Source organism: Lactuca sativa, chromosome 5 (assembly GCF_002870075.4).
Source record: "Lactuca sativa cultivar Salinas chromosome 5, Lsat_Salinas_v11, whole genome shotgun sequence".
In the NCBI taxonomy this organism is placed as follows: Eukaryota; Viridiplantae; Streptophyta; class Magnoliopsida; order Asterales; family Asteraceae; genus Lactuca; species Lactuca sativa.
Genome location: NC_056627.2, coordinates 71,353,446 through 71,425,534, shown reverse-complemented (window position 1 = coordinate 71,425,534; position 72,089 = coordinate 71,353,446). Strand labels below are relative to the sequence as shown.

The following is a 72,089-nucleotide window of genomic DNA, read 5'->3' as shown; positions in this document are numbered from 1 at the left end:
CCCTTAAACCCTTCCAAATCACTAGTATGGCTTAGATATGAATTATAGAACCTTGGTTTTAGCATTTGGACACTTGAAACATGATTTTTGAGGGACTTATGTGAGTTTACGGCCAAGGCATGTGCTTGGGCTGTAAACTCCTCAAAACTTGGCATAAATTCAATTCTAAGGTGTTAGAAAGCCATCCAACACCACCAAAAGCCTTGGAATAAATCAAAGGACCAACCAAAAATAGTTTGAGGGCCTTAAACACATTAATTGAGGGATTTCTATGATTTTACGGCCAAGACTTGTTCATAGGCCGTAAACTCCTTGATTTTTGGTGTTAGAATGCAAACTAAACACCCCTAAGGCCCTTAGATGAATTTTAGAAGTCCTTCCATGCAAGTTTTAGACCTTGAAACATCTTGTAGCACCCTATAGATGAGTTTATGGCCATGAGGGGGTCTCATGGGCCGTAAACTCCATAAACTCCTCAAATGTCCCTTGCAAACTCATAATAGGCCTTGAAATAATTCTATTAATCACATGTGATTTGTTCTAGCTCCATTTAACATCATTTTCTTGGAAAAATAGGAGTTTACGGCCATGGAGCCATGCTAGGCCGTAAACTCCCATAAGTGGGTCTATTTTATGTTTTAAAATCCTTTCAAGTCCTTAAACCAAGTCTAGAAATTATTCCCTAAGTGTATGAAGTCATTTAGCACCTTAAACCACACCCACCATGAGTTTACGGCCATAAACTCATGGGGAATGGGTGTTTTAGACCAAAACTCTTCTATTAGTTTACTCATGGGGAGTAAACTCAAGTCCCAAGTCCCTAGTGTCATTTCACGTCCTTAAACGCCACCCGGGTCCCTCCAAACACTTGTATCGGAGTGTTTTCGCGACTTGAAGCAAGTGTCCCTATCATATGAATAAACTAAGTCCTAATTAGATACAAATGTGTATCTTTACATTATAATTAGGAACCTCGTGTATTTACCAGCCCCGGATCAACTCTTAGCATCCAAATCGTCACATTTCTCGTCCGGTGAGTTCATACCCCTACGCCTTTTTCACTGTTTTTAACTGTTTTCAGGGGGGAATACAAGCAAACCATAACTGTTTTCAAACCATAACATTTATGTGTTTCAAATAATATCTGGCAAACTTATAAACTTTTTTACTCCTTATGTATTATGTTGAGCATAAGGAATGATTTATCGATTACAACTAAATGGATTTTAGTTAAGAAAATAATCAAACTAATCAAATTATTATGGGAATAATTTGGGGTTCTATGTTTCTCTTTATATCATGTACCGATATCTGTATTAAGTTATTAGATAAACTAAGTCTGATTCAGTTTATCTCCGTATCATTGAATGTTTTGCCAAATAATTTCATAGTATGTAACCATTTTCACTGTATCATGTCTTGAAATCTTTGTATGTTCGATATCGTATGAGAATTCTGTGAATAGTTTAATACTAGCTTGTGAGATAGTCACTACCCTTTATGGATGATCAAGTAAATCCTCTCCGGAAGTGTAACCAGAGTCTCCTGCAGGGAGAGCGAGGAATTTGTGAATAGATCTATTCGGGACTGACAATCCCACACCTTAACTGCTAGCTACAGTTAGGCGGGCACGCCTGGGGTGACAAATTCTGTCTATCATTCGACGTCTGACTAACGTCAAGGAGGTCTCGTTGTCATATCAGCATGGTTACCCGACTCACAATACGTGTTAATATAAACTTATTCACAGCTAGGATTTGTTTAGAATCTATATCTTGTTCGGGATGATAATCCCATGGTTTTGTATCTATATCTCGTTCGGGATGGTAATCCCATGGTTTTATGTCTATATCTTATTCGGGATGATAATCCCATGATCTTGTGTCTATATCTCGTTCGGGATGGTAATCCCATGGTTTTGAAGCTAAATCTTATACGGGATGATAATCCCATGATTTTATCAATCTATCATATATCTAGTTTCGGGATAGTGATCCTATGGTTTATTAAGCTATCTTATATCTATTTTAGGGATAGTGATCCCATGGTCTTTATCGAATTATCTATAAACTGGTTTGGGATGTTAGTCCCAAGGTTTTCAAAATACTTTCTATATACAGTTCGTCTAAATTATAGTTTTGTATATTAAACTATACTATGTGTTATTTAATCAATCTTACATTTAGGAAAATATGGGATTTTCCTGGAGTTAACTTATAACTTGTAACAGAACTGTAACGAAAGATAACTTAACTACTTTACATAAGAAAATATGGGATTTTCTTGGATATCAAACCTTTTCAGAAAACTAAAGGAAACCGAAACATTTTCACAAAACAAAACCGCTTATGAACTCACCAGCTTTATGCTGATTTTCAAACTGCTTGTATTCTCAGGTCCAAGTTAGACAGGTACCCGGCGATATCTTTTGGTGAAGACGGAGTGCTCTAAAGACTCGTCTCTTTTGTTCATATGATATATGTATAACTTTTGTACAATTTACTTTTGAACCAAATGTAAACTTTCATATATATGTAATGTAATGGTTGTTTACTGTGATTACTATGTACATTGGATTTGATACTCAATGTGGAGTCAACCCCGGAAACGTTTCCGCCTTTGGTTTTCGGGGTGTGACAGGATGACAGTTGTGACTCTGCTGTTGGAGCGGATTCGGGAGGCCCAGCAGGAGGCCATGAAGGAGGAACACCGAAAGAGCGAGCGTATTGTGGGTCAGGTTTCCTCCTTCGACTGTGACAGTCGTGGATTGTTGACTCTTCACCGTAGGGTGTGGTTCCCATATCATGGAGGCGTGCACCAGGTATTGATGGAGGAGGCGCACAAATACAGGTTTTCTATCTATCCTGGGGCAACGAAGATGTACAGCGATCTTCGTCTTAACTATTGGTGGCCCTGTATGAAGAAGGATGTAGCTTGGTTTGTGGAGAGATGTATAACCTGTAGGAAGGTCAAGGCTGAGCATCAGAGGCCTCACAGCAAGGTACAACCGTTGGATATTCCGCTGTGGAAATGGGAGGATATTACTATGGACTTCATCACAAAGCTTCCCAGGATCGTGCGGGGAGCGGATTCGATTTGGGTCATCATTGATCGATTGACCAAGAGCACCCATTTTATCCCGATTCAGGAGAGCATTTCGGCCGAAAAGTTGGCCGACATCTATATCAGGGAGGTAGTGGCGCGGCATGGGGTTCCAGTTTCAGTGATTTCCGACTAGGATGTACGGTTTACTTCTAGGTTCTGGAAGAAGTTTCATGAAGAGCTGGGTACTTGCCTTCACTTTAGCACCGCCTTTCACCCGCAGATGGATGGTAAGAGCAAGTGGACCATCCAGACTCTGGAGGATATGTTGCGGGTGTGTGTTTTAGACTTCGGAGGTAGTTGGGATACTTACCTTCCTCTGGTGGAGTTCTCCTATAATAACAACTATCATGCGAGTATCGACCGTCCTCCTTTCGAGATGTTGTTGGGAGGAAGTGTAGGACCCCGATATGTTGTGTGAGGTGAGTCAGAGGGTCATGGGGAGTACCGAAGTGATACTCAAGACTACAGAGAGGATCCAGTAGGTTCGGAGCAGACTTCATACTGCTTAGAGTCGCCAGAAAAGTTATGCCGACAAGCGTCGATCGGACATGGAGTTCCGAGTCGGGGATATGGTTCTCCTGAAAGTGTCGCCTTGGAAGGGAGTCATTCGATTCAGGAAGCGGGGAAAGCTAGGCCCCATGTATATTGGACGCGTCAGGGTTGTAGCCTGGGTGGGCAAGGTAGCATATAGGCTGGATCTGCCAGCCAAACTTAGTCAGCTTCATAGCACTTTTCATGTCTCCCAGTTGCGGAAGTGTCTAGTGAACGATTCGACAGTGATACCATTAGAGGATATTCAGGTGGATAACAGCCTGAATTACATCGAGTGGCCAGTGGCAATCCTTCACAGGAAGTGGAAGGATCTGAGGAACAAGAGAGTGGAGCTGGTAAAGGTGCAGTGGCAGCACTACAAGGGCTCAGAATGGACATGGGAACCAGAGGACGAGATGACGGAGCATTACCCCAAGCTTTTTCAAGACCCGACAGCAGACTTCGAGGAAGAAGTCTAAAATAAGTGGGGGAGATTTGTAACACCTGATTTCTGGTATGCATTTAATTAAAGAAGCTTTATTTTTTTATGGGACTCGACGAGTTGGAGACCCAACTCGTCGAGTAGGATCATGACCCGCAGGGAGTTTAAGTGGCCTACTCGACGAGTCGAAAGACCGACTCGTCGAGTAGGTGTTGTTGAGTGAAACCCTAAATTAAGGGTTTGCACCCTATTTAAACATCTTATATCACCCCAACTCAGCCCCCATCATCCAGAGCCAACCCTAAATCGAAACCCTAGCCATTTATTGTGTGTTCTTGAGCCTTATGGTGTTATTTTGTGTGGTTGAAGCTTGGAGAGAAGAAAGAGGCTTGTGAGAACAAGGGGAAACAAGAAGATCTAGAGTTTTGAGCACATTTCCAGCTTTTTTGAGGTATAAAGCTGAAACCTTCGCTATTACTTGCTTAGATCTTTATTTTGGACCATTTTCTACATTTTTCTAAGCCTTAGTGAGGTGGTATTCGGGTTTGAGTGTGGAAGTGAGTTTTGTACTTCATATCTGGGGCCATTAGGAGTCTTTATTGCATAAAGATGCCAGCCTTGTTGCCATAAACACCCCATGCATCTTGTAGACCTTCTTTTATGGCTTTTTATGCCAAAGGCCCCATGCATGTACACCAAGCTTGAAGTTTTACTTGTAAAATGGATACTAGGAGGCTAGATCTATGGTTTTGATGTGTTAAGACCCATTCAAATCGACTGTATAGTAATGGTCAAGGATGGACTCGGCGAGTCATTCTTGGGACTCGGCGAGTCAGGGTGTAATGACCACCAAATCCTTTATGTTGTTGGGCCAGATGTTAGGATAGAAGGTCCCTCAGTTGTTTGGGATCATTAGGGACCTGGGAATCATAGGACTCGACGACTTGTTCTTGGGACTCGGCGAGTCCAAGGAAATCTCCTAAACCATGAAGTTGGACTCGACGGGTTGTTCATACAACTCGACGAGTCATAGACCAGACACATTCATATGTTGAAGATGAACTCGGCGAGTTCAAGGAAGAACTCGGCGAGTCGGTTGAAGATTGACTGAAGTGTTGTTGAAGGTGAACTCATCAAGCTCTTGCTAGCCTAGATGAGTGGGGACGGGTTTGTAGTATTCTCTAGACGAGGTGACTCGATGAGTTGGCGGACCAAGTCGGCGAGTCTGGTTAACCAAAGAGTTGACTTGACCAGAGTTTGACCTGGATTCGAGTTGACCCTTGTAGGGGTTGTGAGTACTAGTTGATAACTTAGAGGGGTTGTCATGTAGGGATTAAGGAGTCGAGGAGAGTCGACTTTCACACCGAGGATAGTGCAGACACTACACGGCTTGGAGGTGAGTTTCCTTCTAGTAGGGGTGGGTCTAAGGCCACAATGCCAACCCACCAGTAAGGGCGTTGAGTAGATGGTTGTCTTTGTGATAATCATCTAGGATTGATGTGCGATATGATTACTTTGCTTGATATGATCGTTGTATTTGATATGCTTGTCGTGCTTGATATGTATTAGTAGTAGTATGGGTGGAATAGTGCCCGGTTACCGGTTGAAAGATACTGAAGGGGAGGGTAGCTCCTGGTTACCGGTTGAAAGATACCGAAGGGGAGGGTAGTTCCCAGTTACCGGTTGAAAGATACCGAAGGGGAGGGTAGCTCCCATTTACTGGTTGAAAGATACCGAAGGGGAGCATAGCTCCCAGTTACCGGTTGGAAGATACCGAAGATTCTACATTATTTGGTATGGGTATGCTGGGGGAACACACTACTTTGTGCATACAGTTTCGTTTTGGTTTCAGGTACCTCTTCATCTAAGAGGAAGGAGTCAGCGACGTAGCAGAGCATCACACACACATATGGTTTCCGCATGGAGATTTCTGGAATTGTACTCTGATATTTATTAATTTTGAAGATATGGTTTTCGGACACGTTGTTATGGTTTTTATAAATTGATATGACATTGGAAATGTTTGGTAAACTATGTTATGAATCTCGTAATTAAAAATGGAAATTTTGGCCTCGAAATTTGGGATGTTACACTCGTCCTGAACGCGTTAGCCACAACCGCTAACTAACTCCTATTGACAATGGTGTCTATCCCCCCATGGAACAAAGGAGCTCCACAAGCACGGAATTCACGAAAAGAAATGATAGACATAATGTAACGGCCCGGATTCCCAGGTATTATTTATTCTTATAAATTTGGTGATTTGTGAGGAGACTCGGTGAGTTGGAGCTCAAACTCGCCGAGTATGATCGTGGTTTGGGCACGGGTTCGCGTCCGGACTCGGCGAGTCCAAAAGGTGGACTCGGCGAGTCCACGCTGTTTAATGAAACCCTAATTTCCAGGGTATGAGACCTGTTTAAAGGGGCTTATGGCCGTCATTTGCGGCCACCAACCCCAGAGAGAACCCTAAAGAGTCTTTAAGCGTTTTGTGAGAGAGAAGAGGAAGATCCTTGACTATTTGTGGGTGTTTTTGCATATAGAAGAGGATCAAGGCAAGAGGAGACCAAAGAGGGTGCTAATCCAGTGATTCTTGAGCTCAGAGACTTTATTTGAGGTAACCATTCGTTCCTTTCTCAGTCCTTGGTGTAAATCTTAGAGTTAGGGTTTCTTTGTGGAATGATCCATGAAGTAATTGGCCTCTTCTCGTGTTGGTGCTTTAGATCTGGACCCAAAGAGGTCCATAGACTCTTTTCCCTCAAGCTTTATGAGTGTTAATGGAGGCCATGAGCTTAGAATAGCATTCTAGAGACCATATCATCAAATAAGGCCTTTGAACCTTTGCATGAGCACCAAGATTGTAACTTTACGTGATGGGTGTGCTTGGAAGGACTGGATCTATGAGTTATTGGAACGGATCTGACCTCAGGAGTGAGTTTGAGTTTATGCATGGCATAGACTCGCCAAGTCCGAAGAACAGACTCGGCGAGTAGCATGAAGATTGTCCATAACCACTCAACGAGTGGTCTTGCCGAGTTAAGGGGTTGACTCAGTGAGTCAGGGAGAGTCAGAGAGGGTTGACGGGTAGACTGAGTCAAGCTGGAACTCGCCGAGTTGTTCTTGAGACTCGGCGAGTTGAGTCGTGGTGGCCCCGCGATTCATGCCAGGTGGAACTCATCGAGTTAGGGAAGTACTTGACGTGTTAAGAGAGGATCTTAGGGAGTCAGTGAACACGTATAGACTCGCCGAGTCGCTCTAGTGCACTCGCCGAGTCCGGTCAAAGTTAACCGTTGACCGTTGACCAGAGTTGACCAGTGTTGACTTGATAGGGGTAGTCAACCTTAGTTGTGAAAGTGTTAATTAGAGATATATTGTTTTATAGGGGGATTATAGCTCGGGGGATCGAGCGCGAGTGATTTCCGGGATTTGCGAGTTATCGAGATACGCGAGGTGAGTCTTCTCATTATACTTTACCTTGAGTAGGTAATCAGAGTTATGTGACAGAGTATTTGTATGCTATATATATGTTATGTGTTGTACTGCATTATTTCTATGTGATTTATATTGTGCATGTTTATAGAGTTGGAACCGGAAGGTTCACAGAGATTAGAACCAGAGGGTTCACAGAGTAGGGTCTACGGACCCACAGAGTTATAGCCTCGAGTGGATAATATGTGTTATGTGTGGTATTTTGGGGAACTCACTAAGCTTTGTGCTTACAGTGTTGGTGTTATTTGTTTCAGGTACTAGTGATGACCGTGGGAAGGCGCCGGCTTGATCAGTACACACAGACGGGATTTTTATTTTATGTGATCTTGGGATTCTTTATATGTCATGGAATGGAGTTTCAAACATTGATGTTTTTCTAAAAATTAAATGAATATGTTTTTATATTATGTGAAAAATTATTTTGAAATTTACGGTGTTACACATAACCTCAGCACGGAATGCTCCCAAATGTTCATCCAAGATCTCCAAAATCCCTTCACTGACCGAACCAAAGATCATAGGAATCTTCTTTAAAACACTGCAGGTAATCTCCGACGAGATGAATTCCTACATCTGCTTGCTAATCGGCTCAGTACCCTTACTTGAGTCGAAACCAGAACATAAACCTCCTTCCTAAAAGCTCATTGTTGAAATGAAATACAATCATGCAGAAGATCAAAACATACTCAAGAATCCTCTTCGCCAAGCTTCTTAGATTCTCCAAGACCTTCCTCGATTCAAATATGGATCATGTGCTTTCAGTAGTACAGGCCCAATACTACCTTCCACACCTATCCATACTTTCCTCAAGGATCATCCTGAATCCTCTAAGTCGCCTCCTCCACTGATGTACTAATTATTCGCTAAACAGCAACACAAAACCCACCAAAGCACCTCCTAGGCTCCCCCTAGGTTCTTGACCTCACCCTGCCATCAGCTGCTGAAGAACTTCTCATAATGCCAGTCATCCACCTCATGAATATCGACATGTTCACTTAGTAGCTGACTTCTATCATCCAAGAGTTCCCCAAAGCACAAAGCAAGTAGAATTCGTGCAGTAACACTCCATTCTATAGAACTATCATAGATCATTCACCTCACACACTACCACTGATACAAAAAATTCCCCCTTTACTGTCGGCTACCTTATGCATGCAAATTATACACAGAACATGATCAAATAGACTGTCGAATAATAGAGTCTACCCCAGAACCACAACCAGACAAGGAACAGGAAATAAAGCCAAATCAATTATTTTAGGGCTACAAGATCCTAACCGTATACAATTTTTAAAACATACACTTAGCAATTATTGATACCAATAGATATTCCAATTACAGCATACCATTCAACACTCCTAAGACTACTAAGCATCACACATATCAATCCAATCTATCATTAACTCATCAGCTCTAGCATATAAGTCTACCACCTGATACAATATACATACAAATGCCTCTCTCCTAGAATTCTATCATATAACAACTGAGCAGATCCTTGGCCCTAACTAGCATACGATTCACCGATTCATAAATCAAATCATAACGGATAACATGTATTGGTATTTCAGGAAAACTTACTTGAGCTCGACTGATTGCATGCACCACACCCTTCTCTTATTTCAGAAAATTATTTTCTTAAAAATACTTTTCTTTTGAAAACATTACCAAATCCTCAGTTTGAGTTCAGCCGCACTCGAAAGTATGTATGAATCCCTCAAACCAAGGCTCCGATATCAACTTGTAACGACACAAAATCATAGCACAAAAATTTTTGTTTTTAAATAGATAAATTACCAATACATATTGTCTACACAAAACCAGACTAACCAATATTTAACTAAACATCAATTAACCAGAGTAATTCAGAATATGTGAAATCATGTGGTATGTGCTCTGCAATCATCCCGAGCTCTTCCATTTGAAAACTGGAGTACAAGAAACATAAACTGAAAACCGTAATCACAAAGCTTAGTGAGTTTTCCCAAAATACCATACCACATACAATCATGGACTATCACACACATACATATAATTGTCATGGGCTCCCCCATGGTTTTCATCTATGATGTCGTGGGCTCCCCCCCCCCCTCCCCATGGTCTTTACCTGGAATGCCATGGGCTTTCCCCTTATAGTCTGACATCCAATTTCCATGGGCTCCCCCTGAGGTCTTCCATGAAAGTATCATAGAGACAATTAACATACCACATAACACATAGTGGGTCGGCATTGGTGCCTTCAACCTAGGGATATAGTGAGAAGACTCACCTTTCACTGTAGAAACTCACTGAAAGAATCCTTAGCTTCTGCCCTGATGGCTTTCTGAACTATCAATACCAACAATACACCCAATTTTCATTTGGGCTCCAATCCATAACCATAACTCTATACCTAGGGTAAAAGGACCATTTCACCCCTAACTTAGCCTTGTCCAAATCCATGACCAAAACTACAATCTAAAAGGCCCAAAGGCCCACTAATCAACCAATGGAAAATTGGGCCCATACTCCTTACATGGTCCTGGCTTGAGGCCCAACCATTCTTTCTAGTCCAAACACTTTGCATCCAGATGGCCCACTAATAATTCAAGCCCAAAATACCAGAAATTGCTATATCCATCAAAGCCCACTAATGGTCAAATTTTCCAAATTGGATCCAACCCCATATGGGCCTTATACTAAGCCCATAATTCCCATAATTATAAGTCAGAGTCAACGGTCAAAGATGACCCGACTCACTGAGTTGCCCTTCAACTTGTCGAGTTTCTCCATTAATTGCATAGATCGGGAAAACTCGCACCAACTTGCCGAGGTCTCCTAATGAACTCACCGAGTTTGCCAGGAATCAAACAACTTAATGCATTAAGTCGTTTCCATCGACTCTATAAGCTTCCATTCTCAAATCTCCTCCCAAAGGATGACTAGAAGGGTAAAGTTTCCAACTTTACCCATAAAAACCACTACAATTGACCCAAACCCAAATCCTTGACTTAATAGAGTGATTCTTAACCCATTAAGCCCTTAAACTCTCAAAACATAATCCCAAAACATAGATCTGGCTTCCCAAGGCAGGATTATCATGAAATTTTCCAAGGCTGGATTATCACGTAAAGTTTCTCAAGGTTGGATTATCACGTAAAGTTTCCCTTAACCAACTCGACGAGTTGGTCCTTAAAAATGTGTGCCGAAAAAGCTTCCAACACGTCGAGTTTATGCCATAAAATCGATGAGTTGTCCCCTTAAAAGGGAATTTATTTCCATAATTGACCTTCTAGATTCCGGATGTGACAGATTCCCATTTGGAAATGGGAAGACATCACTATGGATTTTATCATGAAGCTTCCCTGGACCGCACACGGAGTAGATTCTATTTAGGTCATAGTGGATCGACTTACCAAGAGTGTGCATTTCATTCTGATTTAGGAGAGTATCTCTGCATAGAAGTTAGCCAATATTTATGTTCGGGAGGTGGTGTTACGTCATAGGGTGCTAGTATCAGTGGTTTTCGACGAGGATGTTCGCTTTACTTCTATATTTTGGAAGTAGTTTCATGACAAGATGGGTACTTGTCTCCGTTTCAATATGCCATTTCATCTGCAGACTGATGCTAGAGTGAGCAGAGTCTTTAGACTCTTAAAGACATGCTGTGAGCGTGCGTGTTGGATTTCGGTGGGAGTTAGGATATGTATCTTCCGTAGGCAAAATTTTTGTATAACAACAGTTATCACACCGTCATCGATCAACCTTCTTTTGAGATGCTCTACGGGAGGAAGTGCATGAACCTAATTTTTTGGGGCGAGGTCGGTCAGCGAGTCATGGGGAGTACCGAGGTGGTGCTCAAGACCACTGAGTTGATTCAGCAGGTTCAGAGCAGGCTTGAAACAACTCAAAGTCAGCAGAAGAGCTATGTCAACAGGCGCCGATCAGACTTGGTGTTCCAGGTGGGAGATATGGTTCTCCTAAAGGTGTCACCTTGGAAAGGTGTCATCCGGTTCAGGAAGCGGGGCAAGCGGGGCACCAGGTATATTGGTCCCTTCAGGGTTTTGGCTCGGGTGGACCGGGTAGCATATCGTCTTGATCTTCCAGCTGAGCTCATTCAGATTCATATCACTTTTCATGTCTCTCAGCTGTGGAAGTGTTTAGGGGATGACTCCGTAGTTGTACCTTTGGAGGATAGTCAGGTGGATGACAGCCTAAATTACATTGAGAGATCGGTGCCAATTTTAGATCAGAAAACAAAGACCTTGAGGAACAAGGTTGTGGAGCTGGTAAAGGTGCAGTGGTTGCACCGCAAGGGATCTAAGTGGATGTGGGAGCCTAAGGATGAGATGAGGGAGCATTATCCCGAGTTATTCAAGATAGCAGACTTCAAGTACGAAGTCTGATCCAAGTGGGGGAGAATTGTAATGCCCGATGGTTCCAAGGTATTATTTATTTATTTCTTCATTTATCTAATTGTTTAATTATGTAAGTTGTGTCGCCTTAGTGGGATTAGGCCTTATTTGAGTGGGCTTGTTGAGGTCGTACGCTGGGTGTAAGCCTGCTGTATGTTGGGTGTAATGGTCCATTAAGGATCGTAGAGGCATTTCACATACGCTTAGCGTACGAAGAGGTATGCATGGTGTACGTGGTCAAGACCAAAAACCCTAATTTTTAGGGTTCCAGCCCTATAAAATATCATTAACTCCCATGGGTTATCCCCTTATCAGCCTCTCTTGTCTAGAAACCATAAAATAAACCCCATTTATCATCTTGGTGTGTTCTTGACCTTGTGGAGTGCATTCTTGGTAGTTTGGTGCCTTGGAAAGTAGAAGAAGAATTTGGTGAAGGAGAGTTGTTCGAGTTGAGCTTATAAGATCCCGATTATCTTCATCATTTGGCACTCATTTGTGGTATAAAGCTCAGAAATTGCCTTGTTAATGCTTAGGTCTTCTTTGTTTGAGTTTTTGGATCTTTTTGGTCTAATAGATAAGATCTTGTGAGTTATTGTCATTTCTGTATATTAGAGTTGCTACTCTTGGTGTTCATTTGGTCCTTGGGTCATAAAGTTGCAATCTTTGAGGCTTTAATTCATCCATGCTGAGTGTGGGTTCATTTTATGGAAGTAGTGTTTGATATTTCGAGATTTGATTCATTTAGGGCATGCAAAGCCTCCAAGTTTACGACTTTATGGTTTAAGACACTTCATATGACTCAAATCTGTGATTGGAACCCTAGGTCCTAAGGATTTAACTGCCTTTTGGGTTTATGGCTTAATGGGTGCGTACGCTGAGCGTACAAGCCAGTACGCACAACATACATGCCATGCAGCATGTACGCATAGCATACGGTTGAGTACGCCCAACGTACTCAATGGATTTAGGCTTTGCGTCTTTTGGGCCTCAAATGGGCTACTTTCTTGGACTTTGTGTATTGGGCCTTAGTGGGCCATCTAGAATCGAATTTTTGGGCTAGGGAAGCTTTATTGGGCCTTAGGCTAAGGCCCATGTGAAATGATTGCGCCTAATTGGAAATTAGGCCATATGCTGGGCCTTGATGGATTGTTTAACTTTTGAGCAATTGGATTGTGATTTAGGGTTTCATTCTTGGACCAAGTTATGCTAGGGAGGTAAAATAGTCTTTTTACCCCACGCAAGGATTTTTGGTTAATGATGTAGATCCCAAATGTTAATTAGTTGTTTTTAACAACCAATAGCTCGGGGAGCTATAGGACTAGCAGCCAGGGATCATTCGTTTCATTCAGCTTTTCGAGGTGAGTTTTCCTCACCGATTTTAGCAGGTCTAAGGCACCAGGGTCGACCCTTGATGATTATGTTGTTATGCTTATTGTCTGTATGATACATGTATGTATTTGTACATGTTTGCTCATTTGGGCGGGGCCCGTATTGCAAGCGTGGGTGGGCATGTATCTCTTTTGGTGGGGCCCATAATATGAGTATGGGTGGGGTCCGTATCTCTTTGGGCGGGGCATGTTATGTGATATGTTTGGTATGTGGTATCTTGGGGAACTCACTAAGCTTTGTGCTTACGGATTTTAGTTTGTGTTTCAAGTACTTCCCGTTCCAAGAGGAATGGCTCGAGTTGACTGCACCGCACACACCATGGGGATTCTGCATTTGATATTTACTGTGATTTTGATAACACATGGTACATTGATTTTGCTGAGTTGTATGGATGATATTAAAAAAATACTATTTGATCTATTATAAAAAAAAAAAAAAAAGTAAAAACACAATTTTTTGGACCATATTTTTAGATGTTACAATTAAGGTTGAGTTTGATCCATATAGAAGCTTATTTAGTGCTTAATAAATCCTCCTTTAATTATTTATATTTAGAGTTTGAATAAGTTATAAAATCACCAGTATAGATTTATAATTTTACAATTTCAAAATTTGTTGTTAGTAACATTTTAAAAAATACCGATTTTTATTTTAAAGTTATAACTTGTTATATCTTATGTTCTCATTTTGTAAATTGAAAACCAAACTCCATGTGATGTTTATTTTTTCCAAAAAAATAGTTTGGCTTTGTGAAAAGCTAAATTATCAAGTATACAAATATTTACTTGAAAAATAAACAACACAAACATCCATTTAACATAAACAAGTCTTTATCTAGTTAACATTTTTGCGAGCCAACAGAAAAGTGTTAAGTCATTCATATGGGACAAAAGGACCAAATATTACTACGTGTTATTTATGTGATCTTCAAGCTCCCACTTGCAATGTCAACCAACTTTTTTTGCAATTTTATAAAGATATTATAAAAGTTATAAAATTTTATAAAATATTCAAAAAAACAGTGGGTCTCCATGGTTCTTCAAGAGAGGTACTCCATCTTCAGTTTGTTATATATTTTATAAAATAAATCTAATCTAAAACTAATCTATTACAAAAAAAATAACAAGAATAAAAACTAGCTACTTTCGTTACATACTTTATGAATAAAAGAAAAATACAAACCATTTTTAACCAAATCACACAAACAACAACACAAATGGTCAAAGGCTTCTTTATGCCCTCTAAAATACATATAAACATAAAACAACCTTTATTTTTAAAAGGCAGCTTTATGTGACAAAAAATGCATGTAAATTTTTGTCACATAAAATAAAAATTAAGAAGTTGTCAAAGAAAATATATATGAACTTATTTTTATATAAAAACAAGTTATCCATATTCTTCAAAAACCAATATTTCCAAAAATCATAAAATCTAACCAATCTTGCAAGGTGACTCTCATACCAATTGTTGGGTTTTATTTCAAAAATAGTTTCATAAACTAGAAAATTGGTAAACAAAAGACTTGATTTTTTGAAAATAACATAAGCTAATTTACAGCCGCCAAGGATCATCTTGCAAGTTGTAGAAAGATTAAACAAGCACCAAAGAAGAAGGTGAAAAAATAACAACACTGGTAGTTCTTTGTGTCTTTTAGGAGGCTTGGAAGTCGATGGAGGATGTAGAACTTTTGAGACACCAACAAGAACCCAACTTGATATAGATGTTAATCCATAAACTCTTAACTCTTAAGCTTGAAGTTCATAACCAATATGAATTTCAGGAGATCATAAGAAAGACTAGTTAATCTTCAAAAGATGAACCAAAAGCATGAGAGAACACCACATGCATGCATTTTACGGTTTTGCAAGGCCAGGAGAAAAAGAAGATGAAAGTCTTTCATAAAGCACATCAATTACACATAAGTCATTAACTAGTTAAGAACTTATGTCCTTGAAGCTAGTTTGTCTCTCATGTCTTTATGGCAAGTGATGCGTTTGATTAAACTAATTAAAAGCGCATGCTATCCTTTTTCTTTTCTTTTTTTGAAATTAAGAGTTAAAAAGAAGACAAAAATTACTTTCTAATAAAAATTATTATTTCCTCAAAACAAATAATTTCCAATTAATTATAAGAGTTTATTGAATATTTATTAAAACCAATTTCTAATAAATAATAAATTGTATCAAGTTGTTAGTGTGACCCATTAGTGTCATATATTAATTAATAATAACACTTCAATATGATTATTAATCATACAAGATCTTTCATATCCATGTACGTTAGGTTATAGGAGCTAGTAGAGTAGAGTCGATAGTATAGTTCCTCGGTGCTCAATGTTAGTGTACTCGAAGTTAGTAGTATATAAAGTATTGCCTCTATGTGCTTGTATTATTAGAGCCTATAAGTATAGTCTCTATATGTCTAATATGGTTCTCTATGTCGGGCGAGGCCTGTCATTAGGCGAGGCTCATTAGGTATATTGGGTGGGGCCCATTATTTAGTTAGGGTGGAGCCCGTTTATATACTCGTTGAACAAGGCTCATTTATATGTTTATTGGGTAGGGCCCAGTATATGTATTATGGTATATAGTATTTTGGAGGACTCACTAAACTTCATGCTTACTGAATTTTTTTTTATAAATGTTTTTAGGTGGTCATTGATTCATGAGAAAGACAAGATTTGACTGTACACACGTGTATTCACATCATGATTTTCGAATAATTTAATTATACTCTGATATAGTTCAATAAATAAAAATGAAAATTTTGGGTTGAAAATTTGGACATTACACTATAAATAAACAAAAATATGAAAAAGTACAATGTCATAAGAGAAAGTTATAAACAAAAGTAAGATGCTATAAATTATAAAAGTATAGAAAATATGATGCTTTAAATAACAAAAATATATTATGATTCTAATAAGTTATTTAAAATGAATTTAATTATATAATAGGAAAAAAAATAAATACGAAAAATACAAGACGCTAAATCTACTAAGTTATAATTTAATAACTTAATTATTTAAAGTAGAATACTATAATAAAAAATAGGTTTTTTAGTCTAAGTCACTTCCTTTTAAGTCATCAAGAGCTTAAAAATACATGTCTGAAATTGATTTATGTGGTAACTCAAATTTAAGATATAGAAATATATGTAATTAGATTATATCATTATAATAAAATGATTAATTCAAGGAATAATGAGGTAATTAGTGGAGAATTATGGAGATTAATGGCAAAAAAAACCGTCATTCTTCAATATGGTTGTAAATTCGAGCAAACGAGAGGACTCCTTCAGTTTTTGAGTTAGGCACTATATAAAGCTTGAGAAATCAAGTGAAAACCCCACTGGAATTGCAAGAAACAACTGTGATTCGAGGGAGAATTTGGAGATTGAAGGTTGTGAAGATATTCGTGATTTCTTTCGAAATTAAGGTAAGTTCTTCTAATTTTAGTTTAAAATTAGTTGAAATATCGCTTTAGATTATATATGGTGTGGTCTAGATCGATCGTATGTCCTTAGTTTGGCTATGAAGATGCTGAATTTGATGGTTATTGAAAGAGTAAAATTTGGAATAAAATGATATAAATAATCTTTGATTATATGATTTTATTTTAGATTAAAATGGATTTATCTTAGTTAGCAGCGGAGATAACTGTTTATGGGTTTCACTCAATAATTTGACGATTATTGGGACAAAATCAAAGCTGTAAAAAAAAGATAAGAATGGCAGAAATAGAAAAAAAAACGGGTTAAGAAGGAGGAGAATTCGGGTAAATTTCTATGGGTGGGCTTTCAAAACGTATCATTTGATTTGTAAATAGATATATCACAGTAAATTTTCCTAGTGGCCCAGTTGTCAAAGGCACCCTCTATTGTTCCATCCATAAACAGTTACAGAAAAGACCCTTATGGTTTAAATCACTTGTCACATTTTTGAACTAATATTAGGGGTGTTCAAAAATATCTATATCCGAAATTCCGAAATTCCGAATCCGAATTATCCGAAAAATCGGATATCCGAAATTTCGGATATCCGAAATTTCGGATATCCAATTTTTCGGAATCGGAATTGGATAATGCTTTTCAGATTTTTCGGATAATTCGGATATCCGATATCCGAAAATTTTGGTTTTATTTTATACATTATTTGTTATTTTAGTCGCATATGTCTTATGATATGAATTTTAGTAACTAAAACATATTGATAACACCATTAATTAAATACCTATATTACTTCATATGCCTTTCTAATTTAAAAATATGTATTTTTAACTTAAAAACTTCATATGTTTTTCAAAATTTTAACAAAATTTCAATTTTTCGGATATCCGATTTGGTATCCGATTCCGTATCCGAAATTTCGGATATCCGAAATTTCGGATATCCGAAATTCGGATATCCGAAATTTTGGATACGGAATCGGATACCAAAAATCAACTATCCGAATTTTCGGATATCCGGTTATGAACACCCCTAACTAATATATGTTTAATCGTTACAGTTTTGACATCTTGCCAATTACTTTTATTGTTATAAAGAGTTGCATTCTAGCCCTTGAAGTTTATGTAATTAAATATTCTACCCAAATTTATTTAATAAATAATTAGTTTATTATTTCCTTTAAAAAATTTACGTTTTAATATATATAAAAATTTTAGCATGATAACTAATATATTAGCTGGCCAAACAAGGCGTACGAATAGTCGAACCCCATACCATGAAATCATAAGATGTTTTTAGGATTATGTCCTCAGAAAATATATTGGTTAAATGTAGGGTGCGTGTAGCATGACAAACTTTGGTTAAGACTTAACGCAAACAATGTGAGTTTCGTGTGAATTTTGTGGTTGCTTGCATGAAAAGTTGATTCTAAATTATTTGTAATTATATGTTACTGTTGTTATTGCTATGAATATTTGTGTGAAATTTTGTGATTTATTTCATATAAAATGGTAAAAATGGTGGGTGACATATAGGGAACAAGTGTGTTTACACGGTCTTATTATTAGATGTCGTACAGGGTGTTAGTACGCGGCGGAGAGTTTACGCTCTGTTTATCTAGCCGTAAGCATATTTGTTGTGCCCGGCGGAGGGACTTGTTCCCTGGAAATGACAGTAGTTCTCTAACGTGTCATCAAAGGTGGAAAGAAAAGAAAAGAATTATATTTGATAAATTGTTGCATTTGTTTTTATTTTATTGACGTCAATATGCATGAAAACCACGAACTCACTAGGCCCTAGGCTTACCAATTAGAATCTTTAAATGCACGCAACCCAGGAAATAACGTAGCAAGTGGTAGCGGGAATGGAAAGGATAAAGTTCAGACTTGAAGAAGGCGACAAGTTTTGAGGAAGACGTAGCGTACCAAGTGTTTAATTAAATTTATATTTGCTTCCGCTATTATTATTAATAATTACGTTAGTATTTTAATCTTGAATTTTGGAAGTTTTTTGGGACTATGTTAAGTTATTTTGGTATTTGAAATTTGGGGCGTTACAATTTAAATATTAATTTTGATTGGTTCTCATTTTGAGACTGCTTTTTGAATAATGTATCTCATTTAGGATATAAATATGTACTAGATGATTGATTATTTAAGAAAGATTCGGTTGTTATTTTCTCTTTGCTCTTCGGATATATATTTCTATATATTCTTATGAACTAATAGGAAATGCTACCGAATTTTTTCTTAAACGGTCATTCACGTAATACACATTCATATATAAGGCAACATATTCAAAAAATAGGTTTAGAAGTGTATCATTGTAAATGCTCTATATGTTGTCTGATTTTTTGTTATTGTTTCGATACTGCTTTTGAATCTTTGAGTTTTTACTCTACATTTATGATTATTCCTTCCGATTTAGCGGTTAGTCTATCATTATAAATATTTCATCCAATTGTTACTTCATGTAGGGTAAACACTAAAACATAATTTATGTTTCAGTTGCAACATCTATATTGATAAAATATCGACTATGATTGAAAACCATAACTCTAACGCATTCCAACTAGTAGTCGAATCTTTCTCGAGAGGACTAGAGTACATATCAATGATAAAGTTCAATCACATGCATGTGTAAGAAATGTGATGCTTAAAAAAAATGGCAGCCACGATTATACTAAATGTAACAACTGTCTTCCCAACTCGTTGATGTTTGATTTCACAAAAAAAAAAATAAATAAATAAATAAAAAATGATTCGGACAGGTTTGATATGATTTTTTGCCTCGTGAATAGCCGGATAGGAAGCTGCCAGCTATGTATCTTGGCAGCCCATTTTCAGCCCAAAACAGAAGTACACAGGACAAGGAAATATGAATAAGTGGCAGCCATACGATTATACTAAATGTAAGCTCACTTGAAGTATTTGGCAGCCCAGTCTTTGAAGTACCCATTGGTTTTGATATTTTTGTTTTGCTCTGTGGAACTGGTAAGTGATAAGAAACGCGTCATATATATATAAAACAAACAGTAGGCATAACAACCCATCTTGACAACCACTAAAATTTTGGTCATAATCGGATTTTTTTTCTATGAGTTTCTATCTTTTCTTTTATTAATATTATTTGCATACATTTTAGGTTAACTCTCATCTATTTTTGTTGTCTTTTTCTTCTCAACCCCACATATCTTTAATTGCAAGTATTAATATGTTAAATTTGCAAATCTTTTTGAAACAAGAGAATCGGTGTTTATAGGGATTTTCAGTTGTCACATCGTTTTATATATATATATATATATATATATATATATATATATATATATATATATATATATATATATATATATATATATTGAGCTTTAAAAAATCATTCAACGGTCGACTGATGTTAAGAGATTAATCGGTCTCTGTGGGAATTAATCGTGGACTATAGATTATTAATAAAATATTAAAATTAATCAAAGATTAATATATGTTAAAAAAATAAGTACTTCAATATTAGAAAAGAAGAGAATTTGTAATTTGAAATTTTAAAAATACAAAAATATGAACATTTTGGTATAATATTTGAAATTTAAAAATTTTTGGAGTAGAAAAAAAAAAGTTTAATTTTTTTAACTTTTTTTTGGCTTTTTTTTTTTTTTTTTACTTTTGTTGACTTTTTTTTTACTGATTAATCCCGCCAAGACCGATTAATCCCTAATTTCCGTCAAACACACTAATCCTAGTCGGTTGGAGAACGTTAAACGATTAATCTCTATTTCTACAACCACGCCGTGTAGCATCGTGAATTTTAAAATGCTTCTACGATTATCGGGAAGAATTACATGTCCACGACATGGTGAGTAATATCACGTCGTGATATCAAGGATTTTATCTATTAACAAAAAATTCATTTTTTTTTTAAATTTCACCACTCTATCAATTCCAAACCCCACACTTGATTTTAACTGTCTACTAAAAATTAAGATGACTATGATGATTATTTATCCTAAAACTCAACTAGAAATGCAAAAAAAAAATGTAAATTTCAAAATCAAAAAGAAAAACGCAAACCGAGTTCGGGTTGCCTCCCGAGAAGCACTTCTTTTTATAGGAGATGAGCCGGACTCCGTGTCGCTTCACGTTGAATCGTTTGGAGTTTCAATCACCAACTGCACCTTCTGTTCCCTTCATCTTCTCTTGTATGTTTGCACTCTCCTTAAGTAGGCCTTCTTTGAATTTTCCTTTTTCAATTCGGAATCACCTTCTTCGAGCTTTCGTTTAATTCCTTTATTTACAACCGGTTTATGTCCTTCTCTTTCTTCACTTTGTAGTTCCATAGCATCAACATTCTCCTTGTCAAAAGTTGGTTGTATCAAAACTTGGGTGACTTCTTCTCCCTCACCACTCAACACCAAACTTTCTTTACTCTCTTCACTAACTAACGAACTTGGAGTTTTGTAAGCAAAGACTTAAAGAAAACATTAGAATCGATGCTCTAGGCTTTGTACACTTGACTTTGTTAATTGCGTGAATTTCTTCTTCCATTAACTTCTCCAACTCTTAAAGCTCATTTTCTTCGTCTATATTAAATACTTCATTTTGAGCATAATCATTCTTGAATCCGTCTTCCATTTCAAACGTCATTTCATCATCTCCTACTCGTAATGTGAGTTTTGATTCGCATATATCCCCCAAGGCTCGAGTGGTATTGAGAAAATGGCGCCCAAGGATAATTGGTACATTTTTATCTTCTTTCATGTCAAGTACTACAAAATCAATTGGAAAAATAAATTTTCCAAATTTTACCTGATGCGATATCGGCACTGACCACCTGCTTTGAGCGAGTGCTTCTACGCTGGAGACAGATCTGCAAGGTCACAACAAACAAGGCTGTTAGAGCCACCCCGAGGACTATGCCCCGGGAGCGGACTCCAATGGTCAAGTTAGATCATCTGGTAGATCTGAGATGGTTCTCTTTTGCTAGAGAGAACCATCTTGGTTCTGGTGTTGGGGGTAGTGTATGGTAGCTGGCGGTGGAGGGTGGCGGCTGACCAAAAGGAAGATCCCCCTCCATGTGGCAGGCAATGACGGTGAGCGGAAAGGGCAACCATGGAACGTTTTGAAACCGTGTGTATTTATTTATTGCATAAATTACTGAAATCGTCCCTATGGTTTGATCAAAATTACACATTTGGTCCTTAATTTTTTTTTCTTTTTTTGCGTCCGGATCGTACTTGTGGTTTGATTTTGTTGTGTTTTTCGTCCTATGATTTGGTCAAAATTGCAAGTTTTTTCAATAACTTTATGTATGTAAAGGATGAAAAATACAACAAAATCAAACCATAAAGACGATCCGAATGCAAAAACAAAAAAACTTAAAGGGATCAAAGATGTAATTTTGACCAAAGAATAAGATTGATGTTAATAATTTACTCTTCTTTATTTTCTTAATTTTTTTTTTGTGGTTCTCTTTTTTATTTTTCCACAACCTCTATATATATTGGTTTTGCTTCTTTACAAATTTAAGGGGAAAATTAATCCTATAGACAAAATTTATATCTTTTGATAGCTATCCACCATTATATGCGATGTTTAGTTTCATGAAAATGTTTCGGTCAAATCTCGGTTCCAATTTCAAAACCAGTTCCGAGCTTAGATTTAAAAAACGGTTACCCTTTATGATTGATTGCTCAACCCTGGTTTAATTAGAGAAATTAAATATCCTTCTACAATTTGTTCCTACCTTTCCTCCTATCATATCAAATGTTGACAAGTGAATTAAACGATTATTAATTTAACTAAATATGATACATGTCAACATTTTTTTTAAACGGCAAACTAACTAACCTAATACTAAATAACCACCTATGTTTCCACCGAAACTTGAAACCATGACTTCTCCTATGAGAGGATCACTCCTCACCGCTAGGTCATTGGCCCTTTGGTGATACATGTCAAGATTTGATATACTAGGAAGATAAATATGAACAAAATGTAAGAGGATATTTAATTTCTCGTTTAATATACATATAACCTACTATTTATTATTACAATTTATATATAGATATGTATATCCGACAACATTATTTAAACAAGTATTTATCGAATCATATATAATCTCTGTACGCCCACGTCTATCTAGTTGCAGTTAAGCAATTCCTCTATCATCTGCATTGCCACCCTATTTTCTTCGTCTATGTTTCCATCACCCCCTCCACCGGGACCACCGTCTTCCACCACTGTTGGAGACAAAGATTCGCATGATGTAGTTTGTGATGTCGTTTCTTCTTCATCCTCCCTCTCTTTTCTCTTGCCACCGAGCTCAACCTTCATCACCCAGCCAGAGCTGGACCCTTTACCTGCGCGTTTCTGCCACACTCCGATGTGAGAGTTGTCACTGTCGAGACGTAGACAGGTGAGTGATGGTGCTGGGTCTTTGCAGCATTTACGTAGCTTAGCGGCAAGGGTGTCTGCTGGAATTTCCAACGGTGAGTTGTGGGTCCCTTCCGGTGGGGTTTTGGTAGTCACCGGAAAATTTGTTTTTGCCTTCTGACCGTTCATCAAGATAGCCGCTTGATCGTAGGCTCTTGCGGCTGCCTCAGCCGTATCAAATGTACCAAGCCAGATCCTTCGCTTCCTACATTGTACAACATGCGGTATAAATCTTTTTTGTAACATGTGCACATGCAGTAATAATAACTATAAACAATTTAAAATTAGAAAAATCACACATTGTACAATGTTCATCAAAGGCGTACATCATTATTCAAGACTTTGTTACACGTTCATTTGTGTTTTATGGACACACTTTTATGTCTCTTAATTTATCAAACTCCCTCGTCTTGTAAAGTGAAAACCATTTTAGATTTTGTTATTTTGATTTAATATTAGATAAAATTATTTAACAAATAAATATAAATAAAATCTTTTTTTGTAGTTGGTTGTTGAAACTTACAGGAGTGGGTGGCGGATCTCCGAAACCCATGATCCCCATTGCCTTTGCCGGACACCTCTGAACTTCTTGGATTGTACCTTCATTTCTTCTATCTCTTTAACAATTATATTATTTTCCGCCAAATATATTAAAAGGTACCCTTAACTAACTAGGAGAAAGCAAGGGAACAAACAGGAACACAATACAAAAGTTTAAGAATTACAAGGAAGTGAAGGAAGAGCAAGAAAAAGAGAAAGAGAAAGGGAAAGAGAGAATGCCGCAACAATCAATTGTGATCCAACATACTCCCAACATATGAGAGAGAGAGAGAGAGAGAGAGAGAGAGAGAGAGAGAGAGAGAGAGAGAGAGAGAGAGTTATTGCATATATATAGAGGTGAAATGTGGATTCAATGGTCCTGTTAAAGGAGATATACACCAAGTACGTATTTATATATACACTACACAGACTTGGCACAGAAGCATATCAATGTCAATAGTTATCGTACAAATATTCAGTGTATTAAACACGATGACTAAAGTCATATGCAGTCATCATTTTAATTCGTTTTTTTTTTCTTTATGGATTTTCATATATGTTTATAGGAAATTATAAATTTAGCGGTTGGTATGACGTTAAAGATTGATTCGAGAATGTCAATCTCTAAACAATAAAAAATAAATAAATTAATATTTACATATAATAATAATAATAATAATAATAATAATAAATTAAGCTCTAAAAAAATTTGACCATATGTGATTTACTACATCTATCTTAATAAATAAAAATCTTTTTGACATATGTTATATTTTTATTCATTTTTGTACATGTAATTTTATGTTTATTTTAAATTATTTTTTATTTTACATATTATTTTACGGTTTTTCTATTTTATTAAATTACACATATTATTTAAATCTAATAATAAATATATAAATTTCATTAATGGTCTTTCATTTTAATTTCAAAATTACTAAATTAAAGTTTTAATTAATTTCTTTTATTTATTTATTTAAATTATTTGTTTAAATTGAAAAAAGAAAAAAAACACTTTAATTTTTATAATTTAATATGTTTCTTACTTTTTTTATAAATTCAAACTTCATAAATATTTTAAATTTTATATTTAAAATTTTCTTGTAAATAAACTAATATAACACGTAGGTTTCACAGTTAGTTTTAATAATAAATTCTGAAATGGTATTACCTCAGTTTTCTAAAATTTCCAGCAAAGAAAAAAAAAATGTTTGACAATCATAGTATTCTTAAATTTTAGCATTTAATGCAAGCGACAAACTAGAAGTGGCATAACTTATTGGTTGTGAACAAAGGAAAAATAAGTGACATGAAGAATAAGTCCAACACCATTTACTCAAGTTAGTTTTCAAGTCCAAGTGAACACCTGTTCTTCGGTGACAGCTTTTATTGCTTCGATACACTTGGCTCTTCCTCCTTTTTTATAACGCATAAAAATAAATAAAGTGATATATATATATATATATATATATATATATATATATATATATATATATATATATATATATATATATATATATATATATATATATATATATATATATATATATATATATAGAGAGAGAGAGAGAGAGAGAGAGAAAGATAGTTAGGTTCAAATGTTTTCAGTATCTATTGTGTGCATGTATGATTGATTCTGGACCAATCATTTTAGTTATTTTAAGAAAGTAATTAATGCATATTAAATGTTGAAGATGTAATTAATATTCATTATATCTTCAACATGTAATATGCATTAATTACTTTCTTAAAATAACTAAAATGATTGGTCCTGAATCAATCATAGATGCACATAATAGATAGTGAAAACAAAATAACCTAACCATATATATATATATATATATATATATATATATATATATATATATATATATATATATATATATATATATATATATAACTTTAATTTTAAAACTTGAAACAAATCAGAAATTGACAAGTGAATAATATTTATTTCAAAAATACCACAAAATGACAAGTGTCAAAACTCATGAGTGACTGACAAGTGGAAAAAAAATATTCATTTATTAGAGAGGATATATATATATATATATATATATATATATATATATATATATATATATATATATATATATATATATATATATTAAGAAACATATAAACCAATCGTGATCATTGAAATTTAAAACGATTAACGGTCAACGAAATAGATGTATACTTATACATTGGATGTACATACAATGAATTATATCATAAAACTCTCATATTTACCAAAAAAATTCACATCTTTTTTTTCGTTGATTTTTTTTAAGCTACTTCTTTTATTGGAAAAGAAAACCGAATATATATTTGTTCATAATTTTTCGTCCTCTTTCCATAGAGATCCATGTTGATATATAAAAAATAATTTTTAAAAAAACACCTTGTTTTGTTATTTAAGATTATTTTTATCTAAAAAAAATAATTATACCTAAAATTCCAATTTTTTTCCTCTATTAATTAACTGTAACGTCCAATTTTCACAACTAAAAATCTTAATTTTATTTAAACAGAGCTTCCCATTTATAAATCAATTTTGAAGAAAACTGTTTATTCCAAATATTAGGTGTAAGACTCATGTATTACATGAGTTCATTTTAGAGAAACAAAATATGAAATTCTAAACATTTGAGAAGTTTGAATTTTTAAGAAAAAATAGAAAAATATTGAATTATTAAAATTAATTTTTTTCTTTTTCTTTTAAATTAAACAAATAATTTAGATAAATAAACAAAGGAAACTAATGAAACTTTAATTTAGAAAATTTGAAATTAGAAGGAAGTCAATCAATGAAATTGATATGCATTTATTATTACATTTATCGCAATTATTACATTTAAATATTATGTGGAATTTAATAAAATGAAAAAAAAAAAACCAAAAATGCCATGTGGAAAAAAATTTAACTGAAAATAACCATAAAATGACATGTGGTCAAATCAATGAAAATGTGACATTTGGCAAAAAGTTATTTATTTATTAGGGAGGATATTTATTGAAAATCTGTAACATCCCAAAAACACAGTTTGAAATTTTCGTTTAATTTAATAATAAAAACCATAGTCAATAAACCTCATATAAAAATCATAAGCAATGTATCTCAAAATATTATAACAACTCTCAAGTATATCAGAGCCTAGGCTGAACAAATGGTGCGTGCACTGCAATCTTCCCAAGCTCCTTTTTTGAAAACTGAGTACCTGAAACCAAAACGGAAACTGTAAGCACGAAGCTTAGTGAGCTCTCCCAAACTACCACATACCATACTATAACATATAAACACATATTGGGCCTTGCCCACTGCATCAGACCGAAGTCTGGAAACTGCATCGGACCAAAGTCCAGAACTGACTAGGACGACCCCGTCCCCTGCATTGGACCGAAGTCCGGAACTAACTGCATCAGACAGAAGTCCGGAACTGACTGGGACCCCGTCCCCTGCATCGGACCAAAGCCCGAAACTAACTGCATCGGACCGAAGTCCAGAACTGACTGGGATCCCGTCCCCTGCATCGGACCAAAGTCCGGAAACTGACTTAACATAACATATCGTAAACATATCAACTAGCATGAATATGTATACTACATACTGCATCGGAACAGAGTCCGGAACACATAACACAAAACACGCTTGAATCACAAAGACATCAAGCACTCTAACTACTGCATCAGACCGAGGTCCGGAACTAATTGAACATAACATATCATAATCACAGCATATAATATAAACACATATACTGCATACTGCATCAGACCATAGTCCGAAACACATAACTCATACCATGTCTGTATCACAAAGGCACCAAGCATACTAAACTACTACATCGGACTGTAGTCCAGAACTACTGCTAACTAAAAGGACCGACATTATGGTCGTAGACCCGTTCCTACTGGAAGGAAACTCACCTCACACTGCTGAAGTCCCGTAGACACAATCCCACACTGCTGAAATCCCGCAGACTCAACCCCAGCTGTTGGATGACAGATTCCCGAACTCTAAACACCAAAATAACACCCAATTAATAATTGGGTTCCAACTCATAACGATAAGTCCATACTTGGGTAAAAGACTACTTTACCCCTATCTTAGCTTGACTCCAGCCCAAGGCCCAAACCAAAGGCCCAAAAGTCTAATAATGGACCAAGGCCTAACTATGGCCCAATTTTCCAAATTGGGCCCAAGCCCCTTACATGGGTCTTACCCTAGGCCCATTAAATTATTCTAGTCCAATTGCCTGACTTTGGATGACCCATTAACAATCCAATCAAGGCCCAATTGAAAGGCCCAATTGAAAGGCCCAATAATATACCCAAGTGGAATTAGGGTTTCACATAAAATGATGATTAGGGTTAAGTTTCCTACTTAACCCATTAAGGACTTAATCCATTAAGTCCCACATGGCCATAGGTTAATTTGCAATGATTATTAATTAATATCTCATGTTATTACATATTTCCCGTGTGTCCCGATTAATTCCCCAAATTAGGGTTCTATTAGCATTAGGGTTTTTCCAACCCATATTAGCCCATTAAGCCCGTTAGCTAGGTCCTTCGGCCAATTAGGGTTCATTGGGCCCATTATGATTCTATTAGGCCCTTTAGGGTTTCACTAAGCCCATTAGTCACATGCTTGGGTTTTTAGGTCCATTAGGCTTTATTGGGCCCATTAGGGCTTACAAGGCCCATTAGGGTTTTAGTCCCTTGTCCAAACATCCCAACATGTCACCATATAAACAAGGTACACCGCCACCCGACATGGTGGTTGGTGGCGGCAGGAGGCGGCAGCCACCACCCTAAGGTGGTGGTTTTCAATTTCTTTCCATTATTCCTTTTTTTTTTACAATTTACAATGCTTAATGCAAAAATAAATATACGTACACTAACTAATACACACATACACAGCCACATCATGGTGGCCGGCGGTGGCGCTTGGTGGCAGCCACCACCTCACAGTGGTGGCGGTGGCTGTTCTTGGGAATCCCGGCTAGACAAAACACACACACATCACACACTAGTTAAGGAAAAACAGCCCCACACATGTTTCTCATTAATTTGTACTAAGGACCTAGCCACCCACCTGGTGGCTCACGGCGGTCCGGCAGAAACAACAACATGGCGTCCAACAACATCAACAACGGCACGACGGCGGCGGACTCCAGCTAGCTGCCATCGGAGAATAAACGGGAGGAGGTGCATGATGACGGAGGAATGGCGACGCACACACACACCCGAAAACCATGTTGTCGAATGTAAACCCACTATTTAGCACTAAGGAATAAACTCCTATCTTGGTGACAGGTGAAGCTTTCCTGTTTTCCATGATCAAGTTTATCTTTCCCTGCTCCACATTCTCACTTCTTCTTAGTCCCTGCAAATCACAACATATGTGAATACCACAACCTGTATCAAGGACCCAAGACTTAGAATGAGGTGATTTATTAGACAATATAGTGTATATACCTGCATGGATGGGTTTTACTTTCCCATCCTTCAAATCTTGCTGGTACTTTGGGCAGTTTCGCTTCCAGTGCGACTTTTCATGGCAATAGAAGCATTCAGCCTCATTAGGGTTAGTAGAAGGAGTGACAAAACCTTTCTTGGTTTTGCTTGAAGAGGAGCCTTCAAGGGTCTTACCCTTGGTACCCTTAGAAGGGTTCTTTTTCTTCTTCCCTTTGCCATGCCCGATTGCCAAGACATTAGCCGCAGTTGGAGTAGGAGTAGGAGTATTAACAGCCGACTTACCCTTTATACCACTTTCGACGGTCTTCAAGAGTCCTTGAAGTTTGCTGAGGGTGACTTCTTCCTTGTTCATGTGATATGTCATGCAGAATTGATCATAACAAGATGGTAAGGAGTGCAAAATGATGTCTATTGCTAACTCCTTGGGGAAGTTCACATTCAGCTTCAGTAGACGGTCCACATACCTTTGTATTTTCTGCATATGGCCTATGATGGGTTCACCATCCTTCATTCGGGTTGTTATCATGGAAGAGATTATTTCATATCGCTCTTGACGAGCACTTTGATGGTAGCGGTCCATCAGTTCCTGGTGGATCTCAAAAGGATAATAGTCCTCATAGGACTTTTGGAGCTCGTCTGTCATGGTGGCCATCATGATGCATGCCACTTTCGTAACATCTCTTTCATGTACCTCATATTCAGCAAGCTCTTCAGGAGTAGCAGTTGGCTCGGGAACCTTCAGCTCCTTGTCGAGAACATATTCTTTGTTCTCATACCGAGTGACCATCCTGATGTTTCTGATCCAACCTGTAAAGTTGGACCCATCAAAGATGACTCTCCCACAAAGATTCATGAGAGAAAAGGAGCTAGTAGGGTTTGAGCCAAAAGCATTGTTATTGGAAGACATCTGAAAAGAAGAGGGAATAGATTAGATTAGATTTAGAGATAGTCCATAATAAAACACCCAAATGTAATATTAAGGCTATACCCAACACAATATTTTATAACTTAAAAGAGGGATGCCGTAATCTAAGCTATAAGATATTTGAAGGTAGGTGAATGACGATTTACCAATTTTCACCATAAAAACGAAATATTTAATTAGGTTTTAGTTGGTTTAGAAACTCCTAGATTCTTTGAGATTCATTGAAATTTCTTCAATGGCATGTTTCAATCTTGAGTGTGCCCTTCAAGTTTTATGACTGGGATGCCGAGGATCACAAAACAAGGTGTGAAGTAACCATGCAAATTACTTGGTACCCTTAATGTATTACCCCTCAATCGATGTGCCGGTTAACCACACACGCTCCATCGATACTATGATAAACATTAAGTCACCTTTTACCTACCTTGTTAAGTTCAAGTTAGTGTGTCGGTTAACCACACACGCTCCACTAACGACTTAAACAAAGTGTAAAGTGTAATTTCATGGATTAGCACCTTATTCACATTTTCCTAAAATAACTAAGATTGGGAATTCAATAAAGTTTAGTTACTTTAGTATTATCATTATACTTTTAATGAGAATTTATAAGTCCTTGTCCTACCCGTTCGGCTAACGACCCTCCACCGATCAAGGAAGCGGTGGGTGAGAGTGGACACCCATTAAGTTGCCATTTTATAGGCAACAACCTTATACCCTCTTATAGACCGGCTTCGTGAATGAGGCATACTAGCGGTAAGACGACTTGATCTTATACATATATATATTATTAAATTATAATATTATAAAGTATAAGGGTTGAATTTTAACATTTAAAATTCTAAGGGTTGGAACTAAAGTTTTAATCATGACTTTACTTGTTCCAAAACATGAGGGAAAGTTTTGTAAACTTTCAAAACTTCTCATTTCTTATAACTTATGAATTTAATTGAGTATTAAAATGAAGACTTTTCATTTTTCTAACTCTTGTGTTCTTTTAATGGATTTTTTTTAAAGTGTGACCTTTGGTTTTCCATAACTTGAGGACAAGTTATGAACTCCATTAAAACACATAATGACCATGAATTAAACTACCAAGTAGGTTACAAAAAATTCCTTTGATCATCTAATCTTCATAAGTTCAAGAACATGAATATGAACATTTCAAGAATCATAAATTACTCATAAAACTTGTAATTTTTTATAATAGCCATTGTAAATGGATTAGCATAAACATTACACCATCTAAAACAAGTTTTATAATACCAAAACAGTTTAGGGTAATGTTACTAGTCCATTTCCAGCAGCTAAACTCGAAAAATTGTACACTGCAGCCTCTACTCATCGAGTGCATGAACATACTTGATGAGTAGCATGCATTTCTTCATGGACTCGTCAAGTCCCCCCATGGACTCAGCGATTTCATACGGCAGTGAACAAAAAAATTCGATTTTTAAGCTATTTGCATCAAGTATCAAGTAAACAAGCCTAGGCTCTGATACCACTGATGGGTTTTGAGCATTCTAACACTCCTATGGTGTACATGCAACCCTAGAAACCTTGGATCTATGTTTGACTAAGATACATGCAAATAATTATTTTTCCAAGGTTCTTATCCTATCTAGCATGGCATGGGGAACTTGAATCAAATAAGCTAGTAGAATTACTTACCTTTTAGTTGTAGTTGATTGCTTGGAGTTGTAGAGCCTAGCACCAATAGTGTAGATGCCTCAAATGGAAATCACAAATCACCACAAACTTGGAACTTTGAGAGAATAGTAATCACCTTTCTTGAAATCGGCCCTCTTGCTTTACTCACCACAACTAGTGTCATTTCAAGAACCAAAGCCTCCTTTATATAATGTGGTGGATTAGGGTTACATCCATGTAAACCCTAATACCCATGCCTTTTCATTTCCATGAGATCCATGGGTTAAAGCTCCATGAAGTATCCATGGACTTTCCATGCAAGGCTAGCCCATTCCAAATAAGCATTAGCCCACATTATATAAATACAAGAGCCCATATTTAATTTGTAATACTTTTGATCTCTAAATTAATTCTAGATTAATTATAGATCAATATTAATTAAATAATATGATTTCATATTAATATATTAGAACTTATAATATATTAATAAATCTTAACTTATACTATCCTCAAAAGATTATCCATAAATTGTTCGGGTGAAGTGCAACCCAAATGGACCATGCCGGGTCGGGTCAAGTACATACCAAATATAGTTATGGACTTAGAAACTATATCCAACAAGATAATGAGCACATATCCTCTCTTTTTGAAGAACCGGTACCATACTTCTCTCTAATGGTCGCATCAAAAAGCGAGTCTCAAGTTCCTCTTGATGAATCATCCACCTCCCCTGTGGTTGCTCCACTTGCTTTTCTGTAAAAAAAAAAAATCAAGCTCTACGAGACTCGATCGATACTCTCTTAACCACTTGTATTCCATTTTTTCTTTGATCTGCTAATGTGCCCTGTTGAACTGTTTCAGAAGTCAAACCATTCTTTTTTGCTTACTTATTCATATGTTCTCTTCTTCATGATATTTTTGATGTGAATAATGTGCATTCATGTTTTAATAAGAAATCAACCTTGTATTCTTTTATGGACTTCCTATAATAGTGATGGAACTTTAAGGGTATTTTAGTTTCCAATTAGAAATGCCTTAGACTTCGTTGTTGGCATGTCACATATCTTTGTTATCACGATGTATATACATTTATCAAGAAAGAAGCATTGTTTAATTTGAATTGAGAACATCTAGAACAAAGTTCTAGTGTACTGAACAAGTATTTGTGGTTGGAAATTAAGTTAGAAAATCGTGTAACACATGACCTGAATAGAAAACTAAACAACACCTTACCATTTCAGAATCGAACACTGAACGATGATTGACTAAATTGTTGGGTGGACTAGTAGACATTTTTTGATAAACATATAGATAAATTTTTTTTTGAGTTGGTTGGTGTGAATTATGATATGCCTAAACATCTTAATCTAGTAGGTGCATAATGTGATTCATGAGAGATTTAATATCAGCTAGGGAAGATTATTAAAAAATGTAGTTAGTTGGGATTATTAAAATAAATTAAAAAATTATTGACCTTTTCGCGAATAGTAAATGCCCATTTTGTTGTGAAATGGGCAATATATTACCATTTCACAAACAAAATACCATAAGATCATAATGGTAATTTGGCATGTCCAACACTAATTTCGCAAGGGAGACTTATTATTTTTCATAATTCTTGAAAAGTCTTTAGGAGTGTTAGAATAATTTGTTTTTTTTTTTCATGTAGCCATTTTGATTTCAAATTTGGTATATGAACCAAACAACTAGAAATGCATGAACGTAAACTAGTAGAAAGTATTATACATGAGTGACTTTATCAGATACAAAACTAGGACAGAAATAGATCCAAATAATGAAATGGAAGTACTCAATTTGTTTTCATATATATATATATATATATATATATATATATATATATATATATATATATATATATTAGTTTCAACTTTTAACTACCTCTCCCCTAACATCCTTCCTTATAAAAACTAGAAGCTTATTGCTTGTTCTGCATGTTAATCTTGGTTAAATCATAGCTCATCATGTGTAGAGGTAGATTCCATATTTGTCTCTTCTTTTTTTGGACTCACTGCTACTACTCTCATCATTACCTTTTGTTTCCTCATTCTCCTCAACTGGATTTGGAGTCTCAGTTTCATTCTTCATGCTCACCTTCTCAACTTTCAGTTTTGGCTTTCGGATTTTATTTGTGCTCACAACCTGGTAAAAGAAAATCTTAAATATGAGTAAGCAAAACATCTTAATTCTTAGTGGAATGAAGGAAGGAAATAAGCAAAAAAAACCATATCATGTTGATATCAAATAGCTTCCTCATAACTTCTTGAAACGTATAAACAGGAGTGGCAAATGCAGATATTCTGTACAAATACAATGGATTTCATTTTCTATCTGGAGTGTCTGGAGTGTATACGGGAGTGTATTGAAATGTAGAACTTTAGTTGTCAAAAACTTCTTTGAACCTTGGTCATCAAGATCATATCTTTTCAAATCTTCTTAGAATTCTCTTGCATTCATTTGATTAATATAAATATTATATAACTCATCAGCTAGAGAGATAAGAACAATCATGTACTATGTGTTAGTCCCAGTCCAGTGCATGCCAAACATAGTACAACTGTTCTCTCCTACATAATAAACACTACAAGCATGTCAAATACAGAAACAAATAGATGTAGTCTTTCTTTATTTAATGTGAGCCTTTAAATGGGATCACAACATTATTCAAGGCTCAAATTTTCATATACTTCCATGTATGATTTTGATGAAGCATGTTGATGTTAGTAGTGATGCTAAACCATATTTCTTTAAGTTTTAACTGTTGACTTCAACATCAATTATTTCATAAATTATGAAGCTTTCTGATATGTAACAGTCCTATAGAACCATGGGTATAATGAGCTTGACAGAATGCGACATAGAATCCCAAGCCCCATGGATTCTTCAGATAATACGTCACATATTCCAGGTGGTTAGAATGGATTTCCATAAGAGGTAATTAATAATTTTACTTATTCAACTCTAAAACTTCTTATTTCTCTAATAAATATTTGAACTTATATATCTTGTGTTACGTCAGAGGTTAAGTGGAATAACAATGGATTGGCAAGGAACTCCAGTAAGCCCTAGTTCGTACACAGTGAAGCAAATCTTACGGTTGGAAATTCTTGTTGATACCTTCCCAAATGTAAGCTTTTAGGATTAAATAAAGGTTGATTTTTTAGATCTATATATATATATATATATATATATATATATATATATATATATATATATATATATATATATATATATATATATATATGGGCACTTGAATGACATGCTTTTCTTTGGATTTTAGTTTAACTTTGTTGGCATACTTTTGGGACCTAAAGGAAATTCAGTAAAGCATGTAGAGGCTACAACAGGGTGTCGTGTGTGTATATAAGAGGAAAAGGGTCAATCAAAGATCATGATAAGGTTCTTTCATATGATTTTTATACCTTCTTCATATTTGTTCATAATCTAAAGGACGAGAAACAGAATGGAACACATGGTTATGAGCATTTAAATGAACCACTTCACATTTTGATTGAGGCTGATTTACCACCATGTGTTGTTGATTTAAGGCTGAGGCAAGCTCATGAATTTATCCAGGAGTTGCTAAAAGCCATCGTATCTTTCTTATTAATAATAAATTCTCTCTTCCTTTTTCATTATTTCAAGTCAAACTTGTTTTTCTACAGTTTTGACACACTTTCTTTCTACTTTTGATGTATTTATTGATGTTCATGTCATTTTTGAAACTGAAAGTAGTTTTTTGAGCTGAAGATTTAACACATGGATCATTTTGTCTACTTTGAATTTTAAAGTTAAATGGGCTATGTTTCAACTTCAAAATGAATATTTTATCATGTTACCTTTTCTTCTATTTCTACAAGTCTTGATTAAAATCATCTATATATACACTCCTAAAAATTTAAAGATGTTAGTAAAATATTGAATTTGAAAAATAGTTCACTTAATCTAAAAGGTCAAACGTTTTCGTGTTTGTAGGATGAATCACCAGACTATATCAAAAGTCAATTAAGAGAGCATGGAATTTGAATTTCAAAGAAGATAGTACTAGACCAAGTGGAAGTATGTCACCATTCAGTACAAGTGGCATGGTAGGAAGAGACAAGAGTCACAAATATTAAAAGTTAGCATGAAGTTTGGAGAAGAAATTCAAGTTATAAAGTTTCAAATTCCTTTTGCTAATTTTGTTAGGTATTTTTTTACATTTACTTTGTTCCATATTTAGACTTAATTGACATTTATTTAACATTGTATCTAAAGAATTAAATACCAGTAATGAAATCAATGTAATTTTTGTTATTTTCCACTCACGTATAATGTAATTAGTAGCTTTTTTATTTTATATTATACTAAAGAATATGTTGCTATAAAATCGTATGCATTAAAAAAATCGGATGAATACTTACTAGCACAAAATATGTGCCACAAAATACTTTTCTTGTATTGTGGCAAACAAAAAAGTGCCACTGAAAGTAGCATCAATTCTAGAATAATATGGGTATTTAACAACACAAAATATTTTCCACAAAATACTTTTTGTTTGTTATGGAAATAAAAAAGTGTCACAAAAAACCTAAAAAGCTGTAATGGCAAAACCGAAAAGTGTCACTGAAGACTTTTAGTGGGAGCGTTTCTAGTGACATTTTTTATTTGTGTCGCTGATTCTTTAAAAGACCTTTAGTGGCACTTATGTTGGTATTTAGTGGCACTTTTTGTGTGCCACTAAATGACATTTTTGTTTGTAGTGTTGCATCATGTCGAGGATTATGGTATTCTCTTGAATGTTTAGAAAATTCATCAATTAGCTCCTTGATTGCGACTGGTGCTTTCTTTGTTAGTGGCCCTTGAGAATTAAGGAGTTGCTTAGTTGTGATGTTCACCCCATCATAGAAAATCGAGACTTCTTGTTGGATGTTGAGATCGTTTTGAGGGAAGTTTCTCAACAAACCCTTATATCGCTCCCACGCCTCCTACAATGACTCACCCACTTGTTGCTCGAAATTTGAAATGGCATTCTTCAACTTGGAAACTTTAGATGGTGGGAAAAACTGTTCTATGAACTCTTCGCGTATTTGTGCCCACGTTGTTATTGTTCCTGGTGAGAGTGCCTTCAACCAATATTTTGTTGTACCCTTAAGAGTAACAGGGATCATTCTTAGCAAAACTGTCTTGAGTGGGACGTTTGGGATGTTGAAGTAGTTAGCAATGTCATTGACTTCATCAAGGTGCTTGTAGGTATCTCGTGGTCTTTCCAATAAAAGGGTATGTATTTCAGTTGAGCAAGGATGTGGCCTTTCAGTTCAATGGTGGCGGTGTTGGGGATTGCAGGTTGCATAAGTCCGGGTCCGGTGTCTTCACGCACCCGCCTCTTGTAGGCTTCCATCGTCATGTATGCAATTTCCGCCATTTTGACTTTTGATTTGCTTTCGGATTCGCTTACTTTGTCATATTCTTGTTTGCTTTCGAGCTCATACCCTAACTCCTTTTTGTTAGGAGTCTTCTCAAAATATTTGAATTTACTTTCAAAAGTTCTTTTGCTGGATTCTACGAGTTTGGTTGTCTTCTTCTTATGGAATTCTAACTCAAGATTGTTAAACGGTGGTAAGATTGGTGTGTTTGACCCTCGGGTCATAAATTACTGAAACAAAAACAAATAAAATGCGTAAAAGAACAAAAAAGAAAATTAAAATCTAACTGTTATGACACCACGACATGGTGTTAATGACCACAACGTGGTGAGTCAAACAAAAGAAACTAAAATGAAAATTTAAAAGAAAATAGACAAAAAAACAATCCTAATAATATAGCAGATTCTAATTAACTAAAAATGGATCATTCCCCGGAAATAGCGCCAAAAACTTGATGCGTCAATAATTATGCACCGGTTAATCCTACTAATGTAACGAATTAATACCTAAGGCAATGCACCTTGATGAGAATAGTATAGCACAATAGACAGGTATCGAACACATGGAACAGGATGATTAGCTAATTCTTATCTACTAACTAACTAAATTACTATTTAATTTAGAAAAGGGTTTTCTCTAGTTTTGCAAGACTAGAAATGTAATTCACTAAACTAACTAACTATCAACTATTAAGGAAAATATTAAAACTAAAATCAAGAAACACAAAAGAAGATTTAAACCAAGGTAATTGAGAGACTTTCGTTTAACTTCGATTTACTTTCTATTATGGTTTATTTATGGAAGTGCAATGGATTAATGTTTCATTGGTTACCAATTCCTAAGATGACCAAGTTAATATTCACTAACTTAATCCTTTAGCAAATAAGCTCATTCATACGGTTATCAGGTGGATAAACTAACAAGTTTACTAGTGTTCAGTTCGATTTAAATAAGACTTATAATAGATTGATCAAATTCGTTTACTTATTCAATTCAATATATGATTTGTCTTCATATATTAACTCTTACGATTATTTACCCATTTTTCTATTTAAACCTAGGTTTTGGTCAAAACACTAGTCCTATAATTTTTTCAATTCACAAATATCATAAGATTCAAGTTCAATTAAGAAAGATGGTCATGCAATCTATATCAAAATCAACAATAAACAGAAAAATTAGTTCTCATAAGTATAGAAGGTTCTTTAATAAGCTAAAGTAACAAATAACCAATAAAACTTAATCCTAACCATAAATGAAGCCATAAAAAGTCAAGCAAACCTACACTAAACGAAAGTCATAACGTTTTAGCCCATGATTCAGCAATCAAAATCAGAAAAACAAAATTCATTGTAATAAACATGATTAAACTATGCTCTTGATTCCCAAGCTATGCTCGACTTCTTCACTTCCAAGCTTCAAAACAGATACTGGGACTTCAAACATTTACAGTATCTTCCAAAAAAAGTTACAAATTCGGTGGAGAATGGCTTCTATTAATAATTTCCCAAAAACAGACCACCACAGCGTGGTAAATCCTCCATGTTGGGGCCTTCGTGGTTATCTCGTATCCAACAAGTCTTCTAGATCCATCAGGACGGTCCAAAACACACCATCATGGATATGTCACCACAACGTGGAGAGTATATTTTTCTTCATTTTCAGACTTGATTCAAATTCCTAGCTTCTGGCTTCCAACTTCCTTTTCGCTCCGATCATGTGTTTTACCCTTACAACACAATATATAACAGATTATGTACCTTTTGTTCTATAAAGGACGTAAAAGTAACTAGAAATATTAAGATATGATGTAAAATTATATGTATAGATATGCACATATCTGTTATGCCTCATGCCTTCCGGGGGATCGATTCCGTGTTGGTTTGTCATTGAGGTTTTGTGAGCTTTACATGAGGAGTTACCTGACATTATTGGTCGTGTCACCGACAGATGGGTGGCCAGGTTCAAGGATCGGATCCCGACCGTTCTGGCGGTTGATGGGGGTGGTAGAAGTGACTCGGGAGCAGGAGATTAGTTTGGAGAGACAACTGGGGAAGAGGAAGTGGACTCATGATCTGAATTTCCTAGCATCATATGAGCAGTTTGCTGTTGTCATATCTGGTGATGGGGATTTGAGGGGCCATGACATTTATGTTATAGGTGGAGGAACCATTGGGCATGTGCACGGTAAGTCTGAATGCATCAAGTATGGATGGAGGGGTCATCATCATCAAGAATGCACCCTAGAGGTATAATTGTGTCCTCGTTGTCACCAGCTTGGCCATATGAGGGTGAATTGCCCACGCTTAGTGGTTGGGCCAGCCCGGGTTCCATCGCAGGTGCTTCGGCATGAAGGGGAGGTCAGGATTTCATTAGATGCTATTACAGATATATTATCTTTTGATTTCCTCTTGATTATTATCAGTATTTATATTGCTTTGGAATCTTGTTTGGGTATGGGTAAGAATTATATCTAGTTTAGTTCTCTGTTATTGCTTGTGTTATATCATCAAGAATTGTTATATGCCATTTTGCATGCCAAGAGTCATTAGTGGGTCATATCTTGCTGAGTGGAATTCAGCTTGTTCGGTGTTGTTTTGGTTCTTTGATGGGGTCAATTCATGGGTATTGTTTGGAAGGTCTATGGTCATACCAACTAGTTACTTCTTCAATGAAGTCGAAGTTCGGATGTGAAAGCATTTGTTCAGGTAGAATCAACAGTCATCTATGGTAAGAACTTTGGGTCCAATCACTACAGTTGCTGGGGAAGGAGCGGCAGCAGGGAGATGAAGGTGGTAACCGCATGAGTTTGTTTGGCCATTGGAGGTACCAAGGGAATTTTATTATCACAAGGGTTGCAGATGGTTAGAGTTTAGAGATCCTTCTGAGGATGAGAAGTTGGAGTGAAGATTCTCCAGTTCATAGCAAGGGTTATGGACTTTGTCACCAACATAAAGGACTTCATGATTTGGTGTTCTATCATGGGAATTGATTGGGGTTATCGGGATTGCTGAGATCTAGGTGGTATTCATATGGATTTCAAGAGTTGTGCAACCCTCGAGATTGGCTAGTAATGGAACGCTAGTATTGGTAAGCGTAGGTCGTCGGCAGTTCGAATTATATGGAGGTAAGATGGGTTGGGAATCTATCAAATTTTATGGGTTGGGAAAGCTTCGACGAATACAATTACGGGAGAATCGTTTAGAATTTCGAGAGCTGGATCAGGTGTGAAACTAGGTTAAGTTTCACATCCCAGTCGAGAGGCGAGACAGCTCAAGTGACCGTCTGGATTGAAGGTGTGTCAGTTGGGAGTTCAGGAAACTTCCAATAGATGATTGGTATCTTCTTTGTGAGGTATAGTACGCATGTGGATGGATCCAGGTTGAAGGTTGTGTTAGAGCCTTGCTGCCTGTTCTTATTTAATGAAGTCTTTGGGGTACGTGTCACACCCCCGAACCAGACGGCGGAAACGTCCGGGGGCTGTTGTGACTCAATTGAATACCATAACATTGAATATATATGAAACGTAACAACATTCGTCACCATGCATTAATATAGTACAACCAGTAGAGTTTACATGAAATACATTGTTTAAACATTACATTCCCAAAAATAAATTGTTCGATTCGTACATAAATAAACTGCAAGCCATCACCGAATATGATTTCCTTTGATTCATTGGTTCCTTGAGAATACAAGTATTTTGAAAAACGTCAACATATGAAATGTTGGTGAGTTCATAAGTAGTGTTTGAAATCCAATGTTTTGTATTGTTTGAAAACCACCAGAAAATCCGATATTTTCTGAAAATAGTATAGTCAAAAGGTGTGAAGATCCATAGGTATGCTTGTTTGTTTCTATACTTGTAAAAATTGTTCATTAAAATTGTATGCATTTCGAATCCGTATGTATTGAAAACCCTAGGAAAACCCGATGTTTTCCTGATTTCTTGAATTCCATGAAGTTACATTGAAACCATTGCATAGCGTGTAGTGTCAGTCCCAGGCGATGTTGGATTATTTTTGAGCATGATTAATTGCTACAAACACGCATTACACAAACGACCAGTTTATAGCTATACTAACGATCTCGTAGGCGTCGTCCGTACTAATCACGTTATCCAACCGCCCTGACTATGTGTAGTCCCACATCCGAAGAGAAAGAGGGCACGAAGACCTCGATGACTCCATTAACCGGTTGGGGATAAAAAAATGTACGAGGGGTCCCAGACCCGCCTCGCATGAAATGTAGACTTTACTAGCAATACCAAAGGACCCTTGGGGACCAGTAGTATACAAGCCATTGAAAGTCCTTTTACGTTGTGTTAGATCGGTAAAACCCAACACTTCGTAAGATAGAGGTCTTCGGGCCTTAAGATCAGGTCATTGGGCTAGCTAGGCCCAACAAACAAGATTTTACACTTTTGGGGCCCAAAGATGGTGCGTAGACGTCTGTGCACACTCGCATGTATATTGAATTCCCAAACGTTACTTGTATGAATCGTAGTGTCGTAGTGTCGTAGTGTCGTAGTGTCGTCATGTTAGTAGTTTCAGATTTTATTTGTTCGAGACCGAACCAATTCGTTTAACGACTTTTGGTATTGTAGTGTATTGTATTTCATCGATAGTCGTGGTGCCATTATTTGATCAAATTGCATGTATTGAATTAGCCTTGAAAGTTTTCTGTTTTCAGCCCCTCATTGTTTGTAAAAATTTACTTTTTCAACCCTTTAATTAAATACTTTCCGGTTTGGTCCTTAAATCAATTTTCTTGACATTTTAACACCAAAAGTTATTGAAATGGATATTTTTCAGCATATTTTTCAATGAAAACAGTTTAAGTCCCTGAAATTTCAGTTTTCTTGGTTATAACCCTTCTTTTTCGCAACTTTGACAATTTTGGCCCAAATTGTAAAATTTTTGCAACTTTGGTCCTTTTTAAATTTAAAAAGCATTTTAAACCTTTGAAAAGGACTTGGAACACTTATAGTCCACTGTTCTACAGAAAAATACAGTTTTGGCCCTCCAAAACAGAAAATCTCGCATAATGGGCCTCATTGGGCCGAAAATGTCATTTTTAGCCCATTAAGCTTGAAATTTATGTTTTTAATCCTCTAAATGAGTATATTTCCAGAAATTGTTTTATTGAAACTGTTTTGACACACCTCATCCATCAGAATTCGTGATATGTCAATTTGGGCCCTTAATTTTGTATTTTTCACATTTTAGGTCCAAAAATTTGTGTTTTTAGCCCAAAGAAATTGTTACTAAACCATTTAGCCATTTTTCTAGAAATACTTTGTATGTAGAAATATATTTGATGCTAAAATCATTTAACATAAGGTATATCTCGGTTTTGAGGGGTTTTATGGCTAGATCCAACATTATAACACACAAAAGCACACATATAAGCATGGAAATCATACAAGGCATACAAAACACATATAGATCTACACTTTCACTTGTATTCCCCCCCCCCCCCCCCAAAACTCATAAAAACAGAAAATAGGGGGTATGAAGCTCACCTTGTTTGAAGCTTTCGGTTTTTGAAGAAAAGATGGAAGAAAATGAAGTGATTTTTCGGCCTTAGCACCTTTCCTTGGTAGATCTCGAGTTTGGTGACTTCTAAGGTGCATGATCACAAGTTGGAATAGATTTAGAAGAGGTTTTTGATGGAATGAAGTAGCTAGATCATGGATTAGTCATCAACTTACCTTAGATGATGATTTTTGGTGATGGATTCTCCTTGTGAAGCTTCTTGATTCACGAAAATTTTGAAGAAGGAGGGAGGATTGTTCTTCAAGACTTAGAGAGTTTGGAAGAGATTTTTGTGGTGTGTGTGTGTTTGCATATGGCCGAGAGTGAGAGAGAGGAGAGAAGAGAAGTGATTTTGAAGTGATGTTTGCATGGAAGAATGAGATATAATGCATGGATATCCAATGAATAAAAATGAGGTGGCATGGTAAAGTCAACTCTCCTCTTGGGCTTGATTTGGGCCGAAAACATGGAGGAAAAAAAAGAAATTTGGGCCTTTTGCTCCTAAGCCCAATATTTGAGTTAGCCTTGGGTATGTTTTAAGTCTAAAAGAATGTGGTAGGATTTTTATATTTTTATTGGACTAGTTTAGGTTATTCATGTATCAAGGCTTTTAATTCATTTCATTCTAGGCCCAACATGACCCAAAATGTTGAAATAAATTAGTGTGGGTCCAATTAGAGCCCAATTAGGGTTCTAAGCCCATGATAGTCTAATTGGAAGCTTATTGGTCCATTTGGATCCAATAAGGGAGTCCTAGTCCAAAATGGTCTTAAACAAGGACTTCTAGGGTCTCCAATTGTTTGATGACTATTTGTAGTACTTGTATGATGTATTTGATTGAAGTTTTTGAAGTCATAATCATAGGTGTTACACATGTTCTTAAGTTTTTGATTCACATTAGTTTGAGTGTATAGATTATATGACACAAAATTTCCAGTTGTGACATCATCCCCCCCGTTAGAGGGAATTTCGTCCCGAAATTCTGTTTGAAAGCTAGATTTGAGAATGCTAGAATAGGTGAGGGTACTTTTGCTTCATTTGATCTTCGCGTTCCCACGTGAATTCTGGCCCACGCTTTGCGTTCCACCGTACCTTCACGATCGGGATGCGACTTTGCTTAGTACGCTTCACCTCCCTGTCCATGATTTCGATTGGTTCTTCGACGAACAGGAGATTCTCATTGATTTCGATTTCGTCAAGAGGAATGACAAGGGTTTCATATGATAGGCACTTCTTCAGATTAGAGACATGAAACACGGGGTGTACACCGTTTAGCTCCGCGGGTAGTTGTAGTCTGTATGCTACTAGGCCTATTCGGGCGACGATTTCGAAAGGTCCAATGTATCGCGGGTTCAGCTTTCCCCGTCTTCCGAAACGTATAACCCCTTTCCAGGGTGAGACTTTCAACAGTACTCGATCACCGACCTGGAATTCTAAGGGCTTTCGCCGTTTATCGGCGTAGCTCTTTTGTCGGTCGCGCGATGCTTGTAATCGAGCTCTGATCTGAACGATCTTTTCTGTGGTTTCGCGAATGATCTCCGGTCCCGTTAGTGCCCTGTCCGACGTATGCGTTCTTGCTAGCTGGGTGTCACCTACTTCAGCCCAACATAACGGTGATCTACATTTACGCCCGTACAGTGCTTCGAAAGGAGCCACCTTGATGCTCGAATGGTAACTATTGTTATATGAGAATTCGATCAACGGTAGGTGGGTATCCCAAGACTTTCCAAAGTCTATCACACATGAACGAAGCATGTCTTCAAGCGTTTGAATGGTTCGTTCACTTTGACCGTCCGTTTGTGGGTGATATGCGGTGCTCATATCGAGATGAGTTCCCATTGCCTTGTGGAGTGATTGCCAAAAGCGCGATGTGAACCTACTGTCCCTATCCGAGATGATAGATTTTGGCACTCCATGGAGTCTTACGATTTCCCGTAGGTATAAACGCGTCAGTCTCTCCATCTTGTAGGATTCTTTGATTGGCAGGAAATGGGCAGATTTCGTTAGTCGGTCGATTATTACCCATATGGTGTCCATTCCGTCCGACGTCTTGGGCAGCTTGGTCACGAAATCCATAGAAATCCCCTCCCATTTCCACTTAGGGATTGCCGGTTGCTGTAACAATCCGGAAGGTTTCTGGTACTCCACCTTTACTTTGGCGCACGTAAGGCACTTACTAACATAGGTCGCGATTTCCGCCTTCATGTTAGGCCACCAATAGTGTTGTTTAATGTCCAAATACATCTTGTTCGAACCGGGATGAATGGAGTATCGTGTCTTGTGGGCTTCCTTCATAACGGTCTCCCTAAATCCTCCGATTTTTGGGACCCAAATACGGTTCGTGAAGTAGTATACCCCATTCTCTCTTGTTTCTAGGTTCTTTTCCATCCCGCACAATGCCTCGCTAGTTCTATTTTCCGCTTTCATAGCCTCTGACTGGACTGATGCAATTTGAGTGGCCAGATGAGATTGAATGGTTATCGAGTGTGTTTTCGTACGGCGATTAGAGTACTCCTTCCGACTTAATGTATCTGCTACCACGTTGGCCTTGCCTGGGTGGTACTTGATCTCACATTCGTAGTCGTTTAGCAATTCCACCCATCTTCGTTGTCTCATGTTCAGCTCCTTCTGATTCAAGATGTGCTGGAGTCTCTTGTGGTCCGTGAAGATGGTGCACTTTGTACCATACAGGTAGTGCCTCCAAATTTTCAGAGCGAAGACCACGGCTCCCAGTTCTAGGTCATGGGTCGTGTAATTTACTTCGTGCGTCCTTAGTTGGCGGGACGCATATGCTATCACTCTTCCACGTTGCATGAGAATGCAACCTAAGCCCTGATTCGACGCGTCACAGTAGACCACAAAATCTCCCGTTCCTTCAGGTAGAGATAGTACAGGAGTGCTACAGAGAGCTTGCTTCAAGGTTCGAAACGCAATCTCTTGTCGGTCTGTCCACTTGAATGGCACGCCCTTTTGCGTAAGCAAGGTAAGCGGCTTGGCGATCTTAGAGAAGTTTTGGATGAATCTCCTATAGTAGCCTGCTAGGCCTAAGAACTGACGAATTTCTGTGGGCGTAGCCGGAGTTGCCCATCCCTCCACACCTTTGACCTTAGAGGGATCCACATGAATTCCGTCTTGGCTAACTACATGGCCTAGAAAATTCACGCTCCGGAGCCAGAACTCACACTTGGAGAGTTTGGCGTAAAGCTTTTCCGATCGTAGAGTCTCTAGGACTTGTCGGAGATGTTGGCCATGCTCCTCTTTGCTTCGAGAATAGACGAGGATGTCATCGATAAACACAATGACGAAGTTGTCAAGGAACGGTCGACAAATTCGATTCATTAGGTCCATGAATGCGGCAGGTGCATTTGTTAGACTGAAGGGCATTACGACAAATTCATAATGTCCGTAGCGGGTTCGGAAAGCGGTTTTAGGAATATCCTCTTCTCGGACTTTGAGTTGGTGGTATCCGGACCGTAGATCTATTTTAGAAAAATAACTAGCTCCTTGGAGCTGGTTGAATAGATCATCGATTCGTGGGAGTGGGTAGCGGTTTTTAACAGTGAGTTTATTTAACTCTCTGTAATCGATGCACATTCTGAAAGATCCATCCTTCTTTTTGACAAAGAGCACCGGAGCTCCCCATGGCGAGTAGCTAGGTCGGATAAATCCCTTGTCCAGAAGCTCACTGAGTTGGTTGGACAATTCCTGCATTTCAGCAGGAGCCAACCGATATGGTGATTTAGCGAGAGGAGTTGCTCCTGGAACGAGGTCGATTCGGAACTCAACCTGTCTCTCTGGGGGTACTCCTGGAAGATCTTCAAGAAACACGTCCGGAAATTCACACGCTACCGGAATATCTTGAATGTTAGTTTCGTCTTTGGTTTTGTCCACTATGTGAGCCAAGAACGCCAAATTGTTCTTTCGCAGATGTTTTTGTGCTTTGATGCACGAGATAAGACGAAGATTCGTGCTAGGTTTGTCCCCGTAAATTACTAGGGTTTCATAATTTGGGAGACGAAGGCGAACGGCCTTCTCGTGGCACATAATCTCAGCATGGTGGGGGCTTAACCAATCCATGCCGATAATCACATCGAAACTCCTAATTGATACTGGCATTAGGTCTATTCGAAAAACGTGTTGGTTGAGGGTTAGGGTACATCCGATGTAGATTTCCCCAGTGGATTCGGTTTTCCCATTGGCCATTTCCACCGTATAGGTTTCATTTAGCTTCTGGGGTTGTTGTTTTAATAAATGTTTAAACTTCTCGCTTACGAAACTTCGCTCCGCTCCGGTATCGAATAAGATGCATGCATAAGTGTGGTTTAGGAGAAACGTACCGGTCACAACTGCGGGGTCCTGAACTGCATCACTCTAACCCATAGTCAACATTCTTCCTGCTCCTCTGTTTCCTGAGTTGTTGTTAGGGCAATCTCGGCGGAAATGTCCCGTCCTTCCACACCCGAAACAGGTGTGGCTAGGCCCTGCATTGTTGCCGCCGACATTGGTGTTGTTGTTATTGCGGTGGTTGTTGTTGTTGTTGTGGTTGTTTCCTTGACTTTGGTTCTGAGGAGGGTAAGCCCTGAAGAACCTTGCAGTGTGTCCCCTTCGGTTGCAACTGGTGCAATGGAATTCCCTGCATTCGCCAAGATGGTGGAAACCACACTTATTGCATTTGGGAAGATTACCGGAATAGGGTCTTGAAGCATTTGAAGCAGCTGAGGCTGGAGCATGTGGTGTGGCTGGAACCGGTGCGGTGACAGCGTTAACTGCCACTGTCTGCTGCTTTTTAGAGGCCTCGGGGCCCTGACGCCCCTTTCTCTTGTTGTTCTTCCCTTTCTTGCCATCACCCTCCTTTTTCTTCTCAGCCTCCACTGGCTTCTCGCCCTTTTTGTTGTTATGATCATACAACCTCTTCGCCAATCTCTTCGCACTGTCAAACGTTGCAGGGTTCGCAACTATCACATTCCCTTGAATGGGAGGTTTCAGTCCCCAGATGAATCGTTCAATCTTCTTTGCTTCTGATGTGATCATACCCGGGCACAACAGAGATAGTTCGCTAAATCTCGATATGTAGGCATCGATGTTCGCATTCTGCACAGTGAGGTTCCATAGTTCCTGCTCCATCTTTTGTATTTCGCCTCGGGGGCAGTACTCAACCATTAACATTTCTTTCATTTCTGCCCAGGGGATAGAGTTGGCGACAGGGAGCATCATAGCTTCCACGTGTCCGTTCCACCAAGTGAGTGCTTGGTCCACAAAAGTACAGGCCGCGAACTTCACCTTCATCTGCTCGGGGCAATCGCATATCTCGAATACCGACTCTACCTTCTCGATCCATCGCTTCAGAGTGATCACCCCTCCAGTGCCGTTGAAAGTCTGTGATTTAGCGTTTGTGAAGTCCTTGTAGGTGCCGTTTTAGTGGGTCCTTGATTCGTCCCGTTGTTCGAACTTCCGGATCCTTGCCCGTTGCCTCCTCCGTTGTTCCCTCGGTGAAGTTGTGCCATAGCTGCTGTGACCACAGCAGACACGGCTACCTGGAAGGCAGTGGTGTCAACTTCGGGCGGGGTTGGTTCGGGATTTCCGCGAGTAGCTCGGCGAGGCATCTTTCTGTCATGAAACGGAAAGATGTTGAGTGTACGTGGTTTCTGTGAGGTTGTGATCCTACTAACTAGGTGTATGGTACGAACCTAAACATTACTACCATCGGACATACAGTCATAACGTCTCAACACATAACAACTGGTAATATCATAGCAAAACACACAAAAGTTCATTAATATTATCCGCATGTAATACAAGAAAATTTGCTCGTAAGAGCATACATAAGTGACACTAATCCGACAGCATAACGACTCCATGAGTAGTGTAGTCACTTAAACATAGAGCCGAAGTACATAACATAGTTCCTAATGACCTACTATGATAAGTCTATCCCTAACCGCGATGAGCTGCGTGTGGAGGTGGTGCCGAAGTCATATGCCGAAATGTTGCGCCAGTAACTGCGCCATCTCTGCCATGTCTCCAATAACCTCATCCCTCTCATGCTCTGCTCGCACTGCCCGAGCTTCCATAGCATACAGCTGTTGTCGCAGTGCGGCGACCTCAGCTTCGAGGGAACGGTTCTCTCTTGGGGGGGTTCACTGGTGGAGCGGGGTGATCTGGTTGTGCCTCGTTCTCGCATGGCGGGACGGGGTCCTGGTCGCGACCTGACCTTCCTCGTCGTCATCGTCGATCTCTCCAAATTCGTATTCAGTGTCTACGTATTCGTCGGGTCCGACGTCGTGTGCTTCCCCTGGATTCTCTCCCGGTTCATCCTCAAGCATCCCGTGAGCTACTAGGACCTGATGAAACTGGATACCCTGCTGCTCTTCCTCAGGCTCCTCCTCCTCTAGCCATCCGTTGTTTCCCTGATTAGGGAAATAGGGGTCTCCAGGGTGATGAAAACTAGCCATGCTGTCTGCGCGAGTACGTAAATATGCTAACATTATTCCTAGGGTACTATGACTATTATACAGGCTAAGCGAACGTTCTCTTTTTGGTGATAAGGGTATAGTTTTAGGTTCCCTAGCTATCCCGATCTCATCAAGACGTGTGTTAGTTTTACTTTGGAGGGAATGTAGTTGATCAGGCTACATTCACTCCTTGGTATCACTAAGAACAGTCCCGAATTGACCGAGATACCAACATTATTGTGTTTGATTTGGCGTTAGGTCCTTATTCCTAATGCAAGCAAGTGTGTTTTATTTACTTGTTTTGTTCAGAGTTATGTTAGTCCCTCTTTTGGTTTATAGTTGCATATCAATGTGTGGCTCGACATGCTAGTTCACTATAAACAAAGCTCTGATACCAACCTGTCACACCCCCGAACCAGACGGCGGAAACGTCCGGGGGCTGTTGTGACTCAATTGAATACCATAACATTGAATATGTATGAAACGTAACAACATTCGTCACCATGCATTAATATAGTACAACCAGTAGAGTTTACATGAAATACATTGTTTAAACATTACATTCCCAAAAATAAATTGTTCGATTCGTACATAAATAAACTGCAAGCCATCACTGAATATGATTTCCTTTGATTCACTGGTTCCCTAAGAATACAAGTATTTTGAAAAAGGTCAACATATGAAATGTTGGTGAGTTCATAAGTAGTGTTTGAAATCCAATGTTTTGTATTGTTTGAAAACCACCAGAAAATCCGATATTTTCTGAAAATAGTATAGTCAAAAGGTGTGAAGATCCATAGGTATGCTTGTTTGTTTCTATACTTGTAAAAATTGTTCATTAAAATTGTATGCATTTCGAATCCGTATGTATTGAAAACCCTAGGAAAACCCGATGTTTTCCTGATTTCTTGAATTCCATGAAGTTACATTGAAACCATTGCATAGCGTGTAGTGTCAGTCCCAGGCGACGTTGGATTATTTTTGAGCATGATTAATTGCTACAAACATGCATTACACAAACGACCAGTTTATAGCTATACTAACGATCCCGTAGGCGTCGTCCGTACTAATTACGTTATCCAACCGCCCTGACTATGTGTAGTCCCACATCCGAAGAGAAAGAGGGCACGAAGACCTTGATGACTCCATTAACCGGTTGGGGATAAAAAAATGTACGAGGGGTCCCAGACCCGCCTCGCATGAAATGTAGACTTTACTAGCAATACCAAAGGACCCTTGGGGACCAGTAGTATACAAGCCATTGAAAGTCCTTTTACGTTGTGTTAGATCGGTAAAACCCAACACTTCGTAAGATAGAGGTCTTCGGGCCTTAAGATCAGGTCATTGGGCTAGCTATGCCTAACAAACAAGATTTTACACTTTTGGGGCCCAAAGATGGTGCGTAGACGTCTGTGCACACTCGCATGTATATTGAATTCCCAAACGTTACTTGTATGAATCGTAGTGTCGTAGTGTCGTAGTGTCGTCGTGTTAGTAGTTTCGGATTTTATTTGTTCGAGACCGAACCAATTCGTTTAACAACGACTTTTGGTATTGTAGTGTATTGTATTTCGTCGATAGTCGTGGTGCCATTATTTGATCAAATTGCATGTATTGAATTAGCCTTGAAAGTTTTCTGTTTTCAGCCCCTCATTGTTTGTATAAATTTACTTTTTCAACCCTTTAATTAAATACTTTCCGGTTTGGTCCTTAAATCAATTTTCTTGACATTTTAACACCAAAAATTATTGAAATGGATATTTTTCAGCATATTTTTCAATGAAAACAGTTTAAGTCCCTGAAATTTCAGTTTTCTTGGTTATAACCCTTCTTTTTCGCAACTTTGACAATTTTGGCCCAAATTGTAAAATTTTTGCAACTTTGGTCCTTTTTAAATTTAAAAAGCATTTTAAACCTTTGAAAAGGACTTGGAACACTTATAGTCCACTGTTTTACAGAAAAATACAGTTTTGGCCCTGCAAAACAGAAAATCTCGCATAATGGGCCTCATTGGGCCGAAAATGTCATTTTTAGCCCATTAAGCTTGAAATTTATGTTTTTAATCCTCTAAATGAGTATATTTCCAGAAATTGTTTTATTGAAACTTTTTTGACACACCTCATCCATCAGAATTCATGATATGTCAATTTGGGCCCTTAATTTTGTATTTTTCACATTTTAGGTCCAAAAATTTGTGTTTTTAGCCCAAAGAAATTGTTACTAAACCATTTAGCCATTTTTCTAGAAATACTTTGTATGTAGAAATATATTTGATGCTAAAATCATTTAACATAAGGTATATCTCGGTTTTGAGGGGTTTTATGGCTAGATCCAACATTATAACACACAAAAGCACACATATAAGCATGGAAATCATACAAGGCATACAAAACACATATAGATCTACACTTTCACTTGTATTCCCCCCCCCCCCCCCCCCCAAAACTCATAAAAACAGAAAATAGGGGGTATGAAGCTCACCTTGTTTGAAGCTTTCGGTTTTTGAAGAAAAGATGGAAGAAAATGAAGTGATTTTTCGGCCTTAGCACCTTTCCTTGGTAGATCTCGAGTTTGGTGACTTCTAAGGTGCATGATCACAAGTTGGAATAGATTTAGAAGAGGTTTTTGATGGAATGAAGTAGCTAGATCATGGATTAGTCATCAACTTACCTTAGATGATGATTTTTGGTGATGGATTCTCCTTGTGAAGCTTCTTGATTCACGAAAATTTTGAAGAAGGAGGGAGGATTGTTCTTCAAGACTTAGAGAGTTTGGAAGAGATTTTTGTGGTGTGTGTGTGTGTTTGCATATGGCCGAGAGTGAGAGAGAGGAGAGAAGAGAAGTGATTTTGAAGTGATGTTTGCATGGAAGAATGAGATATAATGCATGGATATCCAATGAATAAAAATGAGGTGGCATGGTAAAGTCAACTCTCCTCTTGGGCTTGATTTGGGCCGAAAACATGGAGGAAAAAAAAGAAATTTGGGCCTTTTGCTCCTAAGCCCAATATTTGAGTTAGCCTTGGGTATGTTTTAAGTCTAAAAGAATGTGGTAGGATTTTTATATTTTTATTGGACTAGTTTAGGTTATTCATGTATCAAGGCTTTTAATTCATTTCATTCTAGGCCCAACATGACCCAAAATGTTGAAATAAATTAGTGTGGGTCCAATTAGAGCCCAATTAGGGTTCTAAGCCCATGATAGTCTAATTGGAAGCTTATTGGTCCATTTGGATCCAATAAGGGAGTCCTAGTCCAAAATGGTCTTAAACAAGGACTTCTAGGGTCTCCAATTGTTTGATGACTATTTGTAGTACTTGTATGATGTATTTGATTGAAGTTTTTGAAGTCATAATCATAGGTGTTACACATGTTCTTAAGTTTTTGATTCACATTAGTTTGAGTGTATAGATTATATGACACAAAATTTCCAGTTGTGACATCATCCCCCCCGTTAGAGGGAATTTCGTCCCGAAATTCTGTTTGAAAGCTAGATTTGAGAATGCTAGAATAGGTGAGGGTACTTTTGCTTCATTTGATCTTCGCGTTCCCACGTGAATTCTGGCCCACGCTTTGCGTTCCACCGTACCTTCACGATCGGGATGCGACTTTGCTTAGTACGCTTCACCTCCCTGTCCATGATTTCGATTGGTTCTTCGACGAACAGGAGATTCTCATTGATTTCGATTTCGTCAAGAGGAATGACAAGGGTTTCATATGATAGGCACTTCTTCAGATTAGAGACATGAAACACGGGGTGTACACCGTTTAGCTCCGCGGGTAGTTGTAGTCTGTATGCTACTAGGCCTATTCGGGCGACGATTTCGAAAGGTCCAATGTATCGCGGGTTCAGCTTTCCCCGTCTTCCGAAACGTATAACCCCTTTCCAGGGTGAGACTTTCAACAGTACTCGATCACCGACCTGGAATTCTAAGGGCTTTCGCCGTTTATCGGCGTAGCTCTTTTGTCGGTCGCGCGATGCTTGTAATCGAGCTCTGATCTGAACGATCTTTTTTGTGGTTTCGCGAATGATCTCCGGTCCCGTTAGTGCCCTGTCCGACGTATGCGTTCTTGCTAGCTGGGTGTCACCTACTTCAACCCAACATAACGGTGATCTACATTTACGCCCGTACAGTGCTTCGAAAGGAGCCACCTTGATGCTCGAATGGTAACTATTGTTATATGAGGATTCGATCAACGGTAGGTGGGTATCCCAAGACTTTCCAAAGTCTATCACACATGCACGAAGCATGTCTTCAAGCGTTTGAATGGTTCGTTCACTTTGACCGTCCGTTTGTGGGTGATATGCGGTGCTCATATCGAGATGAGTTCCCATTGCCTTGTGGAGTGATTTCCAAAAGCGCGATGTGAACCTACTGTCCCTATCCGAGATGATAGATTTTGGCACTCCATGGAGTCTTACGATTTCCCGTAGGTACAAACGCGTCAGTCTCTCCATCTTGTAGGATTCTTTGATTGGCAGGAAATGGGCAGATTTCGTCAGTCGGTCGATTATTACCCATATGGTGTCCATTCCGTCCGACGTCTTGGGCAGCTTGGTCACGAAATCCATAGAAATCCCCTCCCATTTCCACTCAGGGATTGCCGGTTGCTGTAACAATCCGGAAGGTTTCTGGTACTCCACCTTTACTTTGGCGCACGTAAGGCACTTACTAACATAGGTCGCGATTTCCGCCTTCATGTTAGGCCACCAATAGTGTTGTTTAATGTCCAAATACATCTTGTTCGAACCGGGATGAATGGAGTATCGTGTCTTGTGGGCTTCCTTCATAACGGTCTCCCTAAATCCTCCGATTTTTGGGACCCAAATACGGTTCGTGAAGTAGTATACCCCATTCTCTCTTGTTTCTAGGTTCTTTTCCATCCCGCACAATGCCTCGCTAGTTCTATTTTCCGCTTTCATAGCCTCTGACTGGACTGATGCAATTTGAGTGGCCAGATGAGATTGAATGGTTATCGAGTGTGTTTTCGTACGGCGATTAGAGTACTCCTTCCGACTTAATGCATCTGCTACCACGTTGGCCTTGCCTGGGTGGTACTTGATCTCACATTCGTAGTCGTTTAGCAATTCCACCCATCTTTGTTGTCTCATGTTCAGCTCCTTCTGATTCAAGATGTGCTGGAGACTCTTGTGGTCCGTGAAGATGGTGCACTTTGTACCATACAGGTAGTGCCTCCAAATTTTCAGAGCGAAGACCACGGCTCCCAGTTCTAGGTCATGGGTCGTGTAATTTACTTCGTGCGTCTTTAGTTGGCGGGACGCATATGCTATCACTCTTCCACGTTGCATGAGAACGCAACCTAAGCCCTGATTCGACGCGTCACAGTAGACCACAAAATCTCCTGTTCCTTCATGTAGAGATAGTACAGGAGTGCTAAAGAGAGCTTGCTTCAAGGTTCGAAACGCAATCTCTTGTCGGTCTGTCCACTTGAATGGCACGCCCTTTTGCGTAAGCAAGGTAAGCGACTTGGCGATCTTAGAGAAGTTTTGGATGAATCTCCTATAGTAGCCTGCTAGGCCTAAGAACTGACGAATTTCTGTGGGCGTAGCCGGAGTTGCCCATCCCTCCACACCTTTGACCTTAGAGGGATCCACATGAATTCCGTCTTGGCTAACTACATGGCCTAGAAAATTCACGCTCCGGAGCCAGAACTCACACTTGGAGAGTTTGGCGTAAAGCTTTTCCGATCGTAGAGTCTCTAGGACTTGTCGGAGATGTTGGCCATGCTCCTCTTTGCTTCGAGAATAGACGAGGATGTCATCGATAAACACAATGACGAAGTTGTCAAGGAACGGTCGACAAATTCGATTCATTAGGTCCATGAATGCGGCAGGTGCATTTGTTAGACTGAAGGGCATTATGACAAATTCATAATGTCCGTAGCGGGTTCGGAAAGCGGTTTTAGGAATATCCTCTTCTCGGACTTTGAGTTGGTGGTATCCGGACCGTAGATCTATTTTAGAAAAATAACTAGCTCCTTGGAGCTGGTTGAATAGATCATCGATTCGTGGGAGTGGGTAGCGGTTTTTAACAGTGAGTTTATTTAACTCTCTGTAATCGATGCACATTCTGAAAGATCCATCCTTCTTTTTGACAAAGAGCACTGGAGCTCCCCATGGCGAGTAGCTAGGTCGGATAAATCCCTTGTCCAGAAGCTCACTGAGTTGGCTGGACAATTCCTGCATTTCAGCAGGAGCCAACCGATATGGTGATTTAGCGAGAGGAGTTGCTCCTGGAACGAGGTCGATTCGGAACTCAACCTGTCTCTCTGGGGGTACTCCTGGAAGATCTTCAGGAAACACGTCCGGAAATTCACACGCTACCGGAATATCTTGAATGTTAGTTTCGTCTTTGGTTTTGTCCACTATGTGAGCCAAGAACGCCAAATTGTTCTTTCGCAGATGTTTTTGTGCTTTGATGCACGAGATAAGACGAAGATTCGTGCTAGGTTTGTCCCCGTAAATTACTAGGGTTTCATAATTTGGGAGACGAAGGCGAACGGCCTTCTCGTGGCACATAATCTCAGCATGGTGGGGGCTTAACCAATCCATGCCGATAATCACATCGAAACTCCTAATTGATACTGGCATTAGGTCTATTCGAAAAACGTGTTGGTTGAGGGTTAGGGTACATCCGATGTAGATTTCCCCAGTGGATTCGGTTTTCCCATTGGCCATTTCCACCGTATAGGTTTCATTTAGCTTCTGGGGTTGTTGTTTTAATAAATGTTTAAACTTCTCGCTTACGAAACTTCGCTCCGCTCCGGTATCGAATAAGATGCATGCATAAGTGTGGTTTAGGAGAAACGTACCGGTCACAACTGCGGGGTCCTGAACTGCATCACTCTAACCCATAGTCAGCATTCTTCCTGCTCCTCTGTTTCCTGAGTTGTTGTTAGGGAAATCTCGGCGGAAATGTCCCGTCCTTCCACACCCGAAACAGGTGTGGCTAGGCCCTGCATTGTTGCCGCCGACATTGGTGTTGTTGTTATTGCGGTGGTTGTTGTTGTTGTTGTGGTTGTTTCCCTGACTTTGGTTCTGAGGAGGGTAAGCTCTGCAGAACCTTGCAGTGTGTCCCCTTCGGTTGCAACTGGTGCAATGGAATTCCCTGCATTCGCCAAGATGGTGGAAACCACACTTATTGCATTTGGGAAGATTACCGGAATAGGGTCTTGAAGCATTTGAAGCAGCTGAGGCTGAAGCATGTGGTGTGGCTGGAACCGGTGCGGTGACAACGTTAACTGCCACTGTCTGCTGCTTTTTAGAGGCCTCGGGGCCCTGACGCCCCGTTCTCTTGTTGTTCCTCCCTTTCTTGCCATCACCCTCCTTTTTCTTCTCAGTCTCCACTAGCTTCTCGCCCTTTTTGTTGTTATGATCATACAACCTCTTCGCCAATCTCTTCGCACTGTCAAACGTTGCAGGGTTCGCAGCTATCACATTCCTTTGAATGGGAGGTGTCAGCTCGTGCCTTGGAAAGGCATACAGTGGGGTCAGAGAGCATCTATCTATTATAGAAGGAGGACCATCGGGGTGCGAGGCGAGGTTAGACCTGTGTAGCTCTCGATGGGGTGAGACTCATGGTCAAGGCCTGCATGATTATGGCCATGCAGGTGAGACCTGGTAGATACCGGTTGGATCAAGGTATTGGATCATGGTTTTAGTGGGGTGATTATGTGGTTAGTGAGTGGCAAAGGGGGATGCATAGGCTAGGATAGCCTTATCAGTTTTACTCTCAGGAACCTTGTGGCTAGACTAGGTGCGAGACTGGCAGTCTTATGGTGGTTTCGGGATTTTTATGTCCCGGTTTAGTGGATGGTTGTTGTAAATCAAAAGATTTCGGGTGAAATGCAAGTGTGAAACCTTGGATCTCAGGTTACTAGTTATGTACCAAGTTGGATTTTGGTTGAGACTCATGTTGGAAATCGTAAGTGTATATGCACAAGATCTTTATTACAACAATATATGAATTAAGGAATCTGTATGCCAAGGGAATCAACTGAAGGGAGCAGGGTCAAAAAGGGATATTTTCAGTTCGGATGGTAGAAAAGGCCCTTATGATTGTGCTTTGGAATGATACTACATGTGTGTAGGCTTGGCAAGTTATAGGACTTCAGAATTATAGCAGTAGTGTATCGGTTCAACAGTTAAGGAATCAGTGCCTTGTTTAGCACTAGAAGGTTTAACTCCCATATTGTCTCTTGTTTCTCATTGTGTTCATGGATTCATTAACTTCAGGATGAGTCTTTGACTCAAAGGGTTATCTAAACCTTCTACTAAGTGAAAAGTTTCGGCAGCAAGGATAGCTTAGTGATTCCGTTTTTAGTGGAAACAATAATATAATCAAGGAATGGAAGTGTTATGACCAGTTGGAATACGAAATGGAATTGTAATGTCATTGTTTCACCATGGGTTGTATGTTAGGGGATTAGACAGGTTTTAGAATTTTGGATTTTGGGCAGAGTAGAAATGGTTATTCTTTAGGGGTAATGGAAGAAGTATCCTAGTTGTCTGGTGTGGCTGAGAGGTAGTAAAGAGTGATTTCGAGGACGAAATCTAATTTAAGTGGGCGAGAGTTGTAGCATGTTTTTCCTTGGATGAATCGAATTAGGGTGTAAGAGGGTGAAAAGGTTGGATTTTTGGACAAAAAAGAGTCCTCACAATGTGAGGAGTGAGGCTCATGACATGAGGAGGGCTGCACGAAGATTCTATCAGGGACTGAGCTCACGACGTGAGGATCATTGTATCCCAAGCCCATGAAGTTTTAGGGTTTCTTACGTATTTAAGCCCCCTTAACTTGGTTTTAGGGTTCATTTCTCAGCTTCCACCTTTCCCTAACTTAGAAAACCCAAACCTAAATCCATCTTGGTGATTTTGGATCCATTTTAGTGCTTTAGTGGCTAGAAGAAGAAGAAGAAGAAGAAGAAGAAGAAGAAGATGTTATAGAGTGTTGGTTTGGCAAAGAGGCTTCATCATCATTATCTTGTGCACATTTTGAACAATTTTAAGTTTCCAAGATCCAATCTTTATGAGCTCAAATTGCTAGACCTCAGTTTAAAGCTCCTTTTTGCATGTTTATGTTGGATTGCATGCTTGGGATCCATAAAGTGGCCAACTTTATGGATCAATGAGTCATTCTCTATGATTTTCTTATGGATTTGAAGTGTGGTTATAATTTATGGATATTGTTTAAGTTTGGGGAAATTTCTTGTCATTTTGAACTAAGATGGGTTTAGGACATTCATGGGACATGCATATCCATCAAGTAATTGTTTTTATTGGCCTTTGGTGTTCTTGTTAGCTTCAGAAAGAATTAGGATTGAAGGATTAATGAATTAAGGACTTAAAAAGTTAGATTTTTAGCCTCAGATTGTTTTCACGATGTGAGACACAAGGTCTCACGACGTGAGAAACGTTTATGTCCCGATTGTGGGGAGTTGGTTTGGACTCATGACGTGAGGATAGGTTGCTCACGTCGTGAGGCCAACTCAGGTGACATTTCTTGACTGAGTTGGCTGGGTTGAGTCGGGATGAGTGGGATCTGATCAAGTGAACTCTAACGACGTGACCAAGGACAGGTCACGACGAGAGATGTGGTTTTGGGCCTTGTTGGCCCTAGTTTTCTGTCTGTAGGCCTTTTAGTGTTTGGGCCCATTGGGAGCTTGGGGTATCTTTTAGGGAATTAAGTCTCCCTAGATTAGGCCCATGATGGGTTTTGTGCCCAATTAGGAAGTTGAACCATATTGGGCTTTTTGATGCTAATGGTTTGGGCCTCGGATGTTGGACTAAGAGAGAAAAAGGTGAAATGGACTTTTACTTTGAGTTTTGGATAGTAGGACATGGATCCCAGCTATGGGTTTTGGACCAACTTTTAATCTGGTATTATTAATGATGTTTGCTTGGGGATTTTTCTGAATCGGCAGTGCGAGCTTTTATCTGAGATATTCGGCAGTTTGAGGTGAGTTACCTTCACTGTATCTTGGAGTAGAAGGCACTAATGTCAGTCCACTTGATGTTTATGGTAAAATGATTGTCTTTGGGATAATTGTCTGGTATGCAAGTGTTTGTTGATGTTTATGTGGTTATTTGATTATAATATAATGTGGTAATGGTAGCAGTGAAATAGACCTAGTATCCGGTTGAAACAGACCGAAGGGAATTACAAGCATCCACATATGTTTGATAGTATCCGGTTGAAACAGACCGAAGGGAATTACAAGCATCCACATATGTTTGATAGTATCCGATTGAAACAGACCGAAGGGGATTGAAGCACCCATATATGCATGATAGTATCCGGTTGAAATACACCGAAGAGGTAGGTGATATGTGTATTTTTACATATATTTTTATGCACTTTATCTTAATATTTTGGCCTTATTTATTCTCTTTTAGAACTAAAAAGCACTCATAATGCTTTTTATTATGTTTTGCAGCTATTCGTTGTCGATAAAGCACAAAAGAAAAGACTGAAGCAGAAACCGGGCTTAGAAGCTAAAAGTAATTAAAAATGCTCGAGGAACAATTACGCCCCGCATAATACACCTGTACGCTAAGCGTAGCGACCAAAATCATATTACGCCCAGCGTAATTCTAGGTTACGCCCCGCGTAGTGGCTGGCCTCGGATAAGTTCAATCGCGTAGAAATCTTCAGTATGCCCAGCGTAATCCGACTTACGCCCAGCGTACGTAAGTCGGCTATAAAGGTTATAAAAGTCGATTTTCAGCTAACCAGAAGGGGGGATTCGATTTCCAACTTAATTTAGTCGATATTAAACTTCTGTTAAGCCGTTTTGAGGGTCTAGAAGGCGGCCGGAAGGCCGTTAAGCTAACGGGAGCGAAGATCGGAAGGGTTGGAGAGCGGATACGTGTCGGTAATCATATGGGTTGCTAACGTGACCATGTTTAGCATTCCATTGTGTTACTATTCTGTATTTAGTTTCTGATTTGGGTGTAAAAACCTTTTACTTTGTGTTTATGTTTGAATGAAGCTTTGATTATTAGACCAATTGCTATATTGAATTGTTTGTTTATGTTTAATTTATCTTGCCAAGCTTGTTAAAAGATCCTTACGTATTAATGATAATTATTTCCTGTTAATTGTTAAGTGAATTGAGTTGTATGAACATCTGCTTGATTGCTTGTCTCTTATGATTTTGATGACCATCGAGATTATAAGTCTAGGAATAACGAATGTGAAACTAGGATTAACTTGGGAATAAGTAAGTTAATGTGTGAGCCTTGTTTGATGACCATCAACAAGAGGTTAAATTGAATTAGTAATTCGATTAACTATATTTACAAGTCTTGCTTGATACGAACTGAACACTAGGAAGCAGGTTAGTTTAATCAACTGATCACTGTTTAAATTGACTTGTTTGCTAAAGGATTAGTTATAGTGAACGCGAATCTAATCATTTTAGGAATCGGTGAACATGAATAAATGAATTTGTGTATGCAATTGTCTATGTTTTTGAGTTGTAATTTATCTAAACCAAAGTACCTGAAGAGATTTGCTTTCCTGTTAGTTTATCGAGAGTTGTTAATTGCTAGTTTGAGATTTATTAAACCGTTTTCTTTATTATTTTCGTGTGACCTATAACCTATAATCAAATATATTAAATTAATCCACCGTTCCCTGTGATCGACACCCGACTTACCTAAGCTATACTGTAATCTGACTAGGTACACTGCCTATAAGTGCATAGATAGTCTAAGTTTGTTAGGTTATAAATATTAAAATTAGTGGGTACTTTTGTGCACATCAAGTTTTTGGCGCCGTTGCCAGGGAACAACTTGTCATTAATTTAGTTTATTTGATTATTCGTTATTTGTTTGTAGTTAGTTTTTATTTTTAGTTTGATTTTCGTTGATATCATTTCACTTGTCGGGAAGGTTCTTGTTGTTATTTGCAGGAATTTGGGATTGTACACATTGCTTGACTTTACTTTTTGCATGGGTTTCGAGGATGAAAGCGATTAGGGAATTCTTGACCTGCTTAGTCTACTACTTTGTTGATTTGTCCAACTCAATCCATAAGGCATAGTATAGCAAGGCGTATTGTGGTGGTTAAGTGGAAGACCGAGCTCTTGCTGTTCTTGAGTAGTTAGGTCACTTCTTGTTCCGCTTTTAGTTAAAGGTGCAAAGAAAACCAAGGAAATATTCTAATGGGTCCCGAAAGTGGGTGTTTTCGCAAACCAATTCTTGCATGCAAAGGTTTTTAATCAACTATTGTTGTTTGATCTTGACAAAGATAAGTGATTGTGACGTCTCATTTTTTTTCACTCATCGGAAAGTCATTTGCTGAAGAAATTAAAAAGAAAAAATAATTAAGTTTTAAGTCCCTTAATTAAATAGTTAAAAGAAAAGGAAGTTAAATTAAAGAAAAAGGAAAAGTTTCATTTAAACTTACGCCCAACGTAAGTTTACTTACGCCAAGCGTAATAAACCCCGGATCGCGTATGGATATTCATGGAATTGGGGTTACGCCCAGTGTAACATTGCGTTACGCCCAGCGTAACATTGCGTTACGCCCAGCGTAAGACGTCGACCAGGTTATATCTTTTGACGCTTGATTTTTTTTGTTACTTTTTCACAATCCCTTTCGCACACACAAACTATGACGGACGAAGTCTTTCCAAAGATCTTGATTTTTCTACTTTTCTTGTAAAATTCGGCACACAAGTAAGTATTTCGGGTACTCAATGTTATGGATTTATGTTTAAATCGACGAAATTGGCTGCAAATTGCCTTTGTTCGAAATCTAGGGTTTATATAGTTCTTGAATTAGGGCCGATTTCGCAAATATATGTTCTGATTACCACTTGAATGGACCGATTTCTATCAATTAACTAAACCCTAGGACTTAATTTGGTCTTAATCCCGTCCCACACCCATCGATTTAAACACGGGGACGTACGCCTAGCGTAACCCCTGTTGACTTCGATTCTTGACTGCTACACATGTTTCTCTGTTAAGTGTTTGTTAGTAGACAAGGAGATTACGGGGGAATTGATTTGTAAAGGTGGTCCTGATTTTCTCCTACTGCCTTTGGACTACGCAATATTAAAAACTTAACTGTGTTGTTGCCCCTGCTGTGTTTTTTTTGATATGGGTTATAACTTTAGAACAAGCAAGGGAACCACAGATTCGTGAACCTGGACGTACGCCCAACGTACGCTGGATGTACGCCCAGCGTACAGACCATGTCCAGCTCCAATTTTTTTTGGCTTAAAATTTGTTAATGCTGCTATTTTTTGTTTGGTTTGGTGTTTGTGTTTATTTGTGCAGATTATGGCATGAAGAACTCAACGGACTAACCCACGCGAGGATGTGACCGATCATCGTTTCTTACAATTTCCGCAAACGTTGAATGATGCAACCCGGGCACGATATGTCAACAGATTAAGTTTGCTTCTCACCAAGGAGATCGACATAGCACCCTCATTTGATTGGGACTTGGCGACCCGGACTGGACTAGCTGCACTGATCCAGGAATTTTTGCAATACACGCACTCGGACGCGAGTGGCGTGGATTTGTTCGTGTGTCAGGGATGGGCACGATTGTTCAAGATCTAGGAGCCTGTTTACCGGGAATTTTTGCTGGAGTTCTACGCTACAGTTTCCTATGATCCTAGGAAGGCACCCGATGACAGGACAACTTTTGCCTTTAGACTGGGGGGAGTGAGCCGGGAACGCAGTGTCATAGAGCTTGCGACTCAAGTGGGTATTTACACAGCGGATGAGACGAGGAGTGCCCACTTCCCGACATTCCTTGCTGATTGTCTTACGGAGCGGCCAGACGACTATAACGAGAACACTTTTTGGGCCAAGATTACGGGAGGAGTTTATACGCCATCTACTGCATGGGGTAGGATGATACGGTCTACTACCTACAGATTTCTGCACCGACTAATTTCCATGACTCTCACGCATCACAAGAACAGTGAGAGAGTGCCTTCGACAGACTTGTATTTCCTATGGGCACTTGTTACTCCAGGGAGGCACCTGAACCTTCCAGTTGCTTTAGCTACATATTTGGGACAGAGGGCCAGGGGACTTCGGGAGGATAGCCTGATATGCGGAGGGCATTTTATCACGCGGTTAGCCCGATCATATCATTTGCTGATGTGTGAGATCACGAGATCGATGGTGTTCCACGATATGAGGCCGATGAGCATTCAGTTGTTGGAGTCGATGCGTGTATTAGAGCGGGGTAGAGATGGTCTCTAGCGAGTACGAGCAGATGATGTGGCGTACGAGGAGAGTGCCGCCGAGCCACAGCCGAGACGGGTCCAACGGCGTAGACCTTCTCTTCGGGGAGCGCAGCAGGGACCTGAGCCAGAGATTGATATGCGCTACCTAGCTTAGGGCATTGACCGTTTTAGTGAGTATGTTGCACATGTGGACAGGGAACAACAATGGTATGGGGATGCATTGACCGCATTCTTTGCCCACCAGGGGTTTCAGTATTCGGTTCCCTACCCACCACCACTCTAGCCACGACATGATGGGGCCGTTACTTCGGGGACACAGCAGCATGATGATTGATATGATGAGTGATCCTTTTTATTTTTGTGTTTTTTGTTATTTTTAGTTCAGTTTAGTATTTTTGCTTGGTATGTAATTCAACTTTAATTTAGGATGTTTTACTTTTGATGCTCTTTGGTTGTTTAGATTTCTGCAGAATTTTCGCCCTTAGAAAGCTGGCAGTAAGTTCAGCAGCTAGGTCCGACTGTTGCTAGAGAGAGCCGTGTGAGAGTTCGAAGATTATATTCAAGTCCCATAATTTTTCATAAGTGTGGGGTGCATATTGATTTCGTGAGCGATTGTTTAGAAGATTGGCATTTTTTTTTACGATATTTTGACTGTTATGATATGGATGAGCTGTTCCCACACCATAAAGTTCTATTTAAACGCGAGGAAGACGTATCATCCCGGCTGCCATGACATGGTTGACACTTTCTATGTTGTGGGGGATTTTTCATCACAAGAGAAGAGGATGTCATTCTTGACGAGACGACATGGTTGACACTTTCCCACGTCATGGTTACTACACATTGCATTTGTTTGCAATCTTTTGCACCACATTTTTGGAGTCGGCCGTCTTGATTTTATTTTTCGGCAAATTCAGAAGCAGCAGTTCTAGTTTCCAGTCTTTCAGCAATATTTGAAGCAACTTGTAGCAGCCCCATTCGATCTCGCCACAACTACCCAGGGGAGTCTGTTCCTTTTTCTCCCTTTTTATGTTCTTAATTCGTTTTAACATACAATGAGGGCATTGTATGAAATAAGTGTCGGGTAGGAGGTCGGTAAAAGTAAATTAATATTAAAAGAGAAAAATGAAATAATAGTTAGGAAATTGCTAGATTTAGGAAATTTAAAAATTTTAAAACTTGAAATAATAGTTTAATTTAGAAAAATCTAGTGATAATTTAAATTTTTGCTAATATTGTATGAAATGATCCGATGAGAACTCAAATGTTTAGCTGAACCAATATACGTTATAGTGCATTTGTGGCCTCCCTTATTTTAGTGCAATCATGGAACAAAAACATAAACCCGCTTGGTTTGAGCGATGCAATATGTTTAGTAGCCTAAACCTGAAATGTATCCAGGAAAATTTTTATCATTAACCGATAAAGGTTGAGGTTGAGCGCCTCTGCTTAAGCATGTAGGTTTTTAGTGAAAAAAAAGTGAGGTACATGTAAAAAAAAGAAAGAGAGAATTACGAGAAAGAGTTTGAAGAATTTTGGAGCAAATAAAGTGAAGATCAAAAGATCAAAATTCCAAGAAATTTCATAAAGTTGAAGATACCAGAAATCAAATCAACAAAGGTGGTGAATTCAAAGAAATCAAAGATCAAATGTCAAAGAATTGAACAATTCGAAAAGACCTCCATAGTGGTATCGAAAAGTTGTAATTCTAGAATATGTATGCTTAGGTTGCTCAACTAAAAATACATTGAGGTCAGGAGGTTTTCTGCGGATGGATTCGGAGGGTTGTATAAAATGAGCATTGTTCGGAAAAAGTGGGCAAGAGTTTATGTAGATTGTGAGTATTTGAAATATGGGGGGTACTTTAGGAAAATTTTAGACACAAATGCATGTGTTGCGGTCTTGACATAATGGCTGAGATTTAAATGGATTGTTTAGTGCGATATTGGTAAAATAAAAGTAAATTTGCTTGGGGGCAAGCAAATGCTAAGTGTGGGGTATTTTGATATGTGTATTTTTACATATATTTTTATGCACTTTATCTTAATATTTTGGCCTTATTTATTCTCTTTTAGAACTAAAAAGCACTCATAATGCTTTTTATTATGTTTTGCAGCTATTCGTTGTCGATAAAGCACAAAAGAAAAAACTGAAGCGGAAACCGGGCTTAGAAGCTAAAAGTAATTAAAAATGCTGGAGGAACAATTACGCCCTGCGTAATACACCTGTACGCTAAGCGTAGCGACCAAAATCATATTACGCCCAACGTAATTCTAGGTTATGCCCCGCGTAATGGCTGGCCTCGGATAAGTTCAATCGCGTAGAAATCTTCAGTACGCCCAGCGTAATCCGACTTACGCCCAGCGTACGTAAGTCGGCTACAAATGTTATAAAAGTCGTTTTTCAGCTAACCAGAAGGGGGGATTTGATTTCCAACTTAATTTATTCGATATTAAACTTCTGTTAAGCCGTTTTGAGGGTCTAGAAGACGGCTGGAAGGCCGTTAAGCTAACGGGAGAGGAGATCGGAAGGGTTGGAGAGCGGATACGTGTCGGTAATCATATGGGTTGCTAATGTGACCATGTTTAGCATTCCATTGTGTTACCATTTTGTATTTATTTTCTGATTTGGGTGTAAAAACCTTTTACTTTGTGTTTATGTTTGAATGAAGCTTTGATTATTAGACAAATTGCTATATTGAATTGTTTGTTTATATTTAATTTATCTTGCCAAGCTTGTTAAAAGATCCTTACGTATTAATGATAATTATTTGCTGTTAATTGTTAAGTGAATTGAGTTGTATGAACATCTACTTGATAGCTTGTCTCTTATGATTTTGATGACCATCGAGATTATAAGTCTAGGAATAAAGAATGTGAAACTAGGATTAACTTGGGAATAAGTAAGTTAATGTGTGAGCCTTGTTTGATGACCATCAACAAGTGTTTAAATTGAATTAGTAATTTGATTAACTATATTTACAAGTCTTGCTTGATACGAACTGAACACTAGGATGCATGTTAGTTTAATCAACTGATCACTGTTTAAATTGACTTGTTTGCTAAAGGATTAGTTATAGTGAACGCGAATCTAATCATTTTAGGAATCGGTGAACATGAATAAATGAATTTGTGTATGCAATTGTTTATGTTTTTAAGGTGTAATTTATCTAAACCAAAGTACCTGAAGAGATTTGCTTTCCTGTTAGTTTATCGAGAGTTGTTTATTGCTAGTTTGAGATTTATTAAACCATTTTCTTTATTATTTTCATGTGACCTATAACCTATAATCAAATATATTAAATTATTCCACCGTTCCCTGTGGTCGACACCCGACTTACCTAAGCTATACTGTAATCTGGCTAGGTACACTGCTTATAAGTGCGTAGATAGTCTAAGTTTGTTAGGTTATAAATATTAAAATTAGTGGGTACTTTTGTGCACATCAAGTTTTTGGCGCCGTTGCCGGGGAACAACTTGTCATTAATTTAGTTTATTTGATTATTCGTTATTTGTTTGTAGTGAGTTTTTATTTTTAGTTTGATTTTCGTTGATATCATTTCACTTGTCGGGAAGGTTCTTGTTGTTATTTGCAGGAATTTGGGATTGTACACATTGCTTGACTTTACTTTTTGCATGGGTTTCGAGGATGAAAGCGATTAGGGAATTCTTGACCTGCTTAGCCTACTACTTTGTTGATTTGTCCAACTCAATCCATAAGGCGTAGTATAGCAAGGCGTATTGTGGTGGTTAAGTGGAAGACCGAGCTCTTGTTGTTCTTGACTAGTTAGGTCACTTCTTGTTCCGCTTTTAGTTAAAGGTGCAAAGAAAACCAAGGAAATATTCTAACGGGTCCCGAAAGTGGGTGTTTTCGCAAACCAATTCTTGCATGCAAAGGTTTTTAATCAACCATTGTTGTTTGATCTTGACAAAGATAAGTGATTGTGACATCTCATTTTTTTTTCACTCATCGGAAAGTCATTTGCTGAAGAAATTAAAAAAAAAATAATTAAGTTTTAAGTCCCTTAATTAAATAGTTAAAAGAAAAGGAAGTTAAATTAAAGAAAAAGGACAAGTTTCATTTAAACTTACGCCCAGCGTAAGTTTACTTACGCCAAGTGTAATAAACCCCGGATCGCGTATGAATTTTCATGGAATTGGGGTTACGCCCATCGTAACATTGCGTTACGCTCAGCGTAAGATGACGACCAAGTTATATCTTTTGACCCTTGATTTTTTTTGTTACTTTTTCACAATCCCTTTCGCACACAAAAACTATGACGGACGAAGTCTTTCCAAAGATCTCGATTTTTCTACTTTTCTTGTAAAATTCGGCACACAAGTAAGTATTTCGGGTACTCAATGTTATGGATTTATGTTTAAATCGACGATATTGGCTGCAAATTGCCTTTGTTCGAAATCTAGGGTTTATATAGTTCTTGAATTAGGGCCGATTTCGCAAATATATGTTCTGATTACCACTTGAATGGACCGATTTCTATCAATTAACTAAACCCTTGGACTTAATTTGGTCTTCATCCCGTCCCACACCCATCGATTTAAACTCGGGGACGTATGCCTAGCGTAACCCCTGTTGACTTCGATTCTTGACTGCTACACATGTTTCTCTGTTAAGTGTTTGTTAGTAGACAAGGAGATTACGGGGGAATTGATTTGTAAAGGTGGTCCTGATTTTCTCCTACTGCCTTTGGACCATGCAATATTAAAAACTTAACTGTGTTGTTGCCCCTGCTATGTTTATTTTGATATGGGTTATAACTTTAGAACAAGCAAGGGAACCACAGATTCGTGAACCTGGACGTACACCCAGCGTACAGACCATGTCTAGCTCCAATTTTTTTGGCTTAAAAATTTGTTAATGCTGCTATTTTTTGTTTGGTTTTGTGTTTGTGTTTATTTGTGCAGATTATGGCATGAAGAACTCAATGGACCAATCCACCCGAGGATGTGACCGATCATCGTTTCTTACAATTTCCGCAAATGCTGAACGATGCAACCCGGGCACGATATGTCAACAGTTTGAGTTTGCTTCTCACCAAGGAGATTGACATAGCACCCTCATTTGATTGGGACTTGGCGACCCGGACAGGACTAGCTGCACAGATCCAGGAATTTTTGCAATACACGCACTCGAACACGAGTGGTGTGGATTTGTTCGTGTGTCAGGGATGGGCACGATTGTTCAGGATCCAGGAGCCTGTTTATTGTGAATTTTTGCTGGAGTTCTACGCTACAGTTTCCTATGATCCTAGGAAGGCACCCGATGACAGGACAACTTTTGCCTTCAAACTGGGGGGAGTGAGCCGGGAATGCAGTGTCATAGAGCTTGCGACTCGAGTGGGTATTTACACAGCGGATGAGACGAGGAGTGTCCACTTCCCGACATTCCTTGCTGATTGTCTTACGGAGCGGCCAGACGACTATAACAAGAACACTTTTTGGGCCGAGATTACGGGAGGAGTTTATACGCCATCTACTGCACGGGGAAGGATGATATGGTCTACTACCTACAGATTGCTGCACCGACTGATTTCCATGACTCTCACACATCACAAGAACAATGAGAAAGTGCCTTCGACAGACTTGTATTTCCTATGGGCACTTGTTACTCCAGGGAGGCACCTGAACCTTCCAGTTGCTTTAGCTGCATATTTGGGACGGAGGGCCAGGGGACTTCGGGAGGATAGCCCGATATGCGGAGGGCATTTTATCACGCGGTTAGCCCGATCATATCAGTTGCTGACGCGTGAGATCACGAGATCGATGGTGTTCCACGATTTGAGGCCGATGAGCATTCAGCTGTTGGAGTCGATGCGTGTATTAGAGCGGGGTGGAGATGGTGTCTTGCGAGTACGAGCAGATGATGTGGCGGACGAGGAAGGTGACGCTGAGCCACAGCCGAGACGGGTCCAGCGGCGTAGACCTGCTCCTCGGGGAGCAAAGCAGGGACCTGAGTTGGAGATTGATATGCGCTACCTAGCTCAGGGCATTGACCGTCTTAGTGAGTATGTTGCACATGTGGAAAGGCAACAGCAATGGTATGGGGATGCGTTGACCGCATTCTTTGCCCACCAGGGGTTTCAGTATTCGGTTCCCTACCCACCACCATTCCAGCCACGACATGATGGGGCCGGTACTTCGGGGACACAGCAGCATGATGATTGAGATGATGAGTGATCCTTTTTAATTTTGTGTTTTTTGTTATTTTTTGTTTGGTTTAGTATTTTTTTTCTTGGTATGTAATTCTATTTTAATTTAGGATGTTTTACTTTTGATGCTCTTTGGTTGTTTAGATTTCTGCAGAATTTTCGCCCTTAGAAAGCTGGTAGTAAGTTCAGCAGCTAGGTCCGACTGTTGCTAGAGAGAGCCGTGTGAGAGTTCAAAGATTATAGTCAAGTCCCACAATTTGTCATAACTATGAGGTGCATATTGATTTCGTGAGCGATTGTTTAGAAGATTGACATTTTTTTTATGATATTTTGACTCTTATGATATGGATGAGCTATTCCCACACCATAAAGTTCTATTTCAACGCGAGAAAGACGTATCATCCCGACTGCCATGACATGGTTGACACTTTCCTATGTTGTGGGGGATATTTCATCGCGAGAGAAGAGGATGTCATTCTTGACGAGACGACGTGGTCGACACTTTCCCATGTCATGGTTACCACACATTGCATTTGTTTGCAATCTTTTGCACCACATTTTTGGAGTCGGCTGTCTTGATTTTATTTTTCGGCAAATTCAGAAGCAGCAGTTCCAGTTTCCAGTCTTTCAGCAATATTTGAAGCAACTTGTAGCAGCCCCATTCGATCTCGCCACAACTACCCAGGGGACTCTGTTCGTTTTTCTCCCTTTTTTATGTTCTTAATTCGTTTTAACATACAGTGAGGGCATTGTATGAAATAAGTGTGGGGTAGAAGGTCGGTAAAAGTAAATTAAAATTAAAAGAGAAAAATGATATAATAGTTAGGAAATTGCTAGATTTAAGAAATTTAAAAATTTTAAAACTTGAAATAATAGTTTAATTTAGAAAAATCTAGTGATAATTTAAATTTTTGCTAATATTGTATGAAATGATCCGATGAGAACACAAATGTTTAGTTGAGCCAATATACGTTATAGTGAATTTGTGGCCTCCCTTATTTTAGTGAAATCATGGAACAAAAACATAACCCCGCTTGGTTTGAGGGATGCAATATGTTTAGTAGCCTAAACCTGAAATGTATCCAGGAAAATTATTATCATTAACCGATAAAGTTTGAGGTTGAGCGCCTCTGCTTAAGCATGTAGGTTTTGAGTGAAAAAAAAGTGAGGTACATGTAAAAAAAAAGAAAGAGAGAATTACGAGAAAAAGTTTGAAGAATTTTGGAGCAAATAAAGTGAAGATCAAAAGATCAAAATTCCAAGAAATTTCATAAAGTTGAAGATACTAGAAATCAAATCAACAAAGGTGGTGAATTCAAAGAAATCAGAAATCAAATGTCAAAGAATTGAAGAATTCCAAAAGAGCTCCATAGTGGTATCGAAAAGTTGTAATTCTAGATTATGTATGCTTAGGTTGCTCAATTAACAATACCTTGAGGTTAGGAGGTTTTCTGCGGATGGATTCGGAGGGTTGCATAAAATGAGCATTGTTCGGAAAAAGTGGGCAAGTGTTTATGAAGATTGTGAGTATTTGAAATATGGGGGGGGGGGGGGGTACTTTAGGAAAATTTTAAACACAAATGCATGTGTTGCGGTCTTGACATAATGGCTGAGTTTTAAATGGATTGCTTAGTGCGATATTGGTAAAATAAAAGTAAATTTGCTTGGGGGCAAGCAAAGGCTAAGTGTGGGGTATTTTGATATGTGTATTTTTACATATATTTTTATGCACTTTATCTTAATATTTTGGCCTTATTTATTCTCTTTTAGAACTAAAAAGCACTCATAATGCTTTTTATTATGTTTTGCATCTATTCGTTGTCGATAAAGCACAAAAGAAAAGACTGAAGCGGAAACCGGGCTTAGAAGCTAAAAGTAATTAAAAATGCTGGAGGAACAATTACGCCCCGTGTAATACACCTGTACGCTAAGCGTAGCGACCAAAATCATATTATGCCCAGCGTAATTCTAGGTTACGCCCCGCGTAATGGCTGGCCTCGGATAAGTTCAATCGCGTAGAAATCTTCAGTACGCCCAGCGTAATCCGACTTACGCCCAACGTATGTAAGTCGGCTATAAAGGTTATAAAAGTCGATTTTCAGTTAACCAGAAGGGGGGATTCGATTTCCAACTTAATTTAGTCGATATTAAACTTCTGTTAAGCCGTTTTGAGGGTCTAGAAGGCGGCCGGAAGGCCGTTAAGCTAACGGGAGCGAAGATCGGAAGGGTTGGAGAGCGGATACGTGTCGGTAATCATATGGGTTGCTAACGTGACCATGTTTAGGATTCCATTGTGTTACTATTATGTATTTAGTTTCTGATTTGGGTGTAAAAACCTTTTACTTTGTGTTTATGTTTGAATGAAGCTTTGATTATTAGACCAATTGCTATATTGAATTGTTTGTTTATGTTTAATTTATCTTGCCAAGCTTATTAAAAGATCCTTACGTATTAATGATAATTATTTGCTGTTAATTGTTAAG

At 38.5% G+C, this 72,089-nt stretch overlaps 1 protein-coding gene, 1 non-coding gene and 1 pseudogene across 2 annotated transcripts; 2 read left to right on the top strand and 1 right to left on the bottom strand.

Annotated features, from left to right (window-relative positions):
- Positions 1 to 22,771: 22,771 nt before the first annotated feature.
- On the bottom strand, positions 22,772 to 24,076 carry LOC111898384 (ethylene-responsive transcription factor WIN1). Its single transcript, XM_023894304.3, has 2 exons — positions 23,743 to 24,076; positions 22,772 to 23,424 (listed from the first exon to the last, which is right to left on the bottom strand). Exons 1-2 carry the CDS (start codon positions 23,823 to 23,825, stop codon positions 22,926 to 22,928), a joined length of 582 nt encoding a protein of 193 aa, XP_023750072.1. The 5' UTR covers positions 23,826 to 24,076; the 3' UTR covers positions 22,772 to 22,925.
- Positions 24,077 to 34,500: 10,424 nt separating this feature from the next.
- Positions 34,501 to 35,927, top strand: LOC111898399 (KH domain-containing protein At2g38610-like; annotated as a pseudogene).
- A 796-nt stretch (positions 35,928 to 36,723) lies between these two features.
- Positions 36,724 to 36,830, top strand: LOC111898413 (small nucleolar RNA R71). The gene has a single exon (XR_002852566.1). It is a non-coding gene; the product is annotated as a small nucleolar RNA R71 (small nucleolar RNA).
- Positions 36,831 to 72,089: the final 35,259 nt, after the last annotated feature.

Coding starts and splice junctions, on each gene's coding strand:
- LOC111898384 (XM_023894304.3), bottom strand. CDS start 23,825: ATGAAGGTACAATCCAAGAAGTTCAGAGGTGTCCGGCAAAGGCAATGG. Junction 23,425..23,742: donor GAGATCCGCCACCCACTCCT/GTAAGTTTCAAC, acceptor TGTACAATGTAG/GAAGCGAAGGATCTGGCTTG.